The sequence below is a fragment of the Pipistrellus kuhlii genome, unplaced genomic scaffold, assembly GCF_014108245.1.
Source record: "Pipistrellus kuhlii isolate mPipKuh1 unplaced genomic scaffold, mPipKuh1.p scaffold_m20_p_22, whole genome shotgun sequence".
NCBI classification, from domain to species: domain Eukaryota; kingdom Metazoa; phylum Chordata; class Mammalia; order Chiroptera; family Vespertilionidae; genus Pipistrellus; species Pipistrellus kuhlii.
Window position 1 is genome coordinate 5,927,043 of NW_023425521.1, and position 59,967 is coordinate 5,987,009.

General features: G+C 51.3%; 1 protein-coding gene across 1 annotated transcript; it reads left to right on the forward strand.

Moving 5' to 3' along the window:
• Window positions 1-26,403: 26,403 nt before the first annotated feature.
• FAM20A (FAM20A golgi associated secretory pathway pseudokinase) lies at window positions 26,404-56,996 on the forward strand. Its single transcript, XM_036451190.2, has 11 exons — window positions 26,404-27,358; window positions 48,332-48,516; window positions 49,130-49,180; window positions 50,416-50,494; window positions 51,584-51,676; window positions 52,383-52,498; window positions 52,976-53,156; window positions 53,918-54,027; window positions 54,767-54,848; window positions 55,253-55,312; window positions 56,389-56,996. Exons 1-11 carry the CDS (start codon window positions 26,982-26,984, stop codon window positions 56,651-56,653), a joined length of 1,599 nt encoding a protein of 532 aa, XP_036307083.1. The 5' UTR covers window positions 26,404-26,981; the 3' UTR covers window positions 56,654-56,996.
• Window positions 56,997-59,967: the final 2,971 nt, after the last annotated feature.

Genomic DNA, 59,967 nt, shown 5'->3' on the forward strand with positions numbered 1-59,967 from the left:
GGACTCCTACGTACCCCCAGGAGTCAACCGGAAAGGCACCTTCTCTGAGAAGCCAACCCCCAACTCCCAGGCAGGATCAGTGCCCTCTGTTTGGCTCCACTGGTACAGTGTTCACCGTGATGAATTGTGGTTGTCTGTTGTCTGTCTTGAGGGCTCTGCTTCCCTGAAGAACAGTAATTATGTGTATTATTTACCACTATATTCCCCCATGCCCGGTCCAAAGCCTGGCACTTAATGGCTACTCATTACATGTCTGGCAAAGGAGTGGTTGCACGGGAAAAACGACATGGCAGCCAGGCCTTGGAAGATGGAGTGTGGTTTTGCACTAACATGACAGCTGTTACTAAAGATGCTAACGAGAGAGCACAAGGTGACTCAGAGGTGAGTGGGCCTGTGACCCAGGGCAAGTGGGATGCTTGAAAGCTCCAAGAACCAAAAAGGAATGCCAGCAGACTCCCCTGCCGCCAGCAGGACTTCACTTAGGCAGCGCTGTGTGCTTTGTGTCCACCTTGTAAATCACTGTCTGAGAACGGCCATGTTGCAGCAGGCTTGCCGGGGAACGAACGGGGGAAGGCTCTGCTTGGGGACCTTCCCCTGTCAGGCTGGTCTCATTCTATTGTAACAGGAATATAGTGCACACCCACTGTGTGCTTGGCTTTTTGCTCTACCCTCTCATGAGATTTTAAGTATTTGATGTTTTCTCTCCACTCAGGAGATGGCAGACTCACTGGGAAAGCTGGTATATACACATGGAATTATTAGAAGTCACAAGGCCATATGAAATCCATGTTAGATTGTAAGAAATGAGCTGGGAGCCCTGGCTGGCTAGCTCAGTTGGTTAGACTGTTGTCCTGATATGCCAAGGTTGTGGGTTTGATGCCAGGTCATGGCACATATAAGAATCAACCAATGAATGCATAAATAAGTGGAATAAGAAATCTCTCTCTCTCTCTCTCTCTCTCTCTCTCTCTCTCTCTCTCTCTTCTATAAATACATTTAAAAAATTAGCTGGGAGTAAACAGGCATCTAGGGGATGGATGGATGGATGGGTAGATGGATATGGATAGATGAGTAAATGCATATGGATGAATGGACACCTAGATGAATTACATGGATGAACAGACAGAAAATGAAAAATTCTCTCGACTTGTAATTGCTTTCATCTAATAAGATACACGAAAAAATTATAATGCTTCCAAGTGCCAATCTTTCAACACTCCAAGTAGCACAATGATTTAGCCCAACTTAAAACACTCGCTATTGCTTTAAGCTGTGATACTGATGAATGAGGTGAGTTTTTGGAAGGTCGCAGGTATCGGTATGTTTTGGGCCGCAAATGACACCTTCTTCGCCCGCATAAAGTGCTAGTCCTGGCAGGAAGTCCCAGCAACTCCTCACCACTTAGGACTGAAAATAAGAGGCAAACAGGAAACCGTGTTTATTTTTTGCCACAAGTCAGCCAAACTCCCACACCTGTGCTGTGCATTTCCTGTTGGGTGGTGGTGTTGAGTCCAGTGAGAGAAGGGCACTGCCCTACTCCCTTACCGTCACCTTGCTGGGTACAGAGTGTGTGAAAGGTTGCAGAGGCACAGCGAGAGACAGGTGCAGGAAAAAATGTCCCACCCTCCACCCAGGGTAACTCAGGAGGGTCGTGTTGAAACTCCCTAACATGAAGCCATTGCTTTTTGGCAATGGCCATGCTGGCAGGGAGGAGGCAGCATTTGATGGAAAGCCCTGACACAGTGGTTCTCAACCTTTCTAATGCTGCGACCCTTTAATACAGTTCCTCATGTTGTGGTGACCCCCAACCACAAAATGGTTGGTCTTAGGCTCTACAGCAGCAGTTTTCAACCTGTGGGTCACGACCCACAGGTTGAGAACTGCTAGCAGGGTCGCCTAAGGCCATTGGAAAACACAGATATTTACATTATGATTCATTAACAGTAGGAAAATTACAGTTATGAAGTAGCAACAAAAATAATTTTATGGTTGAGGGTCACCACAGCATGAGGAACTGTATTAAAGGGTCTTGGCATTAGAAAGGTTGAGAACCACTGCCCTAACAGAAATGACTGAGTCACCGGGTAGACCAAGCACTTCTGAAAATTGTTCTGTAGTGAGATGACTTGGAAGAAAATAATAGAACCCTTAAAAGCACGGGACACGCTCTTTGTTTCTAAGCCTCGCTCACCAGGCTGGCCACGTCCGCCTTCCAAAGTTCATTTTGCCCAAGAGTCCTCCAGTGAGTTTTCTTTGTCCCACTGACTCCTCGAGAGAAGTGGAAGCGTGAGTACCTGTTCTAATTTAGACTGTTCTTTTAACTTCCTCTAAATTACTGTTATCATGGCCAGTCTTCCATGATGATGCACCTTGGGAGGCCAAGATGTCTCTGAGGTGCAGGCCCTTAATGAGGATCTTAGTCCGAGAGATGTAATTTGACGAGTCTGGCATTCACCGGCTCAGCTGGGCCTTGTCCCCGCTTGCCCTGAGCTCCCCTCGCCCGTAGGAAGCACTCTGCTTGGTTCTTTTCCGTTTTCTCGTGGCTGGGGCACCTGACCGTGTCTGCTTGGATCTGCCTGTCTGTTCTTCACCGAACAATAACATCTCCATTGGACACTCACTAACAGGCAGACTGGAGAAATGCCTGAGAGGAAGTCCCAGCAGAAGGATGCCACGGATCAGTATGCTATACAGCTTGAATAAGAAGTAGAGGAGTTTGGCCGAAACCGGTTTGGCTCAGTGGATAGAGCATCGGTCTGCGGACTGAAAGGTCCCAGGTTCGATTGCGGGCACATCCCCGGTAGGGGGTGTGCAAGAGGCAGCTGGTCGGTGTTTCTCTCTCTTCTCTCTCATCGACGTTTCTAGCTCTCTATCTCTCTCCCTTCCTCTTTGTAAAAAAACAATAAAAATATATTAAAAAAAAAAAAAAGAAGTAGAGGAGTTTGCCTTTGAGTAAAGGGAAGTCGAGGTGAGATCGGTTAGTAACATTTAAAAACACAAAAGTAGGGAAGGATGAGTGGAGGGCATAGTCTTCCCTCATTTATCCCCCTCCTATTCTTACCACTGTCCTGTCCAGAGATTAAATTACACATAAATATATGGGCCCTAGCTGTTTTGGCTCAGTGGCTAGAGCATTGGCTTGTTGGTTGTGGGTTCAATTCTGTTCAAAGGCACATGCCCAGGTTGCAGGCTTGATCCCCAACAGGGGCTTGCAGGAGGCAGCTGACCAGTGATTCTCATCATTAATGTTTCTATCTCTCTTTCCCTCTCCCTTCCTCTGAAATCAATAAAAAATATATTTTAAAAATACACACAAATACTTGGTTATTTGAGGTTATGTTCACCCCCAAACAAAATCTCCTCTCGGGAGTGCTTTGCTGCTTGCTCTTTGGCCCCCTAGATGCTGACTTTGTATCTCCAACCAAAGGAAATGCTGAAGGGAAGACAATGACAGGCAGGCCTTGAACCGTAACTACAGTTTCCTTGGGCCAGATGGGTCTGTCCTTAATCCCACGTCCTACAATTGGTAGGTCACTGCTGTTATGAACTCGCTGCATTTGGGCCTGGTCTGGTCTTGATTTAAGAGAAGGAAATAAGACACAAGTCCTTATGGGCAAAGATAATTGCAATGGGACACGCTATTCCTAACCAAAGTCCCTTCCTCATGGCCAGGGGACTGTATCCTGCCAGGCTGGAAACGGAGGAAAGTGGGTAGGTAGCTTTGGGGAGTATTCTGAAGGTGCCCCAAGACAAGCATTGCTATCTAATAACAGACATACCTCGAAGATATTGCAGGTTCTAGATCGCTGCAATAAAGCGAATATCGCCATAAAGCGAGTCACACAAATTTTTGGTTTTTGGGGCCTAGGAAAGTTATGTTTCCTCTCTAGTGTAACTGCAATGCATTCTACCTAAAAAAAAAAAAAAAAAAAAAAAAAAAAAAAAAAAAAAAAGCGGTGTACAGACCTTAATTTAAAAATACTTGATTACTAAAATATACTAACCATCATCAGCGCCTTCAGGGAGTTGTCTTGTTTTGGGGCAACAACAGACTTGCTCAGTGGAGGGTTGCCACAAACTTTCAACTTGTAAAAAAAAAAAAAAAAAAATTGGAATATTTGCAAAGAGCAACAATGCAAAGTGTGGTACAATGAGGCATGCCAGGAAAGGGCCGTCTTCATTCTCCCCTTTCAGTCACGGGCACTCTTAGTCTTGTTGCCAGCAGGCATATGCCTGCTGGCTCTCCAGTGCCCGGAGCTGAGCACACACGGGGAAGGGACTCCGGGGGCTCTTTTGAAGGATAAGCTCCACCAGTTGACTGTCTACTTGTTGCCCTTCCACCGTCTTCCTGCCTGAGCCTGGGGTGCGGTTTTAAAAGACAACAGCCATCTCTCAACCAGGAGGACAGGAGCCACACACTCAGGAGTGTGCATCGGGGGGGTGGTCTATGTGTACCGAGGTGGGGCGCCTTTATGCATATCCGTTTGGCACTGAGAAGTCGAAACCTTTATAAGTGAACTCATTTGTTCAGTCTGGACTTGAGTTATAAGAAGTAAAAGCTCTAGAAATCTCTTGACAAACAGAGCACCCATTTGTCCCCCCTCTCCCCCCACCCCCCCCAGACCCAAGCAGGCTTGAGGCAGAGATGGCAGGCTCCGAAGGCACGATGCCATCCATCATGCTCCTCATTCTTTTGAGCACTCGCATCTCCGAGGAACCAGCCCGGAATAAACAAACTCGCTCTCTGCCATCTATCTCTCAAACATTTCCAGACGAGATGGTGAAAAGAAGCGACGGTTCATTCTGGGTCAGCTTCCATGGCAACTGACTGACGTTCGCCTTGAAGTCTTTCTTCTGGGAATGTCTTTAGAAGAGAGAGAAGTCGGGGGGTGGGGGTGGGGGTGGGGGGTGAGGGGGGGGAAGGTGCGTAATGAGCAACCCCCATTTATTCTGAAGGAAATCAAGATAGTTGTTTACAATCTGGTGCTTTTTCCTTTTATCCCTTTTTTCTTTTCTTTTCTTTAGTTTGTTAGGAAGATACCTTCAGCTTGCTTCTCAGCCAGGCATGGGAGTTCACGTCAAAGCGGCTTTTGGAGTAAGAGGACCCAGGAGTTTACTCACAGCATCTCATTATGAAACTAGAACAGCAGCCCCAGAATCGTTTGCTGCCCTGAGGTTTTGCTCTCACAGCGCTGGTGGCCCAGTTGTCATCTTATTTAGAAAGCAGGGACTAGCCTTACAGGGTGAGCCAAGGCCTAGTTTTTAAAAAGTGCAGATTCTGAAGCGAAACCTCAAACCAGCACGTCAGAACCGTTAGGGTGGGACCCGGGACCCGGTCCCGGTGTGTGATTCTGGTGACCTTTGACTTCTTCCCCCACCCTAAGGGCCCAGGAGATTGTCTTGTCTCCTGGAAGCAAAAGGGAATAGGGCCTAGGGCTGTGGTCGGCAAACTGCGGCTCGAGAGCCACATGCGGCTCTTTGGCCCCTGGAGTGTGGCTCTTCCACAAAATACCGTGGCCTGGAAGAGTCTATTTTGAAGAAGTGGCGTTAGAAGAAGTTTAAGTTTTAAAACATGTGGCTCTCAAAAGAAATTTCAATCGTCCTGTGGACATTTGGCCCTGTGGACTGAAGAGTTTGTCGACCACTGGCCTAGCGAATAACCCAAACACAGCGCCTATTGCAATCGGCTAAGCTCGGTGCTCCGTGTACAACCTAATTGTGCTGGGGAAGATGCAAGGGAAAAGCCAGAATTGCCACCATTTAAAAAAAAAACATTTTTATTGCTTTCAGTTCCCTTTCCCTCTGGCCTGTTTCAAAGCCCTCTGTGCCTTTTCCTACACACGACTTAGGAGTAGAGTGATTCAACAGCCCTGGAATGACTCGCTCAGCAATCTCAGAGCCGCACTGCTCTGGGAGGGACCTGGGTGCAGAGCCCAGCCTGTGCCTGACAGACAGCGACCGAGGGCGCACCAGCCTTTCCAAGCCTCGATCAGACACCGAGGCCAGCTGTTCAGGAGAGTGTGAGACTCCTAGAGTAAGGTGACCAGACATCCCGCTTTTAGAGCGACAGTCCCCATTTTTAACAAATTGTCCCGCGTTCCACGGCGTTTTAAAAAAGCCCTGATTTTTAGAAAGATTCTTTTAAATCTTTTGGACTTTTTTAAAATGCCGTGGGATGCGGGACAAATTGTTAAAAATTGGGACTGTCCCGCCAAAAGCGGGACGTCTGGTCACCTTATCCTAGAAGGACTCTGCCTTGTCTCGTGAACATGACCTCAGACGAGGGACCAGAGGACTTAAGTTCAACGGCACCCAGAACGCCCATGGCCGTGACCAAGTCATTTGACCTCCGTGACCTGCAGTTAACACGTTTGCAAAGTGAGGGTACTACTGCCTGCCCCCTGGAAGGACTGCAGGGGGGTGAAGGACATAACCTTGGAGGAAGCTTTGGCTTCTGTGCACCTGGAGTGTTTCAAGACTGAGTATTTCGTGCAACAGAATGAAAATGAAAAGCTATTCGTGGCAGCTAATTGCTTCCTTCAGGAAACGGTGTCTTCGGTTCTTAGAAACACTTGCCATCTGACCCTGCCCCTGGCAGAGCCGCAGCGGCACAGCCCAGCGCCGCCCGCACGGGAACTCATTCTGAGCTGTCAGGAAACAGGCTTCCGTTTCTGGGAAGAAAACAAAAGCTCGTTTGGTTTCCGTCGGAGACGTGGTGCTGGGGTTTGATCACAAACCTGACCTTCACTTCACCTCCTCGGAATGTGCGGTGGATACTTATCAGAGTGCAGGCCCAGCATCCCATGACCTGGCCCTGGTGCCCCTCAGCCAGAGCCGGGGGCCTGGAAGCCGCCTGTGCACCGTGACGTCACCCCTGGCCACAGCCGGCTGCTCTAGGCACGGGCAGCGGGCCTGAGCCGGTCTAACCAGACTGCCTCTTCCAGGGGCCTGATGAAGCTCAGCCTCTCTGCGGACTGACGCCGCAAAGCTTAACCCAGAAATGGCTTAACAACCTTCCTCTTTGTGGCTATGAGAAGTGGGATTCTGGCCTGGCTGGTGTGGCTCCGTGGTTGAGCATCGACCTATAAACCAGGAGGTCACGGTTCGATTCCCAGTCAGGGCACATACCCGTGTTGGGGGCTCCATCCCCAGTGTGGGGCATGCAGGAGGCAGTCTATCAATGCTTCTCTCTTATCATTGCTGTTTCTCTCTCTCTCTCTCTCTCTCTCTCTCTCTCTCTCTCCCCCTTCCCTTTGTTAAGTCAATGCCTTCCATTGACTCCCACCCCAACTCACAGGAGAGAATTTATCCATAGAGGTGAAACTCAAATCAAAACCCATTATCTCTTTCTGGCTTTGGTCTCTCCCTCTCTCCCTCTCTTCTGCCCCTGGTCATTCTCTTTGTAATCATGCACGTAAACAAAGAGGAAGATAAATGCACAAGGCATCTGTACGTGTGGTGAACAAAATTACAAAATTTCCCCACTGTTGTGCAAATTACAGCACCCCCCTCCACCAAACACACAATAATAGGCTTTGTTATCCACACCTTCCACTCTCCACCAGCTGTTGGAAGCTTATAAGCCAACAAAACAAGGCTGTGGCCGGACAGAACTGAACGCAGAAGTGGACGAACTGCCTCCCGGGCCAGCAGTGCACTTGGATACGATGGAGAACACGGCGTGGCCTTTTCTGGATCCTTGACCCGAGGCTGCCTTTTTGTAGCCGTCACTTGTGTTAAAACCCCCCGAGTCACCAGTATGGAAAGTCCCCAAACAAGTGTTTTCAGATAATGAGTTTCACGGCCAAGCTTACGTGATAGCTGACCTGGCCTCCCCCGTAAGGAGCCGCGGCCTGCAGGGAGGGGTGGGAGGAGAAGGAAGAAGCTGGCCAGAGAGACGTAGAAAAGAAAGGAGACGCATTGTTCCTGGGCTTCCGGAGGCTTTCCTGCTCCTGGTTCCTTTTCTTCTTAAGTTACGGGACACGCTCCAGCCCTTAAAATAAAGTCCCTGGTGTTCTGCTGACATTGGCTCGAGGGAGGTTTGGATATTTGTAGCAGAAGAAGCCTAGGTAATACCGAGATATGACACGTCTCCCCCACCCCCTTTCCAACGAGGAAACTGAAGGTCAATGAAGGCCGGGAATTCATTTTACTAAGCTCTTAGCATGCATTATAGTATCTCATTCAAATGTAACAATCCTACCACCTACTCCCGATATTTCTCTGGAAAAATGGGTGAGATTGAGTAGCTTGCCCAAGGTCAAGAGTACAGGAAGTGCCAGAGTCGGGGATGGAACACAGGCTTTCTCATCCCAAAGCTGATGTCTTCACCACAGCCTATGGCAGTGGTCGGCAAACTCATTAGTCAACAGAGCCAAACACCAACAAGACAACGATGGAAATTTCTTTTGAGAGCCAGATTTTTTAAACTTAAACGTCTTCTAATGCCACTTCTTCAAAATAGACTCGCCCGGGCCATGGTATTTTGTGGAAGAGCCACACTCAAGGGGCCAAAGAGCTGCATGTGGCTTAAGAGCCGCGGTTTGCCGACCACGGCCCTATGGGACACAGTAAAATGAACCTGTCGGCAGTATTATCTCAATAATTGAATTACTTACCATCAGTTTATCTCACCTCGCTACAAACCCACATGGGCGGGCCATCAGGATGAGCCCCGTTTGCAAAACCAGGACCCAGCAGAGTTGCCACTCTCCCCTTCCTCCAGCTCTGAATCTCCCACCTCCCCCTGCTCCACACTTCTTTGGCAGAGAATGGGTGAAGCTGAATAGAGGATGATTATGAGGAATCGCTTTTGGGAGAATGATAGTATCATGAAGCCGTTCACAGGGTGGTCTGGCCGGTGTGGCTCAGTTGGTTGAGCATCGTCCCATGCACCAAGAGGTCGCCTGTTCGATTCCCAGTTGGGGCACAACCTGGGTATCTCATTCAAATGTAACAATCCTACCACCTACTCCCGTTATTTCTCTGGAAAAATGGGTGAGATTGAGTAGCTTGCCCAAGGTCAAGTAGCTTGCCCAAGGTGAAACCTGGGTTGTGGGTTCAATCCCCAGTAGGGAGTGTGCAGGAGGCAGCCAATGGACAATTCTCTCATTCTCTGTCATGGATATTTCTATTTCTCTCTCCCTCACCTTTCCTCTTGAGAGGGCGGGGCAGGGGGGGCGAGGATGAGCTCCCAACTCTGCCCTGCAGGGCGGAGTTATCCCTAGCCCTCACCCAGCCAATCAGGGTTAGCCGAGACAGTGACATCACCACCGACCTGAGTAAAACCCCTGGACTGGGCGAAATTCGCTCTCTTCCGCCATGCTGCTGGCGTGAGTGGGACAGACCCCATGCTAGCATGGAAAAGGCTCTTTTGTTTATTGCATCGGACTCTGCTCCCTGGTGGTCCTTGGGGATCACGAAGTCTGGGCATAACACTCTTTCTATAAAACACACACACACACACACACACAAAACAAAAACAAAAACAAAACCAAACCACACCCACATATAAAAATCTTTACAGGGTGAAAAATACTCTAAACACACTCAGATCTACCATGAATTACATCTAGAAATTAATCTGGGCCTTAGATTGTATAGCAAGGTAATATATTTCAAATATTAACTTATGTCCTCTCTTTTTTGGCCCTTCTATTTTATTTTTTAACAGCAAAGCTATTTTATGATTATTGATTCAGGGAATGATGTAAAGAAGGAAGCAAATGGGGGGAAATATTTTTTCCTGTTTCTGAAGTTTTCAAAGCCTAGGATGTTAGGTCTCTCAGCTTACATAAATATTTCTTGGAAAACATCTCGAATAAGAGGAAAGCCGCGTAGGAACCATACAGACCAGAACAAGGAAGTCTCTTTGGCGACTTGCTTGGACCAGGGAGGAGGACAAATTGGGTGGCACACGGCCCATACAATGCCCTTATAAAGGCTCCATTAAAGGGTTAATAAGCTCATGAGACCTCTAGTTGCCCTACAATTAAAATATATATATATTTTTAATTAATTTCAGAGAGGAAGGGAGAAGGACAGAGATGATGAGAGAGAATCATCTATCGGCTGCCTCCTGTACGCCCTCTACTGGGGATCAAGTCCACAACATGGGCATGCGCCATGACCGGGAATCCAACCTTGACCTCCTGGTTCTTAGGTCGATGTTCAGCCTCTGAGCCACGCTGGCCAGGCAGACTACATGTGACCCATAGTACAAAACACAATCCCGGCGCAGGAAGAGGCCTCCCAGGAACTGAAATTAAGTTTTCACCAGCCTGGGGAAAGGGAGGATTGACATAGAAATTAGACTGAATTTCAAAGATCCAGGTTGTTTCTCTCATGCCCTCAAGCGCCTGGGCTGAGATTCACACCCATGACAGTTTACACCAGTGACTGCAGCCCAGGAGAGCACCCCGGGCAGAGCCCTGTCTCCCAGGAACCCTGGGGAAAGGACGGAGAGGGAGGGGCTTCGGGCCTCAGTGTGGGGGCCTCTGAGTCGCCGAAGGGCCAGGCCACACTTCGCTGCCTGGTCAGCTTCCTTAAAAGGACATGTTGTCTCTCTTTTTTTTTTTTTATAATATATATTTTTTTAATTGATTTTGTACAGAGGAAGGGAGAGAGATAGAGAGTTAGAAACATTGATGAGAGAGAGTCATTGATCAGCTGCCTCTTGCACACCCCCTACTGGGGTTATGCCCGCAACCAAGGTACATGCCCTTGACCGGAATCAAACCTGGGACCCTTCAGTCCCCAAGCCGACGCTCTATCCACTGAGCCAAACCGGTCTCGGCAGGACAGGTTGTCTCTTGATCGTCATCCAGAGCGGGGACGTCAAACGATTTCAACACTTCTTCTCAGGGCAAGGGCCGGATGTTACATAATCCTAAAGAAAGACCGGCTGGCAGCCCGAGGCTGAGGCCGAGGCTGAGCTCGCTCCAAGGGCATCGGGAACCCTGGTCCCCTGGAAACAGTGGGCCAGGGCCGTGGTCGGCAAACCGCGGCTTGAGAGCCACATGGGGCTCTTGGGCCCCTTGAGTGTGGCTCTTCCACAAAATACCACGGCCTGGCGAGTCTATTTTGAAGAAGTGGCGTTAGAAGACGTTTAGGTTTAAAAAATGTGGCTCTCAAAGGAAACTTCAATCGTTGTCCTGTTGATATTTGGCTCTGTGGACCAATGAGTTTGCCGACCACTGGGCTAGGGCTTCGGACTCTCTGGCCCTGAGGCCATGGTTGGCATTTCCCTCTGAGAGGCGCTGCCGACGCCCCCTCGTTAGCGGAGGGAGGAGAACGCCACGGTCACACGTGCGCGGAATCGGCTTCCCTCTGATCGGCGGCCGCACATCCCGTTTCACTGCCAGGCGCTGGGAGCCAGCTTCCTGCACGCTCCGAGCTCGACGATGCCTTGGGGGACAATGCACTTCACCGAGGGCCAGAGGGGCGCCTCCTGCAGCCACAGTAGGTTCTTGGTCTTTCTACGGAAAGCAGGTCCGAGGACCCATAGGAACAGGACTGCCACCTGCGCCATTGTTAGAAAGGCCGGACTGTGGGCCTCACCCCGAGGCGGGCCCAGGGGACCTTTCAGGGCAGTGGAAGGCTCTGTGTGATTTTATAACCGTGGGTACGTGTCGGGATGCTTTTGTCCGAACCCAGGGAATGTACCAGACAGAGAGTGAACCCTAAGGTGCACTGTGGAACGGGGTGATTCTGATGTGTCCACGTGGGTTCATCAAGTGTGAACAGATCTACTCTGGTGAACGATGCGGACGATGGGGGAGGTTGTGTACGTGTGGGGGCGGGGGTGTACGGGAAATCTCTGTATCTTCCCCTCGGTTTTGTTTTAAACCTAAAACTTCTCTAAAAAATATAAAGTCTTAAAAAAAAAAAAATGAGGTCCCCAGCTGCTCCAGCAGGATTCTTTGTGAAAGCAGCTGTGTAAAATCAGAGCAGGCGCATGGAGCAGCGGGCAGGCCCTGGAGTTAAACCACCTTCGTTCACATCCAGCCCTCGTTGCTTTTTTAGCCCTGGGGCCTGCAGCAACATGCTCTCTGGGCCTCAGTTTCCTAACCTGTAAAATGGGACGATGAGCCCTAATGGGTTTGGCTCAGTGATAGAATGTTGGCCCAGGTTTGATCCCGGTCAAGGGCATGTACCTTGGTTGTGGGCACATCCCCAGTGCGGGGTGTGCAGGAGGCAGCTGATCAATGTTTCTAACTCTCTATCCCTTTCCCTTCCTCTCTGTAAAAAAAAAAAAAATAAAAAAAAATCAAAAAAAAAATAAATCAATCAAATATATATATATTTTTAACTGGGACAATGATAATGAATTTAGTCCTCAGGGTCGTTGTAAGGATTTGATGAAACAACATAAATAAAACATTTAGCATAGTGCCTGGTGCACTGAGCCCACAGTAAATATTCGTATTTTCTCCCTGGCTGGTTTGGCTCAGTGGATAGAGCATCAGCCTGCAGACTGAAGGGTTCCAGGTTCAAGTCCGGTCAAGGGCACGTGCCTCGGTTGCAGGTTCCCGGTTCTGTCGGGGTGTGTGCAGGAAGCAGCCAATCGATGTGTCTCTCTCACATCAATGTTTCTGTCTCTCCCTCTCTGTAAAAATAAATGGAAAATATCCTCAGCTGAGGATTAACAACAATAACAACAATTAGTATTTTAAGAGGAAGTGTTTTGTGTTTTGGATACCTAACAAAGGTGCCGAATCAGTCTTGGAGATTCTGTCCACGTTCCTTCTTTCCAGCTGCAGAGGACACAGTGAGTGGTTTTAACTGCTTCCGGCGGGCCCCTGCTAAGCGGTGGGCAGTGCTGCCAATTCTTGGAGGGAATGGCTATCTCACTGTTTCTCCAACTGTACCCACCCCACTCGTCACTCTTTTTAAAAAATCATCTCCACACACAACCCATGTGTATTATTTTTACTTAAATCAGTTTACAATGAATTTGTTCTTTTTTAAAAAAATATATTTTATTGATTTTTTTACAGAGAGGAAGGGAGAGAGATAGAGAGTTAGAAACATCGATGAGAGAGAGTCATCGATCAGCTGCCTCCTGCACATCCCCTACTGGGAATGTGCCCACAACCAAGGTACATGCCCTTGACTGGAATCGAACCCGGGACCTTTCAGTCCGCAGGCCGACGCTCTATCCACTGAGCCAAACCGGTTTCGGCTGAATTTGTTCTTTTTAAAGCCACATCCAAGCAATAGACAGCGTCTATGAAGTCAGTAGCTGTGTTTCTTTAATCCACATTAAAGTGGAACCGTAACCATGGAAATAAAAGCACCCGCATACACATCAAATGTTCCTGCGAGCTCCAGGAAGCCCCTCCATTCTTGTATTTTTTTAAATCCTCACCCGAGGATATTTTCCCAATGATATTCAGAGAGAGTGGAAGAGAGAGGGAAAGACAGAAACATCGATGTGAGAGAGACATCCATTGGCTGCCTTCTGCACAAGCCCTGACCAGGGCCTGGGCCAGGGAGGAGCTGCAACCAAAGTACATGCCCTTGACTGGAATCGAACCCAGGACCCTTCGATCCACGGGCCAACGCTCTATCTACTGCACATGTGTCAAACACAAGGCCCGCGGGCCAAATCCGTCCCGCCAGGCCTTGCAATGTGGCCCGCACCGCGCTGTCATCATTGCACTCCGCTGCGTTTCCATCACAATGACAGTTTATGACTGTTCAGTAAACCATTCGGCCCGCAATTTAGGCTGGATTTTAGATTTTGGCCCCTTCTCTGATTGAGTTCGACACCCCTAATCTACTGAACCAAACCAGCTAGGGCTCCTCCATTCTTACATGAGCATTTTATTAACTCCCAGCTGCCGCTCTGAAGGTTTTGACTTCACGTCTCTCCACCCAAGTGATTTGAGCAAAGCTTTTTGGCTTCCCTCCCATCCAGCTCAGCTGGGGACCAGAGTCACCGAGTGCCTTGCCCAAGATAACCGAGCTCACAGGCAGGAAGGTGGGGCCACAGCTTTTCTAAAAGACAAGCGGGAGGCGTCCTTGCTGACCTTTGTCTTGTCCCTGTGACTGTCTGGAGCCCCCTTCCCGCCACATCACTGTGCTGGCTCAGACCATAGAGCAAGAAGTCATTTCTAAAGGCCATGGCTTTCATTTGCCGCTTGCCAACCTCAGAAGGGCCCGCTATCTGTGGGCGTGACCAGGGTTTCTCTCACGTTACCAGACAAACAACAACGGCTGAGCTGGCTCCTTTCCTGCCCTCCTGCTGGTCACAAAGCGGATTTCAAAGGATGCGTCTCAGGGGCCAGATTCCATTCCCCTTAAATATGTGAGGCTGCAGCGAAAGGAATGCCGAGCCTCCCACCAGGGCGGCCTGCAGCCCAGTTGTTGCTGCTCCGTGTTTTCCTCTCAGAATCACCCAGCAACATGCTGGCCATCCTGGACCACGGTCAGTGATGTCCGAGGAAGGAGGACAAATGGGCAGCATCGCTCTGCTCTGCTTCAAGGCCTGCGTGACCATGTGCTTGGGCATCGTGTTATCCACAGTCAGGTCAGTTCAGGAAATATTTTCCGAGGGTCCCAGGCAAACCACGAGTGCCAAATGCTGCGAGGTCACAGGCCAGCTCTGGCATCTTGCATCCCTCACCAAAGAGGGAGGTGTCTAGATCAGTGGTCTGCAAGCCACATTCGGCTCTTTGGCTCCTCGAGTGTGGCTCTTCCACAAAATGCCAGGGCCTGGGCGAGTCTGTTTTGAAGAAGAGGCGTTAGAAGAAGTTTAAGTTTAAAAAACTTGGCTCTCAAAAGAAATTTCAGTCACTGTACTGTTGATATTTGGCTCTGTGGACTAATGAGTTCGCCGACTCATTAAGTCATGCCTTACTCAGGTAAATCCTGCCTTCTGGGGGGGGGGGGGGGGGGGCGTATAAAGCCCCCAAGGGGGAGTAGAAATGATTCTTGGAGGTGAAAGTATTGTGGTTACTACATTGCTCAATTCTACCCAACAGAATCCTATTCTTTAGGGAGAAATGGAATCTAATTTAAGTAATTAACTTCATTTAAGTTTAATTTTTTTCTTAGTGTGGGGTGATAATGGGGAAAAACAACAGAGAAACACTCATGTGAATGATCTGTGTTTCCAAGGTGCTTCTCTTTGGACCTAGCCATTCTGTCTTTGTTCTCTCTCTCTGGAGGAAGAGTCTCCACTAGAGGCACATGTGCAAAGTCGCTGACTGCATCGTCTTTTAAAACAGTGGAGCAACCTCCCTGGCCAGTTTGCTCAGTGGTTAGAGCACCGGCCCTCAGACCGAAGGGTCAAGAGTTTGATTCCCAGTTAAGGGTGTGTACCTGGGTTGCGGGTTTGTGGTATGGGAGGCAGTCAGTTAATGTGTCTCTCTTCCCTGGATGTTTCCCTCTCTCCCTCTCTTCTGCCTTCTCTAAAAATTAATGGAAAAAAATTAATGGAAAAAAAATATCCTTGGGGTGAGGATTAAAAAACAAGTAAGCAAGTAAATAAATAAATAAAATAGTGAAATAAGCTAAGTGCCCATCAATTGGGAATGGTTGAAAACGTATGTGCATCTGTAGTATGAGATACTATATGTCAGCTAAAAGGAATAAGGTAAATCTAGAAACAGAGAAATTGACATGGAGAGAACTTCAGGTCATATTATTGGGTGGAAAAAGAAATCCACAGAATATATATGCATGATCACATTTATAGCAAAACAAACGTCCAACAGATCTGTGTTTCCATGTGCAAATGCTATATATGTAAATGCCCGCCAAAGTGATAAACCCAGCCAGGTTACCTCTGGGGAGAGGGATGCAATTGATGGTAAAAGGGGTACATCCAGGTTTGTTTTACATGAAAATGATTGTGGTTTGGGTTGTAGATGTTATGTCCCCAAATGAACCTTAACTGATACATCAAATTATTATCAACGTATCGGTAGCCCTGTCAGAGAAGATAATAAAAGGCCACAGGGGAGCCCTGGAAGCAGAAGACATCTCCCAGAGAGGCCGTAGAATGGGGAGAAGAATGAAAGGAGATTTCAGGGGACCCTCAATACGAGGAACAGTTCAGCTAATGAGTCTTGAAGAGTCAGAAAACTGAAAGGTGGTGTCAAACCTAGGACTATGCACTCAGATCCCCTTCAAGAAAAGACTGCCTGCCCTGGCCAGGTGGCTCAGTTGGCTGGAGTGTTATCTGGTACAGTGACAAGGTTGTGGGTTCAATCCCCGGTCAGAGAACACATGGGAAGCAACTGAGCTCTCTCTCTCTCTCAAAACAAAAACAACAACAACAACAACAACAAAAACACACACCAATAAACATACCCTCGGTGAGGATATAAAAAAAGAAAAATCTAAAATAATAAAAGTGTAATATGCTAATTAGACCAGACATCCTTCCAGAAGACCTTTTGGACGAAGTAGAGGCTGGGAGGAAAGCCTGGGTACCAGGTGCCGGAGAGAAGCCGGTGTCAGCACCGGGGGAAGGAAGGCCTCCTCTTGCACGGATTCCGTGCACCGGGCCTCTAGTAACTAAATAAAGGATTCGCTGTGAGGAGTGTAGTTGATGGACGGCCTCCCACTGTTACCTCCACGATGGTCACCTCAGCGTCTAAGGCTGTGCGTTGAGTAAGGCAATGGTAGCTGAGATCTCTTCTGGTTAGGACAGCCCTGCCAGTGACCGAGCAAAGTCCACCCCCACAGGCCTCCCCTAGCTCCAGACCGTCCGTTGGGCTGGTAGAGACGGTTACATCTGCTGGCACTGAGCTAGCCCCTTGGCCCCAGTTCGTCTTCTGCATGGCTCACTCGTTCCAGCATCTGCTTCCCAGACAACCCGACGGGCGCAGAGGATGCTAAGAGGCTCCACGAGTTAACACGTATTGCCTGACTTGGTTAAATAAGTGTTTAATAAGCGCTAAAGTGAGGAGGTAGGAAGTTAGTGTTTCTTCAATGAAACTTACCAAATACAAACCCAAACTACCCCATACAGGTATTCCTACTCAAAGCAATTCACTCCCCAACTCATGTGCCCAGCCCTTCCCGGGGTTTTTATTTCCGCTAACCCAGAACACAACCATATTTCATCCGTAGTCCTTCCAAATGTTATCCATTTTTATTGTCTTACTTGCCTCTTAAATTTTATCTTGCAGCCCTGGCCGTTTTGGCTCAGTGGGTAGAGCATCAGCCTGGAAACTGAGGGGTCTCGGGTTTGATTCCCGTCAAGGGCACATGCCGGAGTTGCAGGCTCAATTCCCGGTGGGGGGCATGCAGGAGGCTGCTGATGGATCAATTCTATCTCTCTCTACCTCTCACTTCTTCTCTGAAATCAATAAAATATACATATTAAAAATTGCAATCAAATATTATGCAGAGAAAGTAAAACAAGGATGAACTAACAAATCATGGGTAAAGGATTTCATTGAAGCCCTTTGTGGATGTCACTACTATATTAGAGCATAAACCACAACCTTTCAACACGTAACTCTGTATGGCAAAAGCTCTGTACAATCAGATGAACTTGGAAGGCAAGTACTAACTCTGTTCCCAGAACACAATGGCCAATAGAATTAATTGAAAAGATTCTTGTTTCTGAGAATCTAACCATTTATTTCACAAAGACAAAGGTACATTTTCTCTTACTTCCTTTTATCTCATTTTACCCACATTCTTCTTCCAAGAAAAGCATTCATATCTGGTCATCTCCTTCTTATAAGAAAAACAACAAAGCAGATAAAAATCTCTCTCCCGATGCTAGAGAGCTGGTAGCCCTGGAATACTAATGCAACTTTCTACTGTTTTCGTTTGAGGGTCGGTCAGCAAACTGCCACCCATGGGCTTAATCTGGCCCACCACCTGTTTTTATAAATAAAGCTTTATTGGAATACATCCATGCTCTTAGTTTATGTGTTGTCCATGGCTGCTTTCCTACTACAACAGCAGAGTGGAGCCATTGTGACAGAGACCATCTGGCCTAGAAAGTCTAAAATATTATTGGGGGGCGGGGGCGGGAATTGCAACTTCTGTCCTAGTTTAAAAAGTATGGCATGTTTTTGCATTTCTATTTATCCATTCTTTATTATTCATTCACTAGAGGCCCAGCACACGAAATTTGTGCCAGAGTAGGCCTTTCTTCCTGTGGCTGCTGGCACCATCTTTCCTCTTGCACCCGGGACCCAGGCTTCCCTCACAACCCCAGCTTCATCCAGAAGGTTGTCCATAAGGGTATCTGGAAGGATGTCTGGTCTAATGATCATATTATGCTTTTATTATTATAGATAACATTCTAACTGATATCTTACCATGTTAATATTATCTATATACACAGAGTAGCCACATTATTATGATCTCTGAACACATAATAATGTGGCCACTCAGTGTATATCCTATATAATAAAAGGCTAATATGCAAATTGTCCCCGCAATCAGGAGTTCGACCAGCAGGCAGGCCAGCCAATTGCCCATGTCCCCTCTCCCTGGCCATGCTAGCCGGACCCCACCCATGCACGAGTTCATGCACTGGCCCTCTAATCTACACTAAAAAAAGAGAAACATGTAAGTTGACCATCCCTTTGCTACACCTACCAGCTAATCAGAGCGAGTATGCAAATTAACCCAACAAAGATGGAGGTTAATTTGCATACACATGCATGGAGTGAAGACTGAAGGCTGAAGTGTAGAAGGAAGCCAAGCGCTGCAGAAGGGAGCAAAGCTGTGGAGAAGCAAGTGGGGTGGCTGAGACAGGAGGGAAGGAGGGGGGCGGCAGCAGAGAACCCCTATTCCTTCTGCCGCAGGAAGCCATATATATACACACTGAGTGGCCAGATTAGTATGTGTTCAGAGATCATAATAATCTGGTCGCTCCATGTATATATAAAAGCCTAAGCAACCATTATGACCAGTCGACCACTCTACTGGTTGACCAGTTGCTATGACATGCACTTGCCACCAGAGGGCAGACGCTCAATGCAGGAGCTGACCCCTAGTGGTCAGTGAGCTCCCACAACCAACCTTGTGTGGCCAGCCAACCTCCTGTGGTTCCTCCCCCAGGCTGGCTGGCCCTGATGGCCCCGATCGGGACTGGGTGAGATGCCCCCGATCGGCCGCAATCTGCCCTGATCACTGGCCAGGCAGAGGGACCCCACCCGTGCACAAATTCATGCACTGGGCTTCTAGTTGTTATTAAGTGTCGATCTGAAATCAGCAATGATTTTTAAAGAAAATGAATGCTCTCGTTTTCCTTTAATAGGTGGTTATTATTTTTAGTAAACCAAATTAAAAAAAAAATTATCTCCTACCCAGAAGACAGAATCTTGAGTACAGCACTTGATAGTCACCCACATTTCAGGATAAATTTAAACGTCAAGAACAACAACAAGATTAGTCCTCACAGGAGACGGGAAATAAAACATCTGTGGCTTTAAGAGAAATAACAAGGCACTTATGCCCCGATCCCAAGTGTCCCTTTCTTTCCTTTTGGGAAGACTGCCTCTCCACATAAAAACGATGATAGCCTTTTGAAGTGCTTCTGATCCTCGGATCTCTGACGTCACAGACGCTCCTCGGTTAGTGGAGCAACAGCTTCCTAGGAACTCATCAAAGATATCGTGAGAACAGGAGGAGGAGGTCTGCAGTGACAGGCAACCAGGGAGATTCCAGGCGTGGTCAGCTGCTCCATGGGTGGGGCGACCCAGGCCACAAGTCTGCTCGACTCAGATGCCCAGGAGGCTGAGTGTGGGTTCCTGGTTACCAGCTGCCCCTCTGTCCAGCACTGGGCTGGGGACCCTTCAGGTTCCCCTTGAGCACGAATGAACATAGGTCTCCTCTGATGCATGGGCCCCCCCTCCTGAGCTTCTTTATCTCTCTGCTGTCTCCTTCTCGAGGCAGGAGGAGACAGTTGATTGTGCTGACGTGAACTGTGGGCTCAACCATACCCTCAAGACAGAGAAATCAGCACGTTGCAAAGTAGGCCCTCATTTTTCATATGGCAAGTACTTTCTTTTGTTTTGGTTAATCCTCATCAGAGGATACTTTTTTCCATTGATTTTTTTAGTGAAACGGAGGGAGAAGAGAGGGGAAGAAATAGAGAGAGAAGCATCAGTGTGAGAGAGACACATCGATTGGTTGCCTCCCTCCCACAACCCAGGCACGTGCCCTTGGCTGGAATAGAACCCAAGACCCCTTGGTCCTTGGGGCCTGCGCTTTAACTACTGAGCAACAGCAGTCGGCACAACCAAGTACTATTTATTTCAAAAAGGTGTTTACATGAAATCATAAAAATACTGGTAAGCAAACTAAACGGGGAGAGAGAGAGAGAGAGAGAGAGAGAGAGAGAGAGAGAGAGAGAGAGAAACCACAAAATTCTTATTACCTATCAATCCTACCACACAAGGAAGCCTCTGTAAAATATTGCTGTGTATTTATTCACACAGCTGTGGCTTGAATGGGGCTCACCCACCCCCTCCAAAGATATGTTGATGCAATTCCATTAAGGATCTCAAAATGAGGTCACCCTGGATTGTCTGGCAGGCCCTGAGTCCAACGATGAGAGTTCTGCTATGAAGAAAACCCACAGAGGAAAAGGCCAGGCAGGGAGGGAGGCAGAGTTTCCATGGATGAGGCCACAAGCCAAGGAAAGCCTGAACCTCAAGAACGAAGAGCCTCCGGAGGGAGCCCTGGAGTTCAGACCTCGGGCGTTCCGAGTGATGGGAGAGTAAGTTTCAGTCGTTGTCAGCTGCCAAGTGTGTGGCATTTTTGTTCCGGCAGCTCCGGGAAGCAGAAACGATGCATTTGTTCAGTAAATATTTACAGAATAACTAGGAGCCATGATCCAAGGAGTTGATGAACGAAGACACCAAACATTTCAAAGGTTTCTCTGCATACATAGAAATAAATGTGTATTTTAATGAGTCATAAAAGTTATGAACACACATTTTTCACCTCAAATTATAACAATAAACCAATCTGGCTTCGCCTTGGAAATTACCACATTTTGCTCAAGCAGTCCTTGATTTTTGACTTGAGCTTATTTCCCAATTTTTTTTATTACCCCAAGAACCATTCTTTAAGTTGGATGCACACTTTTAAGTATGTCCTTAATTTTATTTATTTATTTATATTAATTTTAAATATATATTTTATTGATTTTTTACAGAGAGGAAGGGAGAGTGATAGAGAGAAACATCGATGAGAAAGAAACATCGACCAGCTGCCTCTTGCACACCCCGCACTGGGGATGTGCCCACAACCAAGGTACATGCCCTGGACTGGAATCAAACCTAGGACCCTTCAGTCTGCAGGCTGACGCTCTGTCCCCTGAGCAAAACCGGTTTCTGCTCTCCTTAATTAAAAATAAAAAAATGGAATTCTGCAGTCAAAGTCTCTGCCAGTTGTGAACGTGTTGTGTCTCAGCCCCAAACGGACTTTGAAAGCTGGGAGCTGGGTGGACCCTGCAAACCTTTCTCTTCTACCAGCTGGCACAGTGACAGGCTTTGTCCATAGAGGGCGCCAGAGGGACACTGCAACCCATGGAGCGGTGGCAGGAAGGCATCCTGGGTCCCAGGCCTCCATCTGTCATGCAGCAGGGAAGCCCAGCAGCCCCACAGGCCTGTGCCAACCACTCTCTGGGGCCACACTCTCCCACACAGGGTAGCCATTCCCCCAGTAGCTCTGGCCATGGCCTCAGGCCTCTGCCTCCCCTTCCCATGGGCGCATGGCCTCCCACGGGGAAAGTTGCCTCACCACCGCTGGCTGGGTTCCCAGTGGCGGACACGTGGTCCTCAGAGAAGCCTACATCTCAACCTTGGGCTGGGGTGTTGGAACCCTCTTTGTCCTTGAGTCCTCCCTGTCCCCTTTTCCCAGCCTACGAGTAATAGCTTCGTTTTGCACATGCTAACTTCTGGGACTTTTAGAGGCGTTACTTTCACGCGTTAACAATTTATTTTGATTAAAACGCTCTCATTCAAATAACTGGCACGTGTTCAATCTCCTGACTGACATCAAATCTAAATGTGTTTACGTTTCCAAATTAACTTTCAGAGCCGTGGCTCCAATGTAAAATTCCTTCCCAAGCCTAGGGCCTAGCCAGTTCTGAATATTTCCTTCATTTGTAGCGATGAAAATATGATAAGAGGTTATCCCTTTCCATTGTTTCCGTTTGCATTCCTTTACTTACTAATAAGGTGGAGGGAAAGTTATTTGAGTAGACAATATATTGAAAGGAATAGCTAATACCTCTGGGGAAGGAAATGAGAGAGGGAGAAGGGGAGGGCGAACCCCACTTTTTACTCTAAAATGTTGCACAGTGTCCAAATATTATACAAAAATAAAATATTTGTGTATTGTTCGAATAACTAAATATACATACATTATGAAAAGGGCAGCCCGGCCCTCTGGCGACACATGTGTGCTGCAGCTCAGTGTTGCCTTCTTCAGCAGAGCCGAGCAATCCAAAGGAAATGAGGCCCGACTGGTTTGGCTCTGTGGATAGAGCGGCGGCCTGCGGACTGAAGGGTTCCGGGTTTGAGACCCGTCGAGGCCACATGCCCGGGTTGTGCACTCAATCTCAGTAGTGGACATGCAGGAGGCAGCCAGTCAGTGATTCTCTCTCATCATCAGGTTTTCGATCTCCCTCTCCCTTCCTCTCTGTATACAGGCAGTCCTCGGGTTACGTTGGACAACGTCGTTCTACGTCGCCATCTCCCATTTATTTACATATATATATATATATATATATATATATATATATATATATATGTAAATAAATATATATAGGTCCGAGGTCCGATATTTTGACGTATGTATATATGTGCTTTGTTTTTTATTATTTGTTTACCACAAATAAAGGTCAGGAATTGTTATTTTTCTTTTAAATTTTGTTTTTGCTGTTTCATTTTATTACCGCTGCGTATGTGCTCCAGGTAAGTGTCGTAGGTGCTTACGTAGATGGGTTTACAGCGAAAATCGCCTTACGTTGTACCTTTTTTTTAAAAAAATATATTTTTTATTGATTTTATACAGAGAGGAAGGGAGGGAGATAGAGAGTTAGAAATATCGATGAGAGAGAGTCATCGATCTGCTGCCTCCTGCACACCCCCTACTGGGGATTTGCCCGCAACCAAGGTACATGGCCCCGACTGGAATCAAACCTGGGTCCCTTCAGTCCCCAAGCCAACGCTCTATCCATTGAGCCAAACCTATCCCGGCACCTTACGTTGTACCTTAGGAATGGATCTCTGACATAACCTGAGGATCTACTGTATATATAGAGGCTAGGTGCATGAAATTCATGCACTGGGGGGGGGGGGGGGGTTTCCCTCAGCCTGGCCTGTGCCCTCTCAGTCCGGGAGTCCTGGCTCTTTACTGTCTGCCTGGTTGCTGCTCTTTAATACTTGACTCGCTACTGCTTAGCACTGCTGTGGAAGCAGGAGAGGCTCCCGCCACTGCTGCTGCACTCACCAGCCGTGAGCCCGGCATCTGGCTGAGCAGAGCTCCCCCTGTGGGAGAGCACTGATCACCAGGGGGCAGCTCCTGCATTGAACATCTGCCCCCTGGTGGTCAGTGTGCGTCATAGCAGCTGGTTGTTCTGCCATAATGGTCGCTTAGGCTTTTATATTACATACCTTTTTAATTTTTAATTTTTTAAGAAATGAAGAGGGGAATGGCAGCCAGCAGGAATAGAGCAGATTGCCCTACATCTGGAAGGATTGGGGAGTGATGGAATAAAGAGAAGAGGTACAAGCATGTGGGGTGGAGTTGTGGAGGCGGGACATGGAGGGGAAGAAAGGGAGAAGCATGGGCTTTGTGAAGAGAGAGGTCTGTCGTAAGGATGTTTGGAAATTAGAGGGTCATCCCAGACCTCACTAGTGGAATTCTCACTTCTCCACCCCCTCCAACGTGACTGAGTCAGGACCTGTGCTAGTTTTCAAAGCTTTTTGGAGTCGTTCCTATTTATTTCCGCTGTATTGATGTTCTGACACTGACCTTTGAGCCCGTCCAGGATATTGATTTGTGTAACATTTGTTTAATGTTTGTCTCTCCTATGAGTTGTGGACTCACATATGGGATTAAGAGTTGCCAGACAACAGTTAAAATAATTTAAGACATGGCTTTCTAAAGACCCCCCAAATCCCAACTTCCCTCCTTCAGAAAATAGATGTGCTGTCAAGGGATTAAGAAGCAGGGAAAACACATCTGTTGTTATTCTGGTATAAAAACTCACATCATGTACAGGGTGCTGCTTAGAAGAATTGCATGATCTGAAATCAGCTACACACGAGTGTATGGATTTCTCCCAATGCAAAATATAAACACTAATTTAAGTCAAGGTTATTCTTTTTTTTTTTTTTAAATATATTTTATTGATTTTTCACAGAGAGGAAGAGAGAGGGATACAGAGAAACATCGATGAGAGAGAATCACCGATCAGCTGCCTCTTGCACACCCCCTACTGGGGATGTGCCCGCAACCAAGGTACATGCCCTTGACTGTAATCGAACCTGGGTCCTTTCAATCCGCAGGCCGACGCTCTATCCACTGAGCCAAACTGGTCCCGGCAAAACCAAGGTTATTCTTACACGTATATTTTTGCCCGCTATCCTGTACCTCCTTTCAAAAAAAATTAATGCAACTTTTTTGACTGCTGACCTTTATTAACCTGCTTATTCTTAACATCAAAGTTCAACACGTTGGTTCAACCATCTCTTTAAGAAGATAGCAAAAGCCAGCATATGAGGCCACAACGTAAGTTTTCTTGGATTTATTAATAGTTGATTTTACTTACAGCTAGCTTTTTTTTTTACATTTCAGAGCATTACACAATTACAATTTTCTGACCTGCAAACAGATACCTTAAATGGGAGTATTCTTTAAAAATTATCAAATTAGGTACAATAATGCAACAATTACACATATGACATTTTATTTTATTATTATTATTTTAAATATTTTTTTATTGATTTTTTACAGAGAGGAAGGGAGAGGTATAGAGAGGTAGAAACATCAATCAGCTGCCTCCTGCACACCCCCTACTGGGGATGTGCCTGCAGCCAAGGTACATGCCCTTGACCGGGATGGAACCTGTGCCCTTTCAGTTCGCAGGCCGACGCTCTATCCACTGAGCCAAACCGGTTTTGGCTGGTTCTATACTTTAATTCACTGAAAACCATACAATGACCCCGTGGGGAAGGCTCCATGCTGTCTTCATTTACAGCATGAGGGGCTGGCAAAGGGTTCAAGAGTCACCCACGAACCCACACACAGATGGGAAGAACCCCGATCTGAACCCACCCAAGTGTGTCTGGGGGCCATGACTCCAGCGATAGAAGGAGGATGAACTCGCACGGGAAGCTTTGCCGCCTGGACAAGCAGCTCCAGGCAGAGATGTGCTTTCCTGAACATGCACGAGAGTGGGGCTGCCGCTTCAGTCCAACAGGCTTCCTTCTCCATCAGGTCATTGAGCGGAGGAGCCAGGAGTTCAGGCCCGGGGTCCCCCGCCGCCACCTCCCTCTTTCTCCCAAGGAAAACGGGGTTGGGAGGACCCGTGCCCTCGCAGGATCTCCCTCGCAGGTGTCCCCCGGTGATTCATTTGGGCCAACTATCTTCACACCACGCCAGAGGCAAAAGTTCAGCGCGGTGGCAGCAGGGAGGGGCCGCTCCCTCCTGGAGTGCAGGAAAAATTTCCTCTTTGTAAAGCAAAGCTCAGGCCACGCTGGAACCAAACTCCGTCCAAACAGGAAATCGCCAAGATTCACCTAGAATCTTGGCGCCTGCCTTCTTTTGCAAAGCCAAACTTTCCCCAAAACCGGTTTGGCTCAGTGAATAGAGCGTCGGCCTGCGAACTGAAAGGTCACAGGTTCCATCCCGGTCAAGGGCATGTACCTTGGTTGCAGGCACATTCCCAGTAGGGGGTGTGCAGGAGGCAGCTGATGGATGTTTCTAACTCTCTATCCCTCTCCCTTCCTCTCTGTAAAAAAATCAATAAAATATATTAAATTTTTTTTTAAAAAAGCCAAACTTTCTCATTCACGGAGCTGGGGTGTCCCGAGCTCCTATGTCTTGCCGCGCGCACGCGACGCACCGCGGCTCTGGATGGAGCGTGTGCTCTGCGGGGAGAAACAGACAACACACACATCTGGCCGGTCTTACAGGAGAAAGGCTTTCAGGGAGCTGTCATTCTTCTTAAAAAATAAAATAAAAAAGAAAGGAAAGCAAGGGTTTTACACACACACACACCGCTTGAGCCCCGCAAAGGCCTGGGCAGACCCTGGGCTGGGAGGTGGAGGGCCCGGGGCGCGGGGGGCTGGGCGGCCCGGGGCCCGGGGAGAGGCGGGCGGCCAGGTGGAAGGGCAGGGCGGCGGAGGGATCGGAGGCGGCGGGCGGGCGGGCGGCCGGCGGAGGCAGGTGCCAGCGGGGAGGGGGCGGGGGGGCGGCGCCGGGCCGGGCGGGGGCGGCCGGCGCTCCCTCCGCCCCCAGGAGCCGGGCGCGCAGACCAGCTCGCCCGCTGGAGCCGGGGGCACGGGCGTCCCGCCGCCCGCAGAGGGAGCCGCAGAAGGAGCCGCGGGAGCAGCCGCAGCAGCCGCGGGCGGCAGCATCCATCCTCCGGCGGAGAGAGCCCCGGGCTCCGCGGGCGCCTGGCTCCTCCTAGAGGCGAGCGCACCGCCCGCGCCCGCGCTGTGCCCGCCCGGCCCGGCCATCGCCCGTCCGTCCGTCCGCGGGGACAGCCGCGCCGGCGCCCCGGCCCTTCACCTGCCGCGGGCTCCGGGGCGGGCGGGTGCGGGGAGAGAAGGAGACACCACCCCCCGGTCTCCACTCCCCGCCGAGGAGGAACGCCCGCCGACGCCGCCGGACCGCACAGCCCCTGCACCGGCTCCTAAGTTCAAGGGCGCCGCCCCTGCAAAGCGAAGTTACCATCCCGCGCGGGGAGCGCTCCGGCCCCACCGACCCCGCCCGGCCCTCCGCGCCCAGCGCCCCTCCGGGTCCCCGGCGGGGCCATGCCAGGGCTGCGCCGGGACCGCCTGCTGACGCTGCTGCTGCTGGGCGCGCTGCTGTCCGCCGACCTCTACTTCCACCTGTGGCCGCGGGTGCGGCGCCGGCTGCGGCCCCGCGAGCGCCCGCCGAGCTGCCCGTGCGCGCGCCGCGCCGCCGCCCCGGAGCCCCGCGCGGCCGCGCACAACTTTTCCCGGGCCCCGCCGGGCACCGAGCGCGACCGCGGTGACCCCGGCGGCCCCAGCTCCAAGCTGCAGGCCCTCTTCGCCCACCCGCTGTACAGCGTCCCGGAGGAGCCGCCGGGCCTCGGGCCGGAAGACTGGCTCCTGGCCGGCCCGGAGGCGCTGCGCTACTACCGGAGGAAGGTGGCCCGCTGGAACAGGTGAGTCCCCGCGCCCCGGCCCCGGCCCCGGCCCCCGGCCCTCGCCCGGCCCGGGCTCCGAATGTGTCCCCCTCCAGACCCGACAGCTCTGCAGACCTCAGCCTTCAGCCTCCAGCTGATCTCAGGGCAGGAGAAAGTTTCTGTGCAGCAGCTCTGCCAGGCAACGCTCCCAGCGTCTCCTCCCCCCTGGAGCTCCCAGGCTCGCTCCTGCGCCCCGCTCTGTCCCCTGGGCCATTCCCGCCCTCTTTCTTATGGTGGAAAGTCGCCCTGGGCTTGGGTTTTCCAGAAGGAGGCTTCCAAGCCGAGCCATTCCAGGGCTGGTTGGAATTCAGCGCTCGCTCTGCGCCCAGGGCGGCCCTGGGCGCCTTCCAGAGAGCCGGGCTGCTCCCTGCAAACCGGGCTACTCCCTGCAAACCGGCTACTCCCCTTTTCCCTCTCCCCGCGCCGCCCGGGGTCAGCCGGGCCAGAGAGCAAGCCCGCAGGCCCCTGATAAGGTCGGCGCCCCGTTTTATTTATTTTATTTAAAAGCTGGTTTGTCCCTTTCCGGTGAGGGTTAAAACCCCAAGGCAGCTTTCGTGTTCTGGGGATGTGGGTTGACTTGGGTCTGAGGCTTGATGCTTTCACAGAGGAGACAAAAATCTGCCTGGGAGTTTTTTAAAAAAAAAAACAAAACAAAACCCGAAGCAAAAGATAAAGGAATAAGATCCCAAGCATATGCAGGATACAGTTAGGAGGGATGTTTTTGTAAAAGCTCGGGGAGGGGCGGTGAAGGTGAAGGGGTCAGGGCTGCGATCCCTGGCTCAGGACCCTGATTTGAAGCACAGACTTGCCTGAATTTGAAGCACATCCACCGTTTACTTTCGCACCACACCCATCCATCTTCTTAATACAAGAGATTGCAAGATGAGATGTCATGGGGTGAGCGGTCCCTCGGGAGCCTGGGGGGTGGGGGGTGGGGCCATGGGGAGACCATAAATCGCAGTGCCGCCCCGTTTACTGTTTGCTCATTATTCTGGAGTGCTGAGACTGCCCGGGGAGGGAACTCTCCAGAAATTAAAGACAGCATTACTGGCCGAAATCACTGTGGTGAATCTCAATGGCCACTCTGTGGCTGCTGATTTTCTATTAGGAAGAAAGTGGTTCTCAATTCCGTCGCTAATTGTGTGCAAAAAAAAAAGCCATTTGTGATTGCTTCTCAGACAGTCACCCTGGACATTATCTTTATTGCGCCAATAACATGGGCGTCTGGCTCAGTGGACTAGGAAATGCTGCCCTTAGGAAATTATCTACACGCCTGCCATCGAGTTAGGAATGGGGGACTGCGGGCGGTCCCTTGAGTTTGTAAATGTAGATCAGCATTCACTTAGTCATGGCGCCTGGCCTTAAACTTCCCCATGGTACTCTGGTCCTGACTACTTTGGCAGAAAAGCAAAACTCTTTCTCACCAGTCTGTCCTACAGTTGATACTGAACTTGGTTTCTACACCGCCGGCGTCATGGACGTGCATTTCCTGATCAGATATGATCTTGGTCGTTTCACTGAACGTACAAGGCCGGGGAGAGGGAGGGTGGGGGGCCTGGCTGTAATAACAGGAGTGGAGCCGTCGTGTGTGGCTGGTTTAATGTGACCATTGTGACATTTAGTCATCACTTCCTTCGGCTGCCGGAGGTCACGCGTGAGATTTGTGGGCCGTAGCCGGCTGGTCAGCTGCAGAGAACACACTACACTAGGGGTGTCGAACTCAATCAGAGAAGGGGCCAAAATCTAAAATCCAGCCTAAATCGCGGGCCGAATGGTTTACTGAACAGTCATAAACTGTCATTGTGATGGAAACGCAGCGGAGTGCAGTGATGACAGCGCGGTGCGGGCCACATTGCAAGGCCTGGCGGGACGGATTTGGCCCGCGGGCCTTGTGTTTGACACATGTGCACTACACTGTTCTCTGTATTGTTGCGTATATCAGGGTTACAAGTGGTTTCAGCTTTTTTATTTATTATTTATTTTTTAACATTTTTTTACGGAGAGGAAGGGAGAGGGGTAGAGAGTCAGAAACAATGATGAGAGAGAAACATCGATCAGCTACCTCCTGCACCGGGGATGTGATCGCAACCAAGGTACATGCCCTTGACTGGGATCGAACCTGGGACCTTTCAGTCCCCAGGCCTAGGCTCCATCCACTGAGCCAAACCGGATTCCACAAGTGGAACGAGGAAGACTCGTCAGCTCAGAGCTTAATTGTGGGAGAGGGTCACTCGCTGCCTTAAGAGAGAGCATGCTCTGACCCCTGGGATAGGAGGGCGGGCGGAAGCCCTGGCCAGCGGAGGCTCCGGATCACAGTGCAGACACATAAGTAGGACGGACCGACCGCAAAGGGAGAAACAGCGAGTGGCCTCGCTCATGGCTTACCTCGTGCATAGATGACCCTTCCTTATTTGGAGCCACCGCCCAGCCTCTGTTTGAGCACCAGGGCTGGATAGACGTGTGTGAAGCCTGCTCTGCCAACAACTACCTGCATGCACTGCTGCCCAGAAGGGTGGTGTCAGCAAACCGCCCGCCCGCCCGGGAGAGGCGCAGGTAGCGGAAGGAGCCGCGTCATCATTCTTCCCCACTTGCCCGAGAGGCCATTCATTCGTCTGAGTGAGTGATTTTTTTTTTTTTTTTTTAAACCATCACGCTAGTAAGTCACGGTAGGAAGCCGGAAATGATCTTTCTATAACTTGAGCTCATTACCAACGGGGGAGGGGTTCCGGCCCTTCTCTTCCCCCGGACATTCCTTTGGGGTTTCACGGCGTGGAAGAGGGAGCGTATGCGTTGTTTTGGAGGTCGTGGGTCAATATTTGCTCATCTGGATGGCAGTGATGAGGGGCGGTGAAGGGGAAAGACATGCTGTGCGGGGTGGGCTGTGCACGTGTCATCCGACAGGCTTTCTGCGAACCTCCTGGACCCGCTATTCTCCCCTCCCCTCCTCTCTTTCCTCCTCAAAATGTCACTTGCCGCAGCACCATCACCAAACTGTGATCAGGGGGAGTGTTTCTGCCACTGATCACAGGGGGTGGGCGGGTGGGTGAGCAGGCTCCGTCGGGCACGGTGACCCTGTCTTGAATCATGAAGGGGAGAGAGCAGCATGGGGAGCAAAGGAGCAAGGGGAAGGCAGTCCTCACGGACCCAGCCGCCCGACGAAGCTTTCCTTTCTCAGGGGTGATGGGAGGCAGGGCCGACCCGGAGCCCAGGTGACTCCTGTTTGGGGTGTTACCGCCCTGGCCTCCTAGAGGCCGAGCTTCCGGTTTCTCCCCCCACCCCCCGCACATGAGCTGCGGGGCCAGAAGACAGCTGCCCTTTGACACGTCACAACACGGGTGCTGAGCCTGGTCGTCCCGCCCACGGGTCTTTGGTTGGCTCCTCTGGATTCCGCTCGCCCTGACAGGCCAGGCCAGACCGGGTCCTGCCTCACCGGTGAGAACACTCCAGCAGCCACAGCGCAAACCTGAGTCCTCCGCTCTCTGCTCTTCTCTCTCGGCATCGTCCTGGGGCATCAGGACGGTTACAGGCTCCTGCAGGGACGGACCCCGCGGTTCTCAGTGGGCGGACGCTGTGCTCTTCCCGCCATTGAAGCTCCTGGCTTCCCCTTCCCTCCTGTCTCCGTGCTGTCACTGAGAGAGCAATCCGAGTCTCTCTCTCTCTGGACACCACAGCAGAGAGGCGGGGCAGCTTTTCAGAAATGGCAGTTGACCCAAGTTTTCCGGGGCGGGGAGGTAGGGAGCAAGAGGGGCGAGCTTTGAGAAGATCCAGAAGCTTTGAGAAAACCCGGAAGCTGAGGCAGATCTAGGAGGGAGGGGAGGCAAAGGACCACGATAGAGGGCCGAGCACCAGCTGGACGGGAGAGTGGTCTAATCTAGGCAGTTTTGAAAGGAAAGCTCCTTCCCACCATGGCATCCGTGGAATGAAAAACGCAAGCTTTTGATTCTCGCCGCCACTTTTTCTTTTTAATCTCTGTTCCTGCTTACCTCCTGCTGGCCCCAGACCACTGGGAGCGGAGCGTAGATGTGTTGGGAGCAGGCAGTTCAGCCCACAGCGCGGATAAAAGTCCGGGTTCTTTCTCGTGGGTGATGGCCAGCGGCCTGCCCCCGGGGCCAGCGGGGCCTGGGCCACCGTCCCGTCCTCCGCCCGGGATGGCAGGCTGAGCAAGGAAGTGGCCTCTCCCACGTCCTGTGTGCGGTGGTTAGAAGCGCGAGCGGGGATCCACTTCCGTCTCCCACTTCCCTCAGTTAGGTCCTTGCTCCGCCGGTTTGGGGAAAGCTGTGATGTGAGGGGTTTCTGGATCCCTGGACCTACAGCCGGAGGAGACTTCTTCGCTCTTCCGAAAGTCAACATCCCTGAGCAGATGGCTCCTGAGAGGGCCAGTCCGGAGCCCGGCTCATGGCCATGATCAGCGCAGCAACGTCAGGGAGGCTGTCAGCGTTGTTCGCCCAAGGAGGACAGGCTCTTCCTGTCTCAGATCGAAATGAAGCCCCTCAGCAGAGAACTGGAGGATGTTCTTCAGCTGTCCCATGGCCCCCACCCCTTACACGCACCTTCCACCCCAACCACGTTCTCCCCAACCCTGGGAACTCAGCTGGCTAATTCTTTGCTTGCAAATCTCTACTCGAAACCTGCTGGGTATGTGCTAAGTACTTACCGACACTTGGCTGACTTAGGCCTCACAACTTCCCCAGAAGTAGGTGGGCGTGGCAGACAGAATGCCAAGGTGGTCCCCTGGATTCTCGGCCCTGACGTACACACACGTTCTCCTGCGTAGTCAATCAGATGCCCATGCAGGTACTGCCATAAGGGCAGCTGGTCTTGGCATAGGGAGGTTACCCGTGTGTGCTTGACCTCCTCACAGAGCCCTTTAAAAGCAGAGTTTTCTCCACCTGGTTGAAGTTGAGGACGTCGAGAGATACGAAGCAGGATACGGATTTGCTGACTTGAAGTTGGAGGGGGCCGCATGGCATGGGAGGTAAGGGACCTTTAGGAGCTAAGACTGGCCCCCCAGCTGACAGCCAGCAAGGAAGCAGGGACTTCAGTCCTACAACCACAAGGAACCGAATTCTGCCAACAACAGGAATGGGCTTGGGAACAGGTCTCTCCCCTCCCCCAGCCTCCTGAGGAGAACTCGGCCTCGCTGACAGCTTGGCTTCAGCCTTCAGCCCTGCAGAGAACAGAGCCACACTGGTGGACTTCTGACCTCCAGCTCTGCAGGCTGCTGTGTGTGGGGGTGCTGTTTTGAGCCACTGGGTTTGTGGTCATTTGTTACACAGCAATGGAAAACAAACAGTACTGCTGTTTACTTCGTTTTATAGAGGAAACCAGGGACCAGGAGGTTATATAACTTGCCTTCCAAAGTCAGGCAGTAAGCTAACCACAGGCAGGCTTTGGACCCGAGGGTCTGGCCCCAGAATCCATGTTCCGGCCAGCGACTCCACCCAGGCACCCTTTGATGTCCATAGGTCCTCACTTTTCCTCGTGGGGGAAGGCTGTTCTGACTACCTCCACCCACCCCGCCCCACCTCAGCCCTCCCCGGCAGGATGCATCCTCTCCATATAATACCATATTGCTTTTTATGACTCTGCACTGTCTGGCTTCATGGCGGCCGTCTGGAGCCTCAGGTGACAATAAATAGCCACTTGCTCCCGGCAGGAAAAGCTCCCAGCTGGCCTGTGGTCGCACGGACACATCTGTTTCGTGGTTTCCCACAGGGGAGAGCCGGGGTAAGCATCTGTGGCACAGGTCATTGGGAACAGAGGACATCGGGGTTTTGGGGGGCTGTCAGCCAATGGCCTGGTATCTCCCAGGACAGAAAGCCTCGCACAGAAACAACCCCAACCATAAGATCGCCCCACCTATCACTTGTCTACTCCTCCCTATACACGTCTATGGCAAAACCACCTCCCTGAGAGTCTCAAATTTGGATCTGTGGTTCTCTCCAGATTTGGCTGTAGCCTAAATAAAATCAATTGCAGTCATCGAGATAAAGTCAATTTTTAAAAAAATGCTCCGAACTGGGAAAGAGACAGTCAAAATGAGACTTTCTGCCCTGGCCGGGTGCTTGGCGGTTAGGGTGTGTTGGCCCTCAGACGGAAGGGTCTCAGGTTCGATTCCAGTCAAGGGCACGTACCTCAGTTCCAGGCTCCATCACCGGCTGCAGTCAAGGCACATGTCTCTCTCACATCGATGCTTCTCTCTCTCCCCCTCCCTTCTACTCTCTAAAAATCAATGGGAAAAATACATTCAGGTGAGGAGTAACAAAACAAAAACAACAACAACAACAACAACAACAAAAAAAACCAAAATCATAAGAAACACCCCGAAGGAAAGTTGAGAAGGTGCCATTTGCCAACAACGGAATTTCCGGTGCTTTCAGAGAAAGCAGCCAAGGTCAAGAGTCTTGCGTCGAAGTGGGAAACGCAGAGACCCTGGCTGAGCCAGAGGAAGCCATGCCCTGCCCGTGGGCAGGTGCTGACCTGTGCTGCTCCTGTGATTGCCCATTAGCTGGGGGCTGGGAGAGCTGCGGAGCCTGCAGAAGCAGGCCGCAGCTGGCCGCCCGCCGCCCGGGAGAGCGTTTTAAAGAGCTGCCCTGGCGGTGAAGCAGAGGAGCATCTGTGTACCTGTCATTACCGGCGGGCACACACTCAGAAGCCTAATGAGAACCAGAGTACAGAAAGGAAAAGAAAAAAAAATGGCTTAGCTCTTTCGGCAGCCTGTCGCTTGGCAGGGTGCCCTGTGTGGAAATGTGAAGTCGGGACAGAACCGCGCTGGAGCGCCTCGCAGATGCTGGCATCCCGGACTTCCCATCCCTCCAGCTGACCTTGGAGGCCGAGCGCTGGACACGGCCAACATCGTTTGGCTTGAGCAGGAGGCAGAGTTAACAGCAGCAAAGGGCCTCTTTTATTGGGTTCGTTCACAATAAACCACACGAGTTTGGGAAGCCACAGGAAGCAGAAAATAGTAGAGGACTACGGTTCCTAAGAAACCAAGAACCTGGCATAAAATTCAGCAAACTATGGAGAGAGGAAGGGAAACTTCGGGAGGGTTGGCCCAGGGGCACAGGGACGGAGGAGCTGGGCCGGGACATACCAGGCGGCCCCTGGGAGGGGCAAGGCGGGGGAAAACGTGGGCAAGGTTGATGGTTAGCAAAGAGCTCTGCTGGCCTGACATCAGAGCTGCTCACCCTTCAGCTGCCGAGGCCCGGGCCAAGCTCCGTAGGGCGTGAGTTAACACTGTTGATGGCGGTAACCAAAGCGGAGTCCGAGGGGAGGGACAGGCCGTCTTTCCTGGCCAATTCGAATGTGCCACGGGGTCTCAGGCTCATGCAAGTGGGATTTCTGTATCTCTGACTCACTTTCTCCCCTGGCTGAGCAGTTACCAATCCTGTAGGGAAGGTGTCTTTGTCTCACACCCAGCTCAGCTCAAGCTTTTTCACTCCAAGGGAAGAATTATGCACAACCAGCGGCTGCTTAGTCATTCATTCTGTACTCCTCTGAGCTTTCAGGGATACGAGAGAAAGTCAGATTGACCAAGCACAGCTTCATAAGCAAATCAAACCCCATTGTTTCATTGCAGGGTTTTTTTGTTTTGTTTTAATCTGTGTGTGTGTGTGTGTGTGTGTGTGTGTGTGTGTGTGTGTTTTAATTGATTTCAGAGAAAGAGAAGAGAGGAGAGGGAGAGGGAGAGAGAGAAACATCGATGAGAAGGAAACAGCAACACTATTGGGTGCCTTCTACTGGGACCATGTCAGCAACTCTGGGCATATGCCCGGACCAGGAATCAAACCAGTGCATGGGTCCATGCTCAACCATTGAGCCACACTGGCCGGGGTGTAGGACTGTTTTTTAAATAGGGTCATTGGAGGCCCTTTAGCCCAAGTGATGAGGCCTATATTTCCCTTAAATTTTATGCAAAATTTACATTCTGTGCATAGTTCATTATTTTTTGCAAAGTGTTGCCTGCATTGGTTTCAAGTGATGGAAACCCAAATCAGACTAACAGAAGCAGGAAAAAGGAAAATGGAGACTCAGAAACCAAAACTCAGTAAGGGCAGCTGTCTCCATCTGCCTGTCTTAATCCCCCTCCTGCAGTTTCAAATCCCATCAGCTCTGGGACCACAGCGACTGAGTAAAGGGCTTCTCCCATTTCCAGATTCAAAGACCCTTTACAAAGACGTTGATTGGCCAGGACTGGGAAACTTAAGGGCTATGATTGTCCCAGCTTTGAGGAGGATGCCAACCCCTCAACCAATCACTGACACCGGGGAGGCGGGGCCATGGGAAACTCACCATTCAGTTCTCTATTCAGTCCATGTGGCTCAGTGTGGGGAACAGCCGGTCCCCCAAAACCCGGCTGGGTGCCCAGAACTGTTGTGACCAGAGTGATGCTGGAAAGGGGTCTCCACTTATGCCTCCCACAGGGTCTGAGTCCTATAGCTACTGTTCTGGAGCTTTAATAAGACTTTTCAAAAACAACTTCATTCGTAACAGATTCCTCACCTGTGCAGATTTTTCTTACATCAACCATTAAAATCCTCCCAAGAAGCTAAGAATCTTTGTTTATTTGGGCTTTCTCTGAAGCCCACCTTACTCTCTCCTTGGGGGCCCAAAGAAGAAAGGACCTAACCCCAGCTCATTCATGGGCTCACGTCTCTTTCTCCTGAAAAAGAGATTCCACGTGGAGCCAAAACACCTGTATTTGAATCCCAAGGAGAGCACTCCCCTCATGTAGGGCCGTGTTTCTTCTTCTGAAATTAGGGTGAGTCTGTGGTCCCTGAAGCCTTCTGGAGCCTCCGTTTTTCAAGCTTCGCCCATCTTCAATCAGAATCTCTTCTCCCAAGGCTGTCGGGGGGAGAACATGGGACGTTTTCCAAGTGTGCGTTGAGGATTTACAGGGTTCAGGGCGGTGCTTCATGGGTTGTGCAAATGGCTATTTTCATCATGAAAAAGTGTCCCTTAAGGTAATTTGATGAGAGAACTCGGGCTGGGTTGTGTTATGCACATGGTAGCACATTGAGCCTTCCATGTGGAACTTTATGTGGACAGATGGCGCCCCCAGCCCCCGCCGTGCGTCTCTGTTTAATTGAGTAGAATCTTGAGATTGCAAGGTGAGCTGCTGAAAACCATTTCCAATCCCAGCTACTTCTGTGTGCTTATCAGGATCTTCTAGACTCTGCTGCCAAACAATGTGCAGAAATTAATTAAGTGCAGAAATAAGACGATTCCTGTCTTCCCTGACCCCTGGTTTTGAATGCTTGGGTTCATAATCCTATTATCCCTCTTGTTCTTACAGATTACGTAGCTTTTAAAAATAATTTTACATATTTAACACCTAAATGAGATTTATAGCAATGCATTACAATTGTTACCTGTTTTATACATTGGGGATTCAATGTAAAAAAATTTTTTTTTTTAAGAAGGTTTCATGTCTAGAAAAAAACCCTAAGCACACCGATTTGGAATATGGAAACAGAGTTAACTTCTTTTCTTCTGTTCTTTAAAATTGATGTGCCTAAAACTCAAGCCTCCTTCTCCCATTGCTCCCCCCATCACAGCTGTTATCACCAACGAGAGCATGGCATTTACTCTCTACCACCTGCTCCCCACCCCCATGCTAATCCAATGTTTCTGGTCCCTTGACACAAGAAAATATCTTTTAGGCCCAGAGAACTAAAATTCGTTACATTTTCTATTTTACAAGTCACTTAAAAGCTTATTGACTTAAAGCAAGAACCTTTTACTTAGCTCCTGATTCTGCAGCTCAGCAATTGGGGCTGGGCTCAGCTGAGTGGCTCTTCTGGTCTCTGATGGGCTCACTCAGGCACCCGTAATCAGCTGCTACCTGAGCTCTGCTGTTCTGGGTCCCAGTGTATGGATTTAAGACCTTGACTGAGAGATGACCTCAGCTCCACATGGCCTCTCATCCCCCAGTTGGCGAATCAGGCGTGTTCACCTGGCCTCAGCAGGTTACCCAGAGGGAGAGGAAGTGTGCATGGCCCTTCGAGGTCCTGGCCAGAACCTGCTGAGTGTCACTTCTGCCACATTGTTGGCCAAAATAGATCAAAGGCCCTCTGGGGAGATTATCAGGTGTCGTGGCCATCGAAGAGGAGGTGGTCTACGTAGCTTCGTACTGTTCTACCAAACAAAGGCTCAGGGAAGTCCCTTATGCTGATGAGTTGTTGGGCGACGGGCAGGCAGCTCTTAGTGGTAAGAGCTCTTCTCACGTGTCAATGAGAAAGAAACCTAATAGAACCCTAATGAAGCTGGGGTGGACTGAATTGTGTTCCCACGGAATTCGTACATTGACGTTCTAACCCACAGGACACCTCAGATTGTGACTGTGTTCAGAAAGAGGGCCTTCAGAGAGGCAATTAAGGTTAAATGAGGTCGTAAGGATGGGGCCCTAATCCAACGTGACTGGTGTCTCTATAGGAACAAGGAGAGGCACCAGGGCTGTGTATGCTGCGCGGTGACAGAGTGAGGAGGCAGCCATCTGTAAGCCAAGGAGAGGGCTTCCAACCTGCCAACACTCTGATCTTAGACGCTCAGTCTCCAGAGCTAAGAGAAAACCAGCTTCTGTTGTCCCAGGCGATCGATCAGTCCATGGTGTTTTGTCAGGCAGCCTGAGCTGACTGCTATAGAGGCAAACCGTTTCCGAAACTGTCTCTCTCCTCCCATTATGGTCCTTCCAGCTTCAAGAAGCACCACCCCCACCCCCTCACCTCCTCGTCAAGCCTCCTTAGCCTCAACCCCCTTGTAGGACCCATGATTAGCTCTTCATTTATTCTCTTTTCAATCTGTTTCTGAATAGATATCAAGCTCCCCTTCTTCTGAAGACAAGTTTTTTGAGGTCAAAAGGTGAAAATTGGCTCTTTGTCTCTCTTTGCATTCCTCCTCTAACAGCCCGAATCCGGATCTACAGGTCACTCTCGGGAGAGGTCTTACTCAACCGCTGAGCCAGAGCCGTGGCTGTGAGGTCAGGATGGGGTTGGGACTCAGCTAGCCCAGAGCGAGCACAAGTGGTGTGTTGCAACACAGCGTGAAAGCAGTTCTGAGAAGGGGGAGCGATTGTATTTCAACCAGAAGGGAAATGAGTTTGTGTTGGGAAATCAGCCCACTTGGCGAAATCTCACGAACATCTTGGTACAGTCATTGCTTTCTCAAGAGCAGCCGGATCCGTGAGTTTCATGCTCCCACCACACCACCACCCTGGTCTTCAGGGCGGTTCCATCAACCGTCTAGATCAGTGGTCAGCAAACTGCAGCTCTTTGGCCCCTTGAGTTTTTAGCAAAGGCCAGCTTAGGAGTACCCTAATGAAGTTAATAACAATGTACCTACTTATATAGTTTGTTTAAAAAATTAGGCTCTCTAGAGAAATGTCAATCGTTGTTCTGTTGATATTTGGCTCTGTTGACTCATTAGTTTGCCAACCACTGGGCTAGATACATCTTGACAAGGCCTCGCTTTCTCGGCAGCCTCTGAGGAGAAGCAGAAAAGATCCAGGTCAGATACTCAGGCTGTTAGCTCCTCCTCCTCCTCACTTACTATGCTGTCACCTCCACCTTGTGCACCTTCCTTTCCTCCCTGATGGGTCCGAGGAGTGATCTAGTCACAGGCTCCAAGGGGACCCCGGTAAGATAATATGTGGAAAGAATCCCCAACATACATTTGTGACGAGCTCTACACAAATGCAAGTTATTGACAGCATTCAATGAAAAGACATCCTAGCCCGGCTGGTGTGGCTCAGTGGTTGAGCGTCGACCCGTGAACCACGAGGTCACCGGGTCGATTCCCGGTCAGGGCACATGCCCAGGTTGTGTGCTGGATTCCCAGTAGGAGGTGTGCAGGAGGCAGCCAATCAATGATTCTCTCATCACTGATGTTTCTATGTCCCTCTTCCCTTCCTCTCTGAAATCAGTCAATAAAAAAAGACGCATCCCATATTAAGCCAGTTGTTAACCAGTTTCTCCCTTTTCTTACCCTGATGACTAGGAAGGCCAGGCGGTGGGATCTTGGTGTGTCCACCAAGCTGGGTCCCTGAGTCACTCAGTGGAATCCCTACTGATCTTCACTAGACTGGTGGCATGAATGAGAGAGGACAAGGCTTGGCTGTGTCAAGCCACTGAGATTTCAGGCTTCAATGGTGACTGTAGCAGGACCTTACGCCGTCTCACAAGTGGGAAAGAAATATAACATTGAGTTTTTCCCCCCTAAAATTAAACCATAAGGAACATACACCCCTTTTCTGTGAGGTGGGTTGGCAACTCAATCTCGGTCATCGCTGGCACCCCTCTCTCCATGCCCACTAGTGTTGGGGGGCTGGGCCGTCTTAGGGTCTTAGGTAGCGGGACGTTTGAGGAGGGCCCTCTCGCCACGCTCCAACACCTGGTCTCATGCAGGGGCGTGGCACTGTTGGTTTCTGTGCCAACCTGGAGCTCAGGATTCCCAGGCACAGCACACAGCCATTTCCTGCCCCCCTGGCTCACCCCCAGGCCAGCACACGACCCCAAACCAACTCGCCTCTCCTTGTCTTGGAGTATCAACGTGCTTCCTCCAAAGTTTGTGCTTCTGTGGGCACTTCCAACTGTCTGTCAACCCCCTTGTCTAGCATATTCCTTGATTTTCCAGAAATAAAAAAATAAACCAAAGCCAGAGAAGGAGCAGGGTGACCGGTGTAGCCATCTGCTGGGTCTGGCTCTCAGACACCTGCTACCTTCCCAGAACAGGGGTGTGTGGAATTCTATAAGCACAGAAAACACACATGTCCCCATAAGTTATCCTGCCCCGTGGGTGACTGCTGAGGAGGAGAGCGGGCCAGGATATGCAGTCATCCCGTTTGCAGATCAGATGGAAACATCATGCCATGCAGATGAGCGCTCGCTCCCAGGCCAGGCCTTGGGAGAATGCCATCTGTGGGTGGGCCACCGGGAACTTGGCCTACGAACCATAAAAATATGTGGCCCAGCCTGACCCCCCGTCCTAACACCCACCTCTCCCCGTCCTGGCGTTCAGCTCCCTCTGCACTCAGGTCTCCTTCAGACGCCCGTGCCTGCATGACAGGCAGTAAGGCAAAGCTGAAACACTTTTTAAAAAGAAATATGTTCTGATAAACCCTTGAACATAGAGGCCCCAGGGTGTGGGTTTTTAAAGCTGTCCCTTTTTCTTGGTCCAGGCTGAGGACTGCTGTTTTCTGTGCTCAGGAGAACGGTGCAAGAGAAAGAGGACCCACACTCGTCGGTGTCACTTGCTAACAGTGTGTCTGTGTGTGTGTGTGTGTGTGTGTGTGTGTGTGTGTGTGTATTTCAGGGCTGCACAGTTCGAGGATGAAACGAACTGAAATTGACATTTAAGAGGATCAGTACCACCTCCTTTGCAAGTAGCACGTGTGTTTGTGTCTTATCAATATGCTTTTTAAGTTGGTCGCACCACTGACCTAGTGTGACTCACGTTTATTTTTTAAACAACGAAACAACATTTGCAGTTCTTGCTGAACAGAAGGTGCCGAGGGAGCTCAGGAGGCCCGAGGCAGGCTCTTGGCTATCTGTGGACAATATTAATGTGCACAGCGTCCAGAATCCACCAGAGCCACTTCCGGGCCATCCTCAGGGCATTAAGTGCTTTATTTGCTCCTGGTTCCCTGGCTGCAGCCCAAGGCTTCTCCCCCTCCGCCCCACTGACCTTCGGGGCCAGATCACTTTCTGACCTGCGGGCTCTCGGGGCGTTGGGGGTGTTGAGCAGCATCTCCTAACACCGGCTGTGACGCAAACACGTCTGCATCCTGTGCCCCTGGGGGTGTGGAGTGGCCCTGAGTGGCGACCTCTGACCTACACCGGGGAGGCGGCCGCCCTGTGGGGAACAAGTCTGCGGCTGTGGGCCTGCGCTCCGGGAATCATCACTCACAATCGGGTTGAGGGGCTTCTCGGTCCCGTGTTAATATTTACTGTTTCCGCAGATGAGCTGTGTGCGGCACAGGCTCCAGGGCCTGTGGCCGGGGCCGGGCCGTGTCAAAGGACGGGCTTGCGAGCGCTCTCTGAGCAGAAGGTGCTGCCAGGATGTGACTGTGGCTCTCCGGGAGGGTCTGCCGCTCCCGGCTCCGGGCGGTATTTGCGTGCGGCCAGGGATGTTCGCCAGTCCTCTTCGGTGCTTACCATATTTTTCGGACCACTTCTGGGGGGAAAAAGTCTTATGGTCCAAATATAGCCTACACACATACTTTAAAAAAAAAGTTTTTTTACTTGCCCGGCTCTAAAATGGTTCTAAATGCTGCTGTTTACTTTACAGGGTTGATTACATGTGTTTATGACTGTGATGTTGGGTTTTAATGCACATAAAATATTTTAGGACACTATTTGTTTCAGAATCTTTTTTTCTTCATTTCCCTTCTCTAAAAACTGGTGCGTCTTATGGTCCGGTGCGTCTTATGGTCCGAAAAATACGGTAGTTCTATAGGCATCTCGGAAGCTTGGCCCTGCTCGAAGCTTTCTGCTAGTTCCCTGCCTTGATCTGGGGACCCCTTAGCGCAGGGATCGTTTTTACCTTTGCCTCCAGGGTGTCCACGCTATCCTGTCTTCAGAGATTGATCTGGAAGTTGTTTTGGCTCCCCACCTCCCACCCCCCTCGATATTTTTCCATTGATTTTTAGAGTGGAAAAGAAAGGGAAAGATATAGAGATATCAGTGTGAGAGAAACACATTGATTCAGGGCACGAGGCTGGGAAGGAGCCTACAATCAAGGTACATGCCCTTGACTGGAATCGAACCCGGGACCCTTTGGTCCGCAGGCCGACGCTCTGTCCACTGAGCCAAACCGGCTAGGGCTGGAAGTTGTTTTAAAGCTAGAGAAGCAGGTGTCTCACTGAGGTCATAGTCCCAGCTCTTGGGTGTCCCTCCTAGCTCGGAGTGGACATGTAGCGTATTCTGGTAGACCATCCAAACTCATGTCTACGGAGAGGCTCTCCCTACCTGGATCGAGCCTCCTGGTTGCGTTCATGGGCTTCCAGGCCCCTCCCTGGGGTGGGGTGGGGGAAAGGAGCCTTGGCTCGGAGCTTTAGGGTGAGGAGCCGGAGCGGGGCACATGGACCAGGTGATGAAGAGCTTGGCTTCGAAAGCCAATTGGCCAGATTCCAATCCCTGCTCTGTGGCTGCCACTCACCAGCCAGGGGACCGTGAGTCAGCTCAGGACAGTTCCCAGCGGGGCCAGTCTGCCCTTCGGTACAACGGGGCCAGCGGGTGTGACTACATTCAGGGCCCACCCGGATCACCCAGGACCATGGCGCCATCTCTGATCCCTGAGGTAATCGCTTCGGCGATTCCTTCGCTCATATAAGGAAACAGTCACCAGTTCCAGGATTAGGATGTGGGTCTCTTAGGCCATGACTCAGCCTCCCCCGGGGCTGTCCCAGGGAATTCAGGAGCGAGGTTTTGCTGTTGCCTCCTCCGCAGACTCAGGTATCTAGGAAATTGAACAGTAGTTGCAAATAATTCTTCCCAGTCTCCTTCCCCGCCCACAGGAGGCATAGCGAAATCAGCTTCATGGTTAAGAGGCCTGTGACCCACCGGTCTGGCTAAGAGGACCACACACAAATGGAATCCCAGAAATCACGGTGATAGCAGCTCACATAAACACCTATGAAACTCGCTTAATCCTCACCCAAGTCCCTCAAGGCAGACATATTAATTATACCCTACTTGTAGTAGGAGTGGACGGAGTGGCTGGATAACTGCCCTGGGCCACACCGCTGTAAGCGACAGAGCCAGGTCTGGGGCACGGGACCCATCCCTCTCACCCTCCTCCCTCTCGTTTATGATACAGCAGCCTTGCCACCCACCACCTACCCCTCAAAACCGAGCTTTGGTCCAGGAGCGAACGAAGCAGATACTCCTTCAGGGCTGGAAGACGGACTCCAGAGGGGGCATTCCCTCTGTGTTGGGAAGGGAGAGGAGGGGCAGTTAGGGAACACACCTTGGGGCCAGCAGATCGCTGCAGCCCAGGCTCGTTCACCCCGGGCTGCCCTCAGCCTCCGGGGCTCAGAGGTGGAGATGGAGAGGAGGCAGATGGGCAGAAAGGGATGACATGGGAGACATGCCCCTGGGATGAATGGCGGAGGGTTGGGGGGAAGGACATTGTCAGCATCCTGTGGCCTGTTGGACCAGCCGCAAGGCTCTGGTAGGGAGCCAGCCAGTCTGTGAAGGGGCGCTGGGGGAGGGTTGGTCACCCCACATGGTTCTGGAGTGAGCACATGCTGCTGTGTGACGCTCTCACACATGGGCGCTGGCTGAGGGTCCATCAGAGAGCGCTAAACGCATCAGCCTGAAGGTGACAGCACGGGGTGGCCAGCAGGCATTTCTGGGCTGTGAATTGCACAAGTCACAGGCATAGTGACCACGAAACTGACCACGCTTCAGCCCAGGGCCTGTCCCTCCCTGTGGGGCAGAGCTGTAGGGAGGGGAGAGAAGCCAGCCGGGGAGGGGCGGAGGGAGGGTGAGAGGGGGTGGGCAGGTCTCCATCAGCACATAGTGCGTGTACATGAAATCTCAGAACAGGGACCCGAGTCTTCAACGCGCTGGTGATTTGTTGACATCTTTCCTCGTTCTGCATAAATAGTCACGCTCCTGCCTAATTTTATATTCATAGTTTTGTTCTCTTTTTTTTCTTTTCTTAAAAACGAGCCCCCAAATTGTCTGAGCATAGGAGAAGTAAAACACTCCGAAGGAGGGTTTTTCCAGACGCATCACCATCATGACAGGAACCGCCCTGAGGAATAGTCTTCCTGAGACGAATGTCGAGAGAAAGAAGATTGAAAGGGACAGGTACACAGGTTTCATTTGAAAGCCCAGCCCCGTGGAAGTTCACTCTGATGCTTCTGGCCCAACCTGAGGCATTCCCGGAACCTGGAGCAAGGGGCCCAGTCCTCCCTGAGCCCTTCCGAGCCGCCGCTGTCCCCCCTCCTTGCCAGGCCTCCTGTGGACCCCTGAAGGGACTGGGCCTCGGGTGGTCCCCCTCCACGTGCTCCAGCTCCCCACGTCCCAGGAAGAGGATCCAGGCTCCTCCTTAGCCCGCCAGGAGCAGCTGAGGTGCCCAGCTCCAGGCTTCCAGGCCCCCCCCACCCCCACGCCGGGAGCCGTCCTCGTGTCCCGAGGCCAGACCTGCCTGAACACTCAGAGGCCGGAAAACAGAGCTTCTCCCTAAAGCCTCCATCGCTGGGTTCCTGCTTAGTCCTCATCTGGAGAGGCCGCAGACAAGCACCAGCAGCACCCAGGGTGCCCGGTGATCCCGCGCTCTGCAGGCGTGCCGAGGCATGACCGTGCAGTGTCTGATGCAGCCGCACCACACGATGTCATGCCCGTGCTTAGGGGATGTTCCGGGGGTTCGGTCTGCCTTGCAGAGCCGGCTGTTTCTGGCTGCCCACAACAACTGTGTTTTTGAAAACCTGTGCTCCACCTGGTCTCCGGTCTTCACAAACACTAACAATAATTGAGAGAGCAACCATGCCCGGGGCCTGCTCTGTGGTAGATGTCACCACACTTCATTCCCAAGACGCAGCAAGACAGCGGCCGGCATCCCCATTTCCCACGACAGGCAAACGGAGGCCACCCTTTGGGAAGCCGTGCCCTGTCCTCAGTCTTCTCATCTGCGAATTGGGAATAAGAATGGGTATCGTGTAGGGCGGTGTAGGCTCGTGTGAGCTCGTGTGTGTGTGGCCATGGCCCTTGGCCCGATCCTCAAGGCCACGTTGCTGGTGAGGCAGGACCAGGCCTTTGTGATACTGAGTCTGTGTCTTCTCCTGCCGTCCCCCTCCCGGTGAGCTCGGGCTGAACCCCAGGGTGCTGTCACGTCTGCGTTCTGCTCACCCCCCTCAGCAGGGGCGGGGCGTTGCCACGTCATCCCTGTCCCCCGAGGCAGGCCTCTCGGTTTGTTCTGCGCGGTTTGTTCTGTGTGGGAGGGCGGGGAAAGCTCCTGCCGGAGGTGGGGCGTTTGAGATGGCCCCTGTGGGAGTTCTGTCGGTGGAGACGGCTGTCATGTCCCGTGGACTGAGGACGTAGAAGCATCCCAGGGCAAGGAGCGGGGCTGCCTGGAGAGTGAACATACTCCTAAGGAGCCTCACTCAGTCTGGAGCGGAAGCCAGGGTTTAAGCAGGCGCTGACGATGGCGATGAGTGAGCAAGGCATCTCTCGTGTCGACTCACGTGGGTCCAGGAAGCGGTTTTGTTGATGAGAAAATCCTCTAACTGCGGACCTGGGGGACGAATTCCGGGGTCTTGATGGGGACCCAGGGGACATGGGAGATGGCCAGGCTCCGTCCTCCCCCAGCGCCCCCGTGTGTGGGCCGTGTAGCGTGGGGGTGACACCATCTCTCCCCGGCTGCTCTGGGAAGGACAGAGGAGCACACGGAGAGCCGTGTGCGCCCAGCGAACAGGAAACGAACCTGCAGAGCAACTCGTCCCCCCATCTGGAAGGGGCCCCCAATTCCCCCGTTTGGTTTTGGACGTGGTAACCCCAGCGCTGTCGTAGCCGGAACCCCTCGGCTGTCGGTCCACTTAAGGGCGCTCGGGCCCTCCCGCCCGCCTCCCATTGTGCCCGTTGCCCTTCCTCCCGCCCTTCTCTGCGGCTCTGGTCCCCGTGACTAACGTAGGACTTCCCAGTCTTCCCATCAGACTCCCCAGGGAGGTCAACAGTCCAGAGTCCTAGCCTCCCAGTAGCCTTGGGAACTGGAGCCTGGCCCGACTACTTTTCCAAATAAAAATAAATGTCAATATAGTGGTGTGTTTTTTTTTTTTAATCTGGCAGGAGGCCTCCTGACCGAGTCAGCCACTTGCCCTTTCCCTGGACTTTGCGAAAGCCCTGGCTCTGAAGCAGTTTAAGGTGTGTCACTGTAAGCAAGTGTACCGGTTACCCCAACCCCCCCACCCCGAGCTGGAAGGCTGCAGAGGAACGTGCTCTCTCGGGAGAGAAATCTCAGCTTTTAAGATGCTCCGAGACCTGAGCAAAGAAAAGGTGTTGTCTCACAAATGAAAACTCCGAAATCAAAATGAATGAATACAGAACCAAATGTTTACAAAACCACGACTCAATGTTGAGTCACTTTTATGTGACTAGATACTTTATTCGGCACAGAATTCACGATAATAAAAGGAAATATGCAAAAATTTTAGCAAAAAAAAAAAAAAATTATGGTGGGGTGGACTTCCCTATGTTAGGAGAAATGCCGAGGGGCTGCAGGGGGCTGGAGCAGGTGCTGAGAGAAGCCAGGACCTCAGGCTGCCAGGGCCCATTCACCCACTGATGTGAACACCTTCTAACCTGTGCGCCTTCCTCAGGAAGCTGCCTTTCCCCCAGGGCAGAAACCCACAGAGGACAGTCCTGCTGTTACTTTATTAAAAAAAAAAATTACATATATATATATATATAATTTCTTTTTTTACAGAGAGGAAGGGAGAGGGACAGGGTTAGAAACATCGTTGAGAGAGAAACACTGGTCAGCTGCCTCCTGCACATCCCCCACTGGGGATGTGCCCACAATCAAGGTACATGCCCTTGACCAGAACTGAACCCAGGACCCTTCAGTCTTCAGGCTGACGCTCTATCCACTGAGCCAAACCCGTCAGGGCCATGCTATTATTTATTCACATGGGGGAGGGGGTGGGGATGGGGGGATGGACAGCTCAGTTGCATATTGGACCTGAACTCAGTGACCCAAATTGGTACTCAGCACTTCCCCAACACTTCCACTAGGGGGCTCTGCTCCCGAGGGTCTGTATTCTCAGAGATACAGTCCAGGGGTGACCAAGTGAAATTTTCTTTGAGAATTGGGGTTTTATCTTAAAAATGATTGTGGATATTTCTTCCTTTTGCATAACACTTCTACATTTGATATAGAGGAAATTTGAAAAACCATAGACCAATAAGAATGTTTAACACTCTAAGAATGTCGGCCATGTTTGAGTTGCCATTCGCTCCATCACAGACCTGGCGGGGGGGGGGGGGCATCACATGTGTGGGAACACCCAAACCCTGACCCGTCGTCAGCTAGACCCAGCCAGGTGACATCGTGCTAATTGGCCTTCTTTCCAACCAGAAGGCTTCCATCTTTTACTCAACTCAGCTTCCTCTCTAAGCCCCAGACCTGCCTGTCCCTGGCGGCCCCCCCAGTGCTCAGATGGTCCTAATCCAAGAGCACCCTCACGGCTCCTCTTCCATCCAACACCCCCCGCCCCCCCACTGAATCCCGCCGAAGCCCGCCCCCTTCCACCCAGTCTTCCCACTGCCTGTCACGCAGTCATCTTTCCTTCCTCAGAACCTGAAGGCGTGTTCGTCCAAACCATTGCCTTGTATATTGCTCTGATCATGTCCTAGACACACGACTTGTCCCCCAAACTAGACTCTACGCCTCTCAATGGCAGGGGCCTGGCTTTTGACCTTGTTCTTTTTATCCTGGCAGGACAAACAGTAAGTGGACCATAAGTTCTCCTTTTCCTTTACGATGCAGCAGGTAATCTAACTCAGCCTCCGGCTCTGCGTAAGGCCCCTCACCCCTCTAGTCTTTTCATTCCCACCAGTTCCCCTCTCTCCCGTCTCCTGGCTCCTGAGGCCAGAAAATGGGAAACAGATCGGACTTGTTAATGGGAGCATTGCATGGAGAGGCCCAGGACCGCCTCCCTCGCGCCCAGATTCTGAGGCCCCCAATTTCACTTTCAACCACCAGCCCATTCTTTCAGCTCGGATTAGCTGTTCATCTGTTGTGTATGGTATTGTGTTACTTGCTTGCCTGCTTCGTGGCTCACTAGATTGTAAGCTCTCTGAGGGCAGAGGAGGACTGAGGGCTATTTTGCCATGCCCCTCCCCACCCCCCCGCCCCCGCGGTAGGTGCTTAATGCTCCTGTTGATAATTTCAGCGGGTCTTTGCATTATTGTATCTCCTACTTAAACAAAACCCACTCCCCTGCTCTTTCAGGCGACACAAGATATACAAAGAGCAGCTGAACCTCACCTCCCTGGACCCCCCAGTGCAGCTCCGCCCCGAGGCCAGCTGGGTCCAGTTCCACCTGGGAATCAACCGCCACGGGCTGTACTCCCGGTCGAGTCCTGTCGTCAGCAAACTGCTCCACGACATGAGGCACTTCCCCACCATCAGTGCAGGTGAGCTCCCAGGGTCAGGCCGAGGCCGAGTGTCCCCCAGAGAGGGAGGCTGGTTAACCACCCACGTGTGGGGTGCAATAGCAAAGGGCTGTCCAGACTCCTGATGGACAGAACCTCCTCTCTCCCTCCCTCCCTTCCTTCCTTGCTCTCGCTCTCACAACCCCACAGGGAGGCATGAGGTGGTGGTCACCCACTTAAAGAAACGTGATGGCTCCCTTTAGCGAGCACTCCCTTTCCACCCGGCATCCCTCTCGTCAGTGACCTTAGGGTGTGGACCCCTCCCTGCCATCTTACTGGTGGAGAACTGAGACTCAGAGGATGCACAACTCGGCCAGGGACCAGGGCTGGAGCCGGGTTCCAACAGGCTTGCTGTGCCCAGGTCTGTGCGGTCAGGCACGGCAGTCTCCCTGACAGAGCAGGCTGTAGCAGAGACAAAACCAGCATCAGCTTCCCAGACAGCACTGGGGCTGGATGGAGCAGGGCGAGACTACAGCCAGCTGGGGCTGCGAGAGATGCCCCTGGCTGCCTCAGTGTCCCCTTCAGTGAGTGAGTCCAGGGCCCCGTGTTGTTGGCGCCCCCACCGATGCTGACCGTTCTTCCTGTCCTCCTCCAGATTACAGCCAGGACGAGAAAGCCTTGCTTGGGGCGTGTGACTGCACCCAGAGTAAGTGAGCTGGCCCTGCCTGCCCCCGGCCCTCCCCGGCACCCTGTGAACCCTGGGACCTGGCGCCCCTCTGTGGGGTCCTGGTGGGACTTCAGGGGGCGGGACCCTGCCTGGTCTCCGAGAAGCCAGCATTTCTCCCACCCACCACGTGATGGAAAATCCCTTTCAGAGGGGCTGGTGCGTAGGTCCCTGCTGGTCAGTGTGACCTGGGGACCAGCTTCATCGGGATTGGCGTGCCTTTCAGATTTAACAGACTGTTGTGCACCTGCAACCCCGGCAACTTATTAGTGTCCCCTGGGCGCTCCGAACAGGCAGAGGCCCGGCCTTGACCCCAGGTTTCCATTGGGTTGTACAGGACGAGGTGTGGGTATCGGCGTTTTAAAACCGTTCCTAGTGATTCTAATGCAGCTGAGGTTGAGACTCCTCACTGGTTAATAGGACCAGAGACAGGCCTGAGATGCAACACAGGCCCCTCCCAGGGGGTCACGAATTGGGTATACACGTACCTGGACCCTACCCAGACTCAGTGGCCAGGCCAAGCCTGGACACCAAAGCCCAACCAGTCACTGGCTACAAGCAGCCTCATCCATTTACCTCAATATACCAAACACACATCACATTCCCATGTGTGTTGGGACATGTTGAAGGTTTGAGAGGTTTGTGGGGCTCAGGACTTCCCTTTTCTTTAACACCCGCCATCTGCCATATTAGGGAGCACAGACATCGTCTGCACCCTACTGGGCTCTCAGCAGGTGGGAACAGAGTGGGTGAGGGCTGTGCCCAGGATGGACACACGAGAAGGGAGCTCTCACTGGCAGGGTCGTGCGAGCTTATCTCAGGTGCCTTGCTTACCCAGCCGTCCCAGCCCCGTTTGGTCTTAACATGGAAGATATGCAGATAAACTGATCCACTAATGCAGGTCAGCAGAGGGCATCATCGGAATCTACAAGGTGCCAAAGGACAGTCAGCAGCAGTTCTTAGGGAACATGCTTTGGGGTCTGCTGTGTCTGTTGGAGAAACCTATATTGTTTGCCCCTTTCCCCTAACAGCAGAAAAGGTACTGTCTGGAGCTGCTGGCACCCTCTCCATGGCCTGATGCGATGGAATGTACCCTGCAGGCTTTGCAAAGCCAATTCTAGTCCTTAGAGAAGTGGGTTGGGTTTATTGAATGACAAAGGTCCCAGCCCTGCGTTTCGTCCCAGAAGCATGGCTAACTCACCCTTGTCCCCTCACAGTTGTGAAGCCCAGTGGGGTCCACCTCAAGCTGGTTCTGAGGTTCTCAGACTTCGGGAAGGCCATGTTCAAACCCATGAGGTAAGTGACTGCCTTCCTCACCTCCATACCCAGCCTTGGCAGCTCTGCGGGGTGTTGACCCAAAGTTAGTGAAAGTGGCCTAAGGTCTTCAAGCCAGTCACCTGTGGACTGTCCTTTAGGCAGTCTGCCCACGCACTGAACTGCTCATGGTGGTAATTTAAAAAAGGAAGAGTAGACCTGATCAGGTCATTACTAGCATCTGTGCTACTACATTACATGGTAGTCTGTGGGTCAATAACCTTATGAGTCAGGAACTGTTCAATTGCCCACTTTACAGAAGCCAGCTCACCCCAACCTCCCACTGCAGACAGGGAAGCCAGGATTCAAACCTGGGTAGCCAGGCTGTTAACACCCTACCCACTGTCATTCACACCCACCTGGACTCTCTAAATGGTTCTAGTACTCCACACAGTATTTGTTTTGACTGAAAAACTAGGAAATGAAAAAGGCTACTGTGAAGTCAGTTATATTCTTAAATCAGTTTCATTTCATTTATAAGGCAAATATATGCCCTTAAGACTTTGTAGCACGTGGGTGAAATAATATGTGTCCAGTCTACAGACGTGGTATATCTATGGATTCCTGGCCCCCAGGGGCCCCCCCCACAGGCTGGGGACTCTGACGTTTATGTCCCCTGGAGGTGACACGCACAGGAGACCATAGCCCCAGTGATGTCCCCCACAACGCCGTCCTCCTCTGGAGCCCAAGTAGAGGGTCTTAGGTTCCAAATGTCCAACCAGTTGAGAGGCTCATGGGGTGAATGGCTCAGTAGATGAGCCTCGTGGAATGAGCATTGAATACAGAATCTCAGTTCTAGTCTCTGCACTGCTTTAAGGGGGGGGGGGGGGGGGTGGTTTGTAATAGACCGGCTTCTGGGTATCATTTGGTGCCCAAGTCTCACCCTCAGTTCCAATGGGATGGTTCCGGGCCCCAGGGCCCAGAGAATCCGAGAACCGCGCTAAGGCAGTCCCTATGCGAACATGAAAAGCAGGCGGCCTTTTTCCTTCCCCTGTGGGCATGCTCGTCAGCCGTCTTCTCCGGCTCCCGCCACAGCCTATGTCCAGGGCATGATTCCTCCCTTCTTTTCAGACAGCAGCGAGAGGAAGAGACGCCCGAGGACTTCTTCTACTTCATTGACTTCCAGAGACACAATGCTGAAATTGCAGCTTTCCACCTGGACAGGTAGGGGCTGGCCCTGTGGAGCGGGCATTGATGGCAGGGGCCACGCTCACGAGGGGGCGCTGGGCAGACCCTCAAGGGGGACTTCCCTGGAATGTCTTCCTTCAGTGATGCCTTTGGACCCAGCAGGTCTTCCCCCTACCCCCACCAAGTTGATAAACAAAACATGTTGCAGGTAACAGAAAAACTTAGAAAACTAACCCTGCCAGGTGGGTCACGCAGCCATCTTGGGCATGACATTGCCCTTCGCTCTAGTTTCCCGATCTGAAAAGGAGAATACACCACTCCCAGTTATCCGGGCAGCCTGAGGCCATGGTTTTAAGAGGTGAAAACACGTTCCTGAACGTCTCAGCTCCTATTGGCCCAGTCCTTGTGACTCTCAGTGCAGTCTGCACACTGGCAAGCCAGACACCCCCTGGGAGCTTTTCAGAAATTCAGCATCTCGGCCTGGCCCACCGAATCAGAGGCTGCACTAGAACCAGACCCCAGGCAACACACACACACACACACACACACAGAAACATGAGCTCTGACCTAGAACACAGCAGGTGGGGAGGGTTAGCCCAGGAGGCTTGATGGGATGAAGTAGGGCTGCAGAGACCCCAGGGGCTGGGTGTGGCCGGGAATGCCAGTCCACTTCTAACGGGCAACCATCAGACTCCCCAACCATCGCTCCAATCTGAACAGGGTTCCCTCCCCCCCCTTTCAGGATCCTGGACTTCCGACGGGTGCCACCAACAGTGGGGAGGCTAGTCAATGTCACCAAGGAAATCCTAGAGGTCACCAAGAATGAAATCCTGCAGAGCGTTTTCTTCGTCTCTCCAGGTAGAGTTCTGGTCAAAGCCATCTTCTAAGGACACAGTAGGCCAGCGTGGCCACCAGTACGTTCGGCATAGGGGCACACACCCATCCCAGTAAGGAGCCACGGTCATTATGGGATGGGTGTATGCAGCCATCCTACACTCCACCTTGGTCTGCCGGAGCTTTACAGGAGGAACGGGGGTGGAGGGGTGGGGGTGGGTAGGTGGGAAAAGGTCATACCTGAGATGCTTACTAGCTTGGGCAGGCACCCAACTACAGTGCAGCCTCCCTGGAATCGTGAGTTACCCAGCAGAGACCACTCTGCCTCTATGGACAGGGTGCAGGTTTAATAGCTCCCACCACCTGGAAAAGGCAGTACTTCCTCCTCCCGCCTTTCCCCCAGCTGAGTTCAGGGGTTCCCTTTCCTCCCGTGGATCTCAGGGGACAGGAAGACGGTCTGCCCCCAACCCTTCTCTCTCCTCCTCTCCCCCCATCCTCCAGCCAGCAACATGTGCTTCTTCGCCAAGTGTCCATACATGTGCAAGACTGAGTACGCTGTCTGTGGCAACCCCCACCTGCTAGAGGGCTCTCTCTCCGCGTTCCTGCCGTCCCTCAACCTGGCCCCCAGGCTGTCTGTGCCCAACCCCTGGATCCGCTCCTACTCGCTGGCCGGAAAAGAGGAGTGAGTTGGCCCCCTGGCCATGCACGTTAGCCCGAGAGTGACCACAGTCCCACAGGAAGGACTTATGGCTAGCCTGGCTTTTGGGCCCCAAAAGCTACCTCAGCCTTCCTTTGTCTCATCTCATATAGATCACAGATCCTGGGACCAGCTGTCCCGAGTCCATTCCCTCCCCTTAGTTCATTTATCCAGTTAGAGAGACTTACTGTCTGCCCAGCTTTGGGTGCTAGGGGATACGGAAATGAGACACAGGCTCCCCCTCCAGAAGCTCCGCTGTCTAGCGGTGGCCATAGGAACAGCCAGGTTCTGAAAACACAGCGCACACCCGCTGTGACACAGAGCACACGAGGAGCCCGCAGGTCTGCCTGGGAAGCCAAGGACCCATCGTGTATCCCTGGGGCTCAGCACACTCCCTAGCACATAGTAGGCACTCAGTTCATATTAGCTGACTGAATGAACAGGGGCTGAGGGAAGGACACGGAGCCAGGCGTTCCCCTGCTGCCCATCTTCTCCCGGCTGGCACATGCTGCCCCAGGCATCAGCATGGCGCCCAGCACAGCAGATGCTCAGGAGGCATGTCCTAAAAGGACCCAGAACCTTCTCACCTCTTGGAATCTGCACCTCCCACGTCTTTGCTTAGCGCCCACCCGAATGTACATGCAGGATTGGGGAAGCAGGGGTTGAGGGTGGGGAGAGGTGTGAGGAGGGCCCCAACACCTTGCCATCTTGGCTTTTCCAGCCCCAGGACTGGTTCTCCCCCTCAGGTGGGAGGTCAATCCTCTGTACTGTGACACAGTGAAGCAGATCTACCCGTACAACAACAGCGACCGGCTGCTCAACGTTATCGACATGGCCATCTTCGACTTCCTGATTGGTAGGTCCCTCCCCCCTCTCCCGGGCTCCTGGCACAGGGCTCTGCTGCTGGTCTGGGATTGTCCCTGACCTTGGCACCAGTTGCAGCCTGGTCTGGGATTGTCCCTGACCTTGGCACCAGTTGCAGCCTGGACCACGAGGCCTGATTAACCCACATGGCTTAGGGTCTCAGAAGTTAGCATGTTCCCCTCCTGAAAGGGGTGCCACTCCAAAGGCAGGGTATCAGCTTACAAGCCAGGCCCAAGCGGGCCTCAGGTTTGAAGTGACTGACCCCTTTGACCAAGCAAGGCAAAACCAGGGCGGAGAGGAGGGTGTACACTGAACGGGTGGCAGCGGGAAGGCCGCGGTGTCCCGCTGGAATGGTTGGGAGAATTATGAATGGGGTCAGTGCACCCGTACACAGACCTGAAAGCCCACAGCACCTGCCCCAGCTCACTCACCCTGTGTCTGCCTTCCCGATGGGCCTGTGCTGAGGAACTCAGATGAGGAAGGAAAGCCAACATGGGTACAGAGTATTTGAGTCCTAGTCCCAAGCGTTTGCGGAAAAACAGTGACAGCCTTAGATTTGCAAAGTCCACACTAGGACTTTGCAAATGTTGGCTTGTTTCCTTCTCCCTCGGCAACATCCCTAATCACCCTGGGGAAATGACAGCTGTGGCCCTGGGTTCAGACTCTTGTCTGAACTGCTAACAGGCCTCTATTGCTGCCCTCGCTCCAATGCCTCCCTCCTTCCTTTACAGGAAATATGGACCGTCACCATTATGAGATGTTCACCAAATTTGGGGATGATGGGTTCCTTATTCATCTTGACAATGCCAGAGGGTAAGTATCACCCACTCCTCCCCCACAGCCGCAGCCCTGGCAGCTGCCAAGCTCTGCGGTCCCGTTCCCGTCTCCTTGCCCACTTCTCCTTTACCCTGAGGGCACTAGTGAAACATGGGAGCTGTGCACAGGTTTTCCTCGGTGCTCCCTCCCAGAGGCAGAGCACGTGGCTCATGCTCGGAGTCTGGCCCTCAGTAGTTGGTGAGTAGGTGAAGGACTGCTTGGGTTTAACATCTTTGGACACTTGGACAAAGGCTTTTGTGACCTGATTGAGGACAGGGGCTGGAGGGGCAGCTGCCATGAGCCCTAAACCGTGCTTTCAAAAGAAAGGCTGAGGCAGAGAAGAGAGCACAGTGAGGAGGGAGGTCTGCTGGCCACTCACGAGATCCCGGTCCTCCCCCTAGGTTTGGGCGACACTCCCAAGACGAACTCTCCATCCTCTCGCCACTCTCCCAGTGCTGCAGGTGAGCTTTCAGTGCACGGCACCACTGCGACACTTGATCCTGCTCGCAACCACGTTCTGAGGCTCTTGCTCAGTTCCCACTGGTCTGGAGGGGTGGGTGGAATGACAGGCAGGAATTGCCGACATCTCAGAAGCTTTCATCTTTCAGCATGGGATGAATTAGGACCTTTTTTTTAAACCTTTCACTCACTCACTTTAATATTCAGCCCACTTTGGCACAGCCTGTCTCTGAGATGAGTAATCAGACCTCTGCTTCACCCAGCACTCACAGAAGCTCATAAATATGACTTGGCCACCATCTGAGTAGAATGCTGTGTCAGATGGAAAGGAAGCATGACACCTTCCCCTGGCCACCATTTCTCTGCAGAATCTTCAACCTACTTCTGGTCCTCTCTGGTCTCAGCAGGCTTTTCCAGCTGCTCAGCTGCAGTTAGAGCTAATTAGAACTATGGGACTCACACCTAGAAAACCATCTCATTCATTTCCAGCCGAAAGACTCGGAACAAAGCCGGAATTTTCTTTATGCCTGCCTCCCTTCCTGAACAGGGCGAGCAGTTTATGACAAAAGCTGGACAATTAGGCTGCATCTGAGTCCCAGGCAGACTTCCACATGAAAATAAATCAGAACCCTCAAGTGGACAGGAGCTCCACCTACCCCATTTTCGGCCTCCCTCTATTCAAGAATCTCACACCGAGAAATAAAGTTGCCAAGAAACAACTTGGAGGCCGGCAGTACCTAGAGCTCCTGAGATGCCCAACTCATTTCACAACTAGAAACTTCTCGCAGCTTTAAATCACTCCCGATTCTCTCAGCAATGTCAGATGTGTACGGTCCAGCACCGCATTACAATTACTATAGTATGAACAGTTCAGGAGGCCTCTGACCAAAAGGCAGTTAGGGAGGGGCTGTGAAATACCGGGTCGTCTTTCGTTCAGTCCCTTTTTACCTGGTTTTCATTAAAATGTGCTTGAGAAAATATCGGGGAGGCTCAGAATGCTGTTTTTTTTTGTGTGGGGAAAGTCAGTTCAGGATGTTATTTTCTTTACATTACGTTTCCTGTGACTGTGTCCTTCCAGGATAAAAAGGAAAACGCTCTTGCACCTGCAGCTGCTGGCCCAAGCTGACTACAGGCTCAGTGACGTGATGCGGGAGTCACTGCTGGAAGACCAGCTCAGCCCCATCCTCACAGAGCCCCACCTCCTCGCCCTGGACCGGAGGCTCCAGGTCATCCTAAGGGCCGTGGAGGGGTGCATAGCGGCCCACGGAGAGCAGCGTGTCGTAGCCGGTGGCCCAGCAGAACAGGCAGCCCCAGACTCCGGCCAGGCTAACCTGACAAGGTAGGGCTGGAGGAGCCCAGCTGCAGAACACCACCTGGAGGCACGGTGGACTCAAGTGCGGACCTCTGCGCCCTCACATGCCCCGGCCCAAGCTGGAGGCCCTGGGTCCTGAGCTCAGGGAGCAGGTAGGGCATTGGGGTGGTCCTCAGAGAGCTGAAGTGGGAGCCTGGCCTGCCTTCCTGGCACACCGCTCCTCGAGTGGACTGACTGCCCTGGCTCCGCGGACCACCTCCTGAGCCCACTGGGAAATCTGGATGAATCCGAGGTCAGGCTCGAAGGGTATGGAAGCCTTAACCCCAGAAGAGATTGTTACAAATAAAATAAAAGGACATCAAGTGGACACCTAACTGACCTCCAGATCCTTATTGTATCTATGAGGGTAACTTCTAATCCAGACAAAACTTCTGACTTACCACAAGCAAACAAATCTAAAACTAACTCAAATAGTTCCAAGTAGACTTCACACTTTCCACTTATATTCCAGACTGTGGCCCAACCTGAGGAAAGGAATCACTACTGACTGGTCCTCTAAAGTAATTTCTGTGAAATGGTATACAGGAGGTAAAAATAACAGGGATTTGCTCAGAATATCAGGAAAGGGATGTTTTAACCTAAAGACTAAATATCAATGGAAATAACAAGTATGACAAAAGAGCATCCAACACAGGAGGGATTTTAGTGAAGGCACAAGGGGGGGGGGTAGGAAGGGGCGGCGGGGTGGGGGGGATCTTGAAGGCAGCATAGGAAGGGGTCCAGCAGGTTCATGAGGCTGGAGAAAGCCAGGGCCTAGCACAGCTCACCGGCCAGTGTTTCCCAAGAGCAGCAGGGCCACCTGGTGAGCTCTGGCACGCCGTAAGCCCTTTCTCAGCTCTTTTCTCAAAAAGGATCAATCTGAAGTTTACTTCCCATTTTGAGGATTCTCTCTCTTCTCCCTTCTCCCTCCTGACTTGCTGATGCTTGAAACACCTGTACTAGGAGGCTGTTTCTTATTCCGTAATTCAGGTCTGAAAACAAATGAGGAAAGTGTTCATACTATAGGGCAGTGATCAGCAAACTCATTAGTCAACAGAGCCAAATATCAACAGTACAACAACTGAAATTTCTTTTGAGAGCCAAATTTTTTAAGCTCCTAATGCTACTTCTTCAAAATAGACTCACCCAGGCCATGGTATTTTGTGGGAGAGCCACACTCAAGGGGCCAAAGAGCTGCATGAGGCTTGTGAGCCGCAGTTTGCCAACCACTGCTATAGAGTAACCACTTAGTCAACAAATAAAAACTGGTTCTATCAGGTCAACTCTCAGATAAACATCAGAGCTCAAATACAGTACAAGTGTAACAGGGAGGGAGACGGGGAGGGAGGAGAGGTAGAAAAAAGTTATCACTAAAGGTACAAGGTCAAGACTAAAAAAGTAATCAAAGACTTCTGCAATTGTCCAGACAGCCCCCAAAAAGCAAATGGAAGGGATTTCTGCTCCACAGCACACTGCCCCTGAACCTAGTCTCCATCACGCCCATTGGCTGAGCTCTTACCGTGTGAGAATGAACACACAAGGTTTCCAGTCCTCCCAAACATAGATAGGATCTCTGCTTCCGATGCACAGCAAAGGAAAAATTATGCTAAGATTAACGAAAACCACACAACTCAATGATTTAAATCTCAATTTCCAAAGTGCTCTTTCTACTGGAATACAGAAGCTCAAGAATCTTGCCCAACTTATGAAGCTGAATTAGCTTAAAGAAAACAACTCTTAATTAGAGGAACCTTAATTTAATGCAGAGACTTTTGCAGCCCAGGGCTTCCCACTTCATGAACTGCTTGCCTCCTTCGGGCCCTTTGAGGATGGGACTGGGTAATTAACTCAGGAGAGAGAGAAATATTCAGGCAAAGACCTTGCAAGAGCAGCACGGCGGCCTGGGACTTGCAAAGGGCAGAGCGTCGGAAGGTAAGCTGCAGCTCCACCCCAGCCTTTCCAGGACGATGCGCTGGGTTCCAGTGGCCTGTGCCACAAAGCCTGGTGTACTTTACAGAGAACTGAATTTGACCACAATGTGTAAAACACCCAGGTACCTAACTATTCCCTTATCCTAAACATTCCATTATATTTGCACTTAATAACAAAATTAAGATATTGCTAATTTGTCAAAAACAGCAAAGACTTAGAATTTCCAAGTTCTTGTAACATGCTCATTTTGGACCAAAGTTCAGCTTCCTGTGACACAAACACTCCCTCTCCCCCACCCTCCCCATCCCGTCTCTAGGTAAAAAGTTGTTTTCATTACCGCTGACAGCAAACTAAAAAGCAAAAGGGAATTCTACAGCACGTGACTTGTCGGAGAAAAGGCGTTTTGAGGAATTAATCCACTGTATCCTTCCTGAAAGTCAGGAGGACATTTGAGTTTAAAGATTGTAAAAAGTACAGTTGATTCTCTTATTCGGGCTAGTTTCATGGTCTACTCTACAGAGTCACCACAGGCACTAAATTAATGGACACAGAACCGTTTGCTCCTAGAGGAAATGAGGGTTTAGGTTCCTGTGAGCCTCTGGTTATTTTGACAACCAATCAATAAAATAATCTTGCTTTACATGTTAAGTGTGTCAAAGAAACCTTAATAGTTGGTTCATTAACACTAAACTTGTGGCCAACAGCACTGTATGTAACTCATGCCTGAAAGAAGCTTACTTAATACACTTATTTTCTCCAAAGGCACACCACACATCCTTCTTGCACTTAGGAACACTGGCCAGCACTACATTCAGGGGCCATTTTATTATAAATAGTGAGATCACCAATAGAAAGCACAAAAATGCAGAAGAGGGCTCTAAATACCCGAGAGCATGAAAAAGACACCCAATAACAGTATGACGGCAAACCAAAAACAGAGCGTCGCTCGTTCAACCTGAGCTGGGCGCACACAGGAAGACTTGCTTTTTGCTGCGTGTGCCTGGAAATAACTGTGAAGGCAAGTATTGATTCTGGGTTATAAATAAATTTTAGCAAGTCGGCAAATACACAACATTCACAAACATATCTGTGAATGAGAATCAACTGTAATTCACTTGGAGATTAACCAAGATGACAAAAAAGCTCTCCATCTAGTGGTGACTTTTAAAATCACAAAGATAAGTTAAATTGGCAGGGCTTGCACAAAATGAAAACTTATATTCAGTAGTGGTTGTGGTACAGTGGCAACAGAATAGAGTTAACAGTCTGAACTTATGTCAGAAAGCACATTCAAACTCTATAGGTGCACAACAATACTGATTTCTATGTAAAAGTTCCACAGAGTAAGAAGAGAGATTATGATTTCCCCTTTTA

Excerpts from the sequence above, each read along its gene's own strand:
- FAM20A (XM_036451190.2), top strand. The coding sequence starts at position 26,982 with ATGCCAGGGCTGCGCCGGGACCGCCTGCTGACGCTGCTGCTGCTGGGC. Across the intron at positions 51,677-52,382 it reads GCAGCTTTCCACCTGGACAG|GATCCTGGACTTCCGACGGG; the intron begins GTAGGGGCTGGC and ends CCCCCCTTTCAG. Across the intron at positions 55,313-56,388 it reads CCACTCTCCCAGTGCTGCAG|GATAAAAAGGAAAACGCTCT; the intron begins GTGAGCTTTCAG and ends GTGTCCTTCCAG.